This window comes from Homalodisca vitripennis, chromosome 1 (genome assembly GCF_021130785.1).
Source record: "Homalodisca vitripennis isolate AUS2020 chromosome 1, UT_GWSS_2.1, whole genome shotgun sequence".
Taxonomy (NCBI): Eukaryota; Metazoa; Arthropoda; class Insecta; order Hemiptera; family Cicadellidae; genus Homalodisca; species Homalodisca vitripennis.
In genome coordinates, this window is record NC_060207.1 from 173,243,472 (window position 1) to 173,315,560 (window position 72,089).

General features: G+C 32.0%; 1 protein-coding gene and 1 pseudogene across 1 annotated transcript; one reads left to right on the top strand and one right to left on the bottom strand.

The window, feature by feature from the left end:
- Positions 1-420: 420 nt before the first annotated feature.
- On the bottom strand, positions 421-12,319 carry LOC124352749 (annotated as a pseudogene).
- A 9,357-nt stretch (positions 12,320-21,676) lies between these two features.
- Positions 21,677-45,432, top strand: LOC124352750 (phosphofurin acidic cluster sorting protein 2; the record flags this gene model as incomplete). The annotated part of the gene is made up of 12 exons (XM_046802405.1): positions 21,677-21,826; positions 23,097-23,249; positions 24,067-24,189; positions 27,430-27,515; positions 29,063-29,170; positions 35,355-35,509; positions 36,557-36,755; positions 38,084-38,126; positions 39,938-40,095; positions 40,723-40,958; positions 42,799-42,915; positions 43,165-45,432. Coding segments are annotated over 12 exons (1,650 nt in total), but the record flags the coding sequence as incomplete, so codon positions are not given.
- Between the last annotated feature and the right edge of the window lie 26,657 nt (positions 45,433-72,089).

The following is a 72,089-nucleotide window of genomic DNA, read 5'->3' on the forward strand; positions in this document are numbered from 1 at the left end:
ACTTTTTGTACTGTCAAAATTAGTGACGCTGCAGCACTTAAAGGGTTAAAAAGCATTTTATAATTATTGGTCCATACCACAGTATCAGAATTTAGGCTACTCATTTTCCAAGGACAAGATACCCAACTAGACAATTTAATAAAATTGTTGACATTGCTTCATTTACCATGTAGGCAGGCTAATATAATTTAAATTAGTACTAAAATCAATTTTGTTTTCGTTCTCTTAGGACAAGAAGCTGAGAAAATTAGTCCTAACAGGAGCTTTGTGCTGCTTCTGGAGTGACAGTATATTCTGGATGAATAAGGTTGCGGTAGGTGGCCACCTCCGGTTGAGATGCATGAGTAAGGATTTTGGGTATTAATCTTCGTTACATCTTCAAAATCTATACAAGTTTATAATTTTAAATAGAAACATTCGTACATTTTAAAAATTTATTGTGGAAATTCTATTTTAGGCAACAGATTAAAATAATAAATATTGCCAAATAAGCCTATACATATTTGCTAAAAAAAAATTAATTAATTAAATTATGAATTTTACAAAATTTTGGAATAGTTTTTTGAGATGGACCATTTCTAGGTTACTTAAGTGATATTTTTGTAGGTGAACAACGTAATTATACTACTATTCAATAGTAATTACAAACAGGTTGCAATGACCAAGCTCATCTGTCAAACCATAACCAATACTAAACAGTAACTATAATGTACTTATCCGACTGCAAATAGAAATGCTCTACATGATTATACAGTAGTAAAAATAGAGAATACATGAAAGTTTGGTTGTACATACATTGTATGGAGAAAATTTGGATTATTAAGAGAAGAAAACATCTTACTGGGATCTATTAACATAGTCCGGGTGTTGAGCCTTCTCAAAAGGTTAATATAGTGATTAGATATTAATATTGATAATTTCTGGGGGAAAAAAACTGATGAAATGTGGGATAAACCAGTGATCCCATTAAAAAGACAATTAATTTTTTACCTTTAACTTATGTATGTTATATTTATGCAACATATAATTTTATATTTTAATCGTAGGATTTTTTCAATGTAATGAGGATTTTTTTTTAATAAGGATTTTGTCTGCTACTACAACAAGCTTATATAAATTCCCTTCCAATTCTTTAGAGGTATATAGCACATAAAATGTGAACCCATTCAGTTTAGTGTGGTACAAGGCTTTTATACCTAGCTAAAGGCTAAAAAGCTTTCCTTAACACTAAACCTGGGGACAAACCGTTTAAAGGTGACTATAGGTGGTCCTGAACCAACAATAATAGACAGGCTAGAGGACAATAGACTGCTTACAAAACAGTTTCAATCAATGGTCACTCATCTCAGGAACTTACACTTGTCATTCGAAGACTCTGTTAAGTAACAACCGCTGTACCCACTTTCAGTTTCATTGTGTTACAAAGCAGTACAATGGCGAAGTTCAAAAACTTATGTACAGGCCCTATTCCCTTCCAGCTAGACAATCTCTTACTATTATTTGCAAAATTAGCATTTAGATTAAAGGTCTTTGACCCTTGAAGTGGTACATAACACATATGTGCGAAAGGCTGTGACATAAGTAGGAATGCCGCATATGCAGCACAAATGTATGTTTGTTTACGCAACTGGCTCTATATGTACAGCTACGTGCTGTATTTACAATATTGTAAATATATAAAAAATAAATACATTTATAAATAATCTGAGTACAGCATATGATATTTTAACAGCTGTAGCAACTTGAAATGTTGCATGCAGCATCAGCGACGTCTGTCATGAGACATTTAGTGTGGCATACTCTTATCTTATAATATATTATTAAGATAAAAACAATTTCTGATATATTAAACCGTTGCGACCCCTAAAAATTATTGTTTGTTTATTATTGGCCTATTTTACACAATTCTCTTCAGAATAAAATTATCTACAACTTTTGGTTTAAAAGTTTGCGTGTTTATTACTCATTTGGTGAAGTTAATGTACTTCTGTACTTCAAATCTAAACAAAGCAGGTTTTTCAAGACCAAATTTTACATATTTTGTCTGATATCTCAGATATGGGTGGTCTTACAGGTCTGGGACGTATTTTATTATATTTTAAAGTTCATTTTACATAAAATCCGATAAATTTAACACCTATCGTTGTGCCATAAAAGCAGTAGTTTCGCTTTATTTCCGCTCTTTCCCAGAAAATCGGGTGAAATCTTTCCAAACCTCTACAGGTTCTTCGATTAAATGCATATTTTTCTAGCTATTCGAAAAAATCATCAAAAAACATGGATTTTTTGCCTGGAAACCGACAACTTCACTCGCAAATAAGTAAAAAAGTATTGACTTTCATTAAAAAATTTTACAGAAAAAAGTTGCTTAGAATTAATTAATTTATCAATTTCCGCACTTATTTTCAATCCACCCCCAGGAAAAAAGCAGCCCCTGGCACAGGATACCTAAATCCAAATTTTTATGAAAATTGGTGCTGTATGGGATAAATACACGGGAAAATGGTCATTGACTGGATTATTAATCCTTACTTGCATTTTCCAGGGATTATTGAAGTCTGGCTTTCAACACCAAAAGCGATGCAACAGCTGGATGTGAACACTGTGCATGACTCATTGTGGAAAACTGTACATGATATAACAAAAATAAAATAAATTTCTTATGTTCACTTACTGTTTACATAAAAAAACTAAATAAGTCAGAATCAACATTACTTGAAATAGACACTGGCATTCACGTCATCACTAATACAATCTATTGCTCAATCCAGAGATTAAACATTTGCCCATGTTATGCAATCTCCAATTTCTACATTTGAGGAATTTTGTCAGGCCTAGTACTTTGAAACTGTTTATAAGGCTCCAGTAACACATACCTGTGAATATAAAGTCACCTTCGAATTAGCATTGTCCAGATTTATAGCTTACATTCAGGATGGTTACTGTAAACTGTTATACATCCTTCTATTCCTTTAAACTCAAGGTTTTATAACATTGGTCCCCCAACAATTTTACATTAAAAATATAACAACATATCTCAACTATACTATACCACTTCGAAATTCATCTCAACACATTCACATCTTTGGTTTTGTGAATAAAGTAATAAAATTTAAATGTAAAAAGCATAATTTTCATTTATAGCTTAAATTAATAAAATATTTAACCATATTTAATTTACTTTGACAAATTTAATAATACTTGAAGCACATTTCAACATTAAGGTTAAAAATTTTTATTTTTGGAGTAAAGAAAGGTTGGCACACCCCTATTAAGCACATTGAATGTGTTGCACCGTATTTTCCTAAAATGCTAACTATTTACAGTAAATGACTATTTTATGTACAACAATGATGGCAACACTTAACATACTATCAATATACAATTATTTATAGCATTCAATGTTTATACTAGTTATTTTATATCTTATCCTGCATGTAGTTTCATTATAAAGCAAATTGATTAAGATGCTTTGCTTCACCGAAGTTAATGGTTTTAATATTGTAAAAAGAGTCAGTATTAGAATATAGCTTCGCAGCAAATTTCATATACCTACGGTTAAAAATAATTATAAGCATAAACTCTGTAATGACACGGTTAACTAAAATAGTTCACTAAAGGTACCCTAATCTATCTCTCGAATACTAAGGACAGAACATTTGGTATATTCAAAGGCATAACTTACTAATCCAACAAATGTGCAAGCTAAAATTCATGTTTCACCTAACTGCTTATGGTCTATTAAATCACTGCCTCAGTACATAATTAAGGTAGCTTTAAATAACATATATATATTTTATAATAAAAGGAATAGCGATAAAAAGATTAATAAATATTAGAAAAAAGATTAACAAAATAATTGATCATGTAAAAGCAATATAGCCTATAAGAATATGTCTACAATATATAATTATACATGTATATTTAAATAAATTTTAACCAAATATTCATTCATATAATATACCTGTCACTATCTAATTACTCAGCTAAAAGTCAAAGTTCATTGAACAAGATGTTTAAATAACAAGGAAATGTTTGGATTTTAATTCCGTTCTAACAAAGCTCGATAACGATAGGGTCGGATAACACATCGTAAAATATAACAACAAATACACAATAAAGTAATATTAAGTGCTAAGCTCCTAGGTCGTAAATTCATCTCACTGAAGCTCTCTGTTACGTTATGTCGGAAACCTCGGAAATAAAGGCAATGCAATGGTTTCAGAAGGTCCTAACGTGTGGGTGCGAGATACAGAAATGTAAGTGACAGTGGCCAGGCAGGGGAAAGGCTAGCACTTGTTCACGTCCGGAGGGGTGGGGAGAAACTCATCTGCCCGCTTGTGGTCGTTAAGAGCTCGAACCGTGTAGTTGTCATGGGGCAGCTCTGACTTTCTTCTCAGCAGCGGCTTCTCCTTGTTACGTGCCTTGCGGACCTGCAAACATAACATCATAGATTCTAAAATTGGATACCTCTTCCTCTTTACCTTGATGTATTTCTATAATAAACAGTTTATGATACATTTCGATGATAAAGTACTGTAATGATAGAGAGAAAGAAGAGACTTCATTTCTCCAAATAATGATCAGAGCGTTAGAAGAAACGTCTCTGTTTATGCCAGGTGTCTATGTCATTTTCTTGTTGGGAGATCTAGTGGAATCCATCCTGGAGCACAGAGATAGAATAGATTGTTAAGATTTTGTTTTATACACATAACATGGCAGACTTCTATGATGAAAGGGGATATTTTAAAGTAGCACAAATAAATTGTCTGGTAAATGAGACAGAAACATTAGAAGAGATTATATTTCATCCCAACATCTAGTGACTGATGATTAATTATGATTTTAGAATTTGAAGTTAATAAGAAACTTGCTTTGAACACTTGTAGACAAAGCTCCTATGTAGCCCATAGGTTTACACCATCTGAAGCTGCAGGACGTGATAGTTATGCAAAATATTGATTTAATGTAATAACCATTAACTATTTATGATAATTTTACTGTTTATGTCAGGATTTGTCACACTCCTCTAGAACATTATGCTTTTGGACCAGTCCTGCAGTAAAGTGGCAGGATATGTTGCAGAGACGTGGGTTCCCCCAATGACCTTATCTATATATATAAAAATGAATGTTTGTATGTTTGTCCTTTATGGAATCGTGAACTATTGGACCGATCATGATGAAAATTTGTACGTATATGTATTTTTCCACGGAGAAGGTTTATAAGCTATGCCCATCCCTTTCCCGATTCAGGATTCCGCCCCACTGGTTACAGAAATACCCATAAGAAATGCATTGCAGCAAACATATGTTAACGTCTTTTCAAATTTTTAATCAGCTGTTCTTTGTAAACATATATTGCACTTATAGTTTTAAAGCATAGAGTAAGCTTAAGAGAAACGACAAATTTTGTTTAAACTGTTTTTGCAATCACTGTTAAACATAGACTTTACTATCCAGATAACACAATTCAAATTTGACGTAAAAATTCACCTTTAACTGCAATATTTATTTAATATAAACCATGCTCATGCTTGATCAGAAGAGTAATGCAGATATCATAATTACTATCTTACGTTGGCTACAAATATAAAGAATGTTATAAAATCAACCTTAGTTGTTTTTTTTGACAGAAGTATGGTTCTCAAAACTCCGTGTGTACATATTCTCTCGATCGAGACAACAAAGCAAGCTCAATCGTGGCATCGGAGATATAACTAATTTAATCTAAAATTTATTATAGTAAAAAAAAAAATTTACTAAGTAATATAAGGACTTCGGTTCTTAAGATTTGCGTGCGAAGCCGTGGGTAACAGCTAGATAGAGGCAGGAATATGGTACATACCTTCATAATACGCCCAAGAGGCTCACGATGGAACGACTATCAATTATCTCAGCAATGTTTAGAATGTGATAGAAAAAGAATAAGTGAATATAGTGTACTGTTTTCAACGGGAAATTGCGTGCGAAGCCGCGGGCAACTTTTGCAAAAAATTATTGAAATGCGCAGCAAAGCGCGCCGGGCCCGCTAGTTATGATAAATTTTAGAGTTCATGTTATGATTTTGAATTACACTTTTATTAAGGGCCAAATTAAACTGTTCAAGCAGTGTGAGAAAATAATGGTAACCCATAGTTAGACTCATACTGTAGTATGACACAATACGGTCAATTTGATAAGAGAATATCCCTATCATCATGACCCTGAGGATCTATTGTGACAACCCTGATGTCTAGATAACCTAGGTCATCTTGATGCTCTTGATGAACTGCAAGACATCCGTAGGAGCTATAAGTCCCACTTCGGTAGGTTTTAGGAAAGCCTGATACAAGTGTCTCCATCTAGTCAGGGCAATCATTTCGCAGTCACAGATGATGTGTATAGCCATCTGTAGAACATATAATGACTCAGACTACCCATCTTAAGTGGTGGTAATCAAGTGGGCAATATCCAGTTAACAAATTGAAGAATAATCTGATGTCTATCAATAAAGAATCCATAACAGCTTTCACTTGTTTCAGACACTGGAGACTTTTCCAGTTGAGAGAAGACTCTGCACACCCATTTTGTGACAGCATTTTTGATCTGACACTTGGCCAAGCCACAAAGAGTTCTGGGTCTATGAATTGACATAGCTCCAGCTCTCGCTAACATGTCCGCCATCTCATTCCCGCAATCCTCTCATGCCCCAGTACCCACATACTGTTACGGGCAGACAAGGCTTTGAGTAACTTGGACATAAAGTGCTGCTGCTGAGAGACCTCAGTGCAGATTGACTGTCCGGTAAGATGTAGATCTTCGCCCCTTCAGATTCTTGACAGGTTGAACCAGGCATACAGAGGTATTGCAGGCATTTCTGCTTGAAAGATGGTCAAAAAGAATTCAGGGCTTTTGAGGATCAGAAAATTTGGACCTTTAACAAACAAATCCTTCATCTCTCCTTGACCTATCTGTGTAACAGATCCATGCTCCTTTCTCAAAAGAGGGGTCAACTACTGCCATAGTTGGACTCTTGTATGATTACCTAGAAAGGATGATCAAAGTAGAATTATTTTGGCATAGTATTTCGTAAAGGATATGAGCATATGTGAGTTCCTCAAATTATTGATCATACTCATATTCAGCCAAGTAGCTCGGCTTTCTTGGGTTCATCTCTTAAAGCACTAAGGAGCACCTTGCCCTTTATGTAACGATGAAGGAAAGGCAGCCCATACAAGGCTTTTAGAGTTGCCATAGACTTGAGTGCATGGCTTCTCTAATGTAGAAACAAGCTAGGCTCTGAACATCATAGAATCCAGCCATCACTGCCTTTTACTCCACCTTCGGCTATCAGAGAAGACAGCCATAGGTGACCATTGTATTTGTATTTTTATTATCACTTTGGCTACCAATCAACGCAGTGTCTAATTTTGGGAAATGCTGCATAGAAGAGCATGTTCCCACTAACATAGCGTAAACTTTGGTGGTCAATGTGTTAATAATGTTATTAATGATGCTTCAAAACATTTTATTGTTAATGCCAGAGATTTAAACGGTGTTGAAAGCAACTTTCAGGTACCTTCAAAGGTATTCATCATGAGTAATAAGGAAATCATTTTTTCTTTGAATTAATAGTGACCACAGGACTTATTACATTGGTTGGAAAATGTTCTCAGTTTACATCAGTGTTCCAGATGATTCTCTTTTAGGAAGTTCTTGGAACTTGTCTTGGAGTAACGAAATAGGATACATTGTAGATATTAACTTTTCTTCCTATAATTATTGGATTTAGAGATAAAAGAAGAAATTTTACTGTTTCTGTGTCAGAATCCTGATAGGTGTTCTTATGACGGAAGCACCAATATGGTCTTGGGAGATACAGAAATTTCGTCACAAAAATTTTACATGGAGAATTCTTAAATATATTATAAGAAAATACTAGGTATTCTTTTGACTTCAATGACTTTTTTATTTGCTAGGAATATACAATATTTACCTTTATGATTAATCGTAGGGTTTGGATGAGTGATATTTATTTTCTGGAGTGTGACTGAAAAATTGGGGAAACATATAATCCTCAGATCTTTTGTAAAAATGTCATTTAGAGCTTGTAAATACCCATACTACAAATAGCCATAAACACAAAGGACCTTCTGTAAAACAACTAAATGCTCATTAGCTTAAATTCCGTTGAACACAGAAGTACAAGTAAGATACTAATATCTGATGATCTTCTGATAAAGTTTGTAACCTCTACCCCATCACTCTACTATTATAACAGTTATATCAACAGTTTTCTATAAAAATTTAAAAATTAAATAAATATATGGTTCTCACTGTCACAAAAATATTAAATGAACATGATTTTAATTTTGTTATTTAAACTTTAATAAAGATTATAGTCTTTTTCTTAAATAATATGACTCTGATTTATTATGTTTAACGTAGGAAATAAATATAAAGAGTAAAATTAAAACTACCAATACTCTGAGTCAATTGTATACAGAGTATTATTATTGTAGTTGTATTGGTGACTTGTATTTATTTAATATGAGTTGTTAATATAAATTTCTAGGCATATTGAATATTGCAATGACATAATATTGAATAATGCAATATTTGTATAGACAACGTATGAGGCTTACAGTGTAGTTTTGTTGATTTACTAATTACTTCACTCAGTCTTTAACTGAAATAAAAAACGAACTCCTAGTTGTTTTTATTCCTGTATTTAAAAATATGTGTTTACTACTGTATTCAAAGGTGTCAATTTTACATCATCAGATATTTATTCTTAATAAGTTTACCTCTCTAGCCTCCGCTTCCAATTTCTCATAGGTGATGTCCGGATCGTCATCGCCTGGTGGGGAGGTGATACTCAAGTTGTTGTTGTGTAGGCTGGGTGCTGACTGGTAGCCAGGGTTGCGCTGAGCCAGGTTCTCCACCCTCCCCCACATATCCTCCCTCTCCCTCTGTCTCTCCTTCTCTCTGTATTAATATGGTTGGTCTGATTAGAACACTTTATAGCAGAGCAGGAACTACGAATATACATTTTAACTGCTAAACTTTAAATAAGGTTAAAAGCGTTCACATCCGCAGTAATTTGCCATAATTTTTGAAATTGCAAGCTTGTCTTGTCTCTTATATATTTCTTCATTTGATCTTGACATCTGTTAGTATTTTGCTCACTTTGTTATTAAAATAATGAATTTTATTATCAGTTTGGTAATACGCCCTAAGACAAATCCTGTTCATTTATTTAGACGCATTTTTCTTTTAAAGTACAAAGAAACTCTTTATCTATATGCTTGAAAAAGTACATGTGGGAGTTTGATTATGCGCGATCTGCTACATAGTGTAAATTTTATGTCAGATTGTACAGTACTTAAAAATGGTTTTTTTATAGAAGTTTTACATTCAGATTATTTAAATTAATATATTCGAAAGACAGTTATTCAAACTAATCACAGGATTGTTTTTGTAAAAAATAAATATTTCTCATTGAAGAAAAATCACAAGTAATAATAAAATAAGTGTGAGAAATTTGCCTTCACACAACCTCCATTAAAACTATTGTAAATATTCAACCCATCAAGGGAGACTGACACAAGACACAAATTTAATTCTTTATCTTTCAAGAAAAAAGTTTCAAGGGTTCAATTACAACGATACAATTTTCCTTATATTAATTACTCTTTCAATAGGTCAGATTAACAAAAAATAACTACTTCCTCGACATGTCACCTTTTGACAACCTATCAGACCCTCTACCACTTTGTATAGCAAGAATAAGAATTCAACAATATTATACAATTCTTATACACTTTGTCATATACCACGCAGAACAATAACATGTCATAATTTTATAAAGGAGAAACAATTAATTATTATTAATTATTAAATTACCTATAATAATTGATAAATATTATTGTTAATTTAATTTAATCTACAACATTAAAATTAACTGAGGTAATAGTAAATGAAACAAAACTCTTTATCATCATATGCAATCTTCTACAATAGAGACATGTTACTTACTTTTGTCGCTCGTGTTTGTAATGTTGCGTACATTCGTCGAATAACTTCTGATTCATTTCCATGAATAATTTTAATGCATTATATATTAAAACCGTGTATTGTCCTGAAACATTACAAATTGTTAATTAACATTTAAAGTATATATGTTATTAATGTCATCATGATAGTATATAACCTGAAAACTTATGAGTCATGTATTACTTATTTATGTCTCTCTGATGACACATTGATAACTATACCTTTATTATTATGCATTACTGGTACATAATTGTTAATTTATAGCTTTTGCTACAATATTGTAAGTCAAAGTCTTAAAATATTTCAAATTAATTTAGTATAATGACAACTGGTATAATGATTTCAATCCTTGAAATGTAGTGTTATACATTTTGTAACATATAACGATGGCAAATGCCCAAAATCCTATTATCCTTTAATACCTCATATCGTCAATAACAAACTTTAAATAAAGAAAACTAGTTGTATTTTATTTCTTATACGCAAGTTATTTACTAAAAAGTCCTTACTTGAATGATTATATTGGCTGGGCTTGTTTAAAACACATGTACATTTTTGCATGTCTTTTGTATATAGCTAGGAGATACACCTACACATTTTGTATGTTTTTGGTCTTGGTGAAAATTCTGACTGGCAGTATAGTGCTCATATGATATGTTTTATTTATTAAATATTGTTTAAAAATGTACTGAATTTCACTTTCTAAATTTCCAGATTTGCCAAGTACCTCTTCACCTGAACACAGAATCCATCTGTTCCTACTCTAAAAACATGAGGAAAATCCTTGGTAGTTTAGTTAAAATAACTGACAGTGGTGCAGGTAAAAAAGATTGGCACTAATTCCTTAAGTGGTTAATGTTGGGTGGAAAACCATAGGTAATAATAAAGTTATTTACTGGTAATATTAGAAAACAAACAAGTAATTGTAAACTAGAGCCAAATCAACTGTTGTTACATAAAAAGAACTTGCAGGCTGAGAAATAATGTAGAGTTTAACTCGGTTTATTCTTCATGAAAACTGTATCCACATGCACAATGGGCACATTCTCTCATAAATCAATCTCTAGTCATTAGTTTTCATGCAAATGAAATATTTCTTTAAAATTACCTGCCCTCCTGATTTATCTTTGTGTCATTTGCAGTACGTTTGTATCAGACAAAAATAAAGAAAACTGACATTAAGCTTGGTTGGAATAAAGACGATTTAGATAGACTCCATATACAGGAGCAATCTGAAATAAAAGCTTCTTTACATAGCAGTAGCTTTGCATTCCTTGTTTTAGATATTTTTCCAATAATGATTTCTTATTCGATCACATTAAATCTGAAGTATTAAACATCAGATTTTTGAGTGATCCAAATCCTATAGTATGTACCCTTTCCTATAGTAGCTCCTGTCAATAGCCTTTATATGAGTATAGTTTCAGAAGTGAAAATGGAAAGAGCAATGGGCGGTTGAAGGATAAGTCAGTAGTTAGTAAGGTACTTTGGTTTTCCTTGTAAAGAAGTGGTTTCCACTGCTAAATAAAATATTTATGTATTTCATAAATTTATTACTTAGTTCTGGTGTTTCCACTTGAAATATTCAAATTGAGTGAAAAGTTTCAATTTGTAAATTAAGGACATTTGCATTCAATAGATAACCATAAAAGATGGTTTAAAACATTGTCCTAGCCAATGTTCAATAATACTATAATGTACATGGGATATTTGCTTATGGAAGATCCACAAACTAAATTTTAAATGTGTATTTAAAAAAAAAACATTACAAGTAACATTAAATATGAAGAAGGAAGAATTAGTTAAAAATTATTTCACTAAACTAAATATTTTAACCAGCTTTATATTGAAAAATGTGTTTATGTATGTTAAAACTCATTAACCTAGTTTCAAAAGTAGGAAAAATATTAAAAAGTGTAGAAGATATTAAGGTGTGTAAAATAATGTTAAAAGATGATTTATTTAATTTAAAAAATGTATATTCATTTGAAAGATTTTTATACAAAGTTATTATACTTTCTGGTTATTAATGGAACACAGTTGTAGTGACGTATTAGTTCTGCTTATACGCACAACGTAAATAAAGATGTTTTTACTTTAGAGTAGCTGTACTCACTTATTCCAATGTGATTTAGAGTTCCGGTAGAGAGAAGGAAACATGATGGGCAATATGACAGCAGCATTATCGCTTATGAGAGACATGATGTATTCGTTGTTCCAGTAGTAGAGCGCTCTCTCAGCTACCTGTTAACACAGAACACCTATTAGTGATAAATGTACTTTAGAGTTTCAGTAGAGATTAATGGTCAATATACCAGCAGCATTATAGCTTATGAGAGACACATGAAGTATCTGTTATTTAAGTAGTAGAGTGCTCTCTCAGCTAATATAGTAATAAATAAATAAATAAAATAAATAAATAAATCTTTATTTGTCGTTCGAATTCTTACAATCATTGACAATGTCATATTGCAGCCTAGGGCATGGTCAAAATAAAACAAATTTATCAAAATAATTTAAACTTAAACTAACATACAAAAAAGAAAAAACAGTGCTTTAGTAGCATAAATTAGTCAGTGAAGGTTAATTTAAAATAAACTAGGCCTAGATATATAAATTAAATAGTAAAATAAACAATTGTCAAAATTTACATAAAAAAATTATTATATATCTAAAATGTAATGTTTTTTAATTCTAAAAACTCGTCTAAACTATAGAAAGGGTGTTTCAAAAGCCAACTATAAAAAGAGCTTAGTGAAGGTTTTTATGTGGATACTTATTTACCAGAGGTTCCAAAAAATTATAGATTTTCAGGGATGTTACCATGTGACTATTTAAGGTTTTACTGAGGCGGTGATAACCAATTGCAGCATTGTTTTTAGTTCTAGTATTTGTATGAATGAATTTCGTTATTAAATTTATAAAAATTTTGGGATTTTTTAGAATATAGTTAATTAAATCAAATATATATAGATTGATAACCGTTTGAATCTCTAACAGAATAAAAAGTGGTTTACAATGTTCCAGCGGTTGAGAATTAGTCATTAGTCTAATAGCTTTTTTTTGAAGAATTAAGATGTCTTCAGTTCCTGAGCAGTTGCCCCAAAATATCAAACCATATCGAAAAACTGCTTGGAAATACGCAAAATAGGCAGTCCTCACATAGTTTTTAGGAACAGCACTCTTAAGGCGACTTAACAGGTAAATAACTCTAGAAAGCCTTTTGCTTATATATTCTGTATGTTGGTTCCAGTTTAGTTGGTTATCTATATACATTCCTAAAAATTTTATATTGGAGCTAAAACTGTTATCAAGAGGGGCCAAATAAGGTTTCAAGCTAAAAATTATATTTTGTGTCTTTTCTTCATTTAATAGAAATCCATTAGATCGAAACCACTGGGAAGCACCTATTAAGGTTTCATCTGAAAATTTTGAGAGTTTCCTCCAATGTTATTTGCAATGTTAATAAAAGTTGTATCATCAGCGTAAAGTATTGTTTTAGCTGTCACTGAGAAAGGTAGATCATTTATACTGATTAAAAATAGAAGTGGTCCAAGGACAGAGCCCTGTGGGACACCATATTTTACTGTTATGTCCTTGGACCTTACCTCCATTGATGGTAACTATCTGTTGTCGATCATGTAAATAAGACTTGAAAAATTTCAATGTAGGATCTGAAAACCCGTAATAATTTAGCTTTGTGATAAGATCACAATGGTTAACACAATCAAAGGCTTTGCTAAGGTCACAGAAGGTGACCTGAGCAAAAGCCTTATTTTCAAAATACCTGATTAATTTGTCTAATCAAATCATCTATTGCATCAACAGTAGATTTAGTCTTTCTAAAACCAAATTGAGATGCATTTAAAAGATAATTGCTCTCCAAGAAATCAACAATCTGTTCGTAGACCAGCGTTTCAATTAGTTTTGATAGGACTGGGAACAACAGAAATGGGACGATAGCTCCCAGGCTCATCCTTCGGACCCTTTTTATATATTGGGCAAATTCTGGAAACTTTTAAGTTGTCTAGGAAACACCCCCTCTTTTAGTAATTGGTTGATACAGGTTGCTAGAGGATTTACCAAACTTAAAGCTATTTTTTTTAATAAGATTATTTGACATATCGTAAAAATCAAGGCTGTCAGAATTTTTCATTTTTTTAATGGCTTTCAAAACGTTCTCTGGAGTTATATTTTTCCAAGAAAAGTACTGGTTGGACACAATAGCTGGCAGCAACTCATGACTTTGAACATTATTTACAGATGATTCTATGTTTCGTTTAACTTCATTTACAGAATTTACAAAATAATTATTGAAAGTATCAGGATCAATGTTGGTTTTGAAATTATTAACTTGAACATTATTATTTTTTATAATATGCCAAGCCGATTTGCATTTATTACTACTTTGCTCTATATAATTTACATTACTAGCTAGTTTTGCTTCTTTGATGGACTTTTTATACTGATATTTTTAATTCGTTTATACCTATCTCTTAAGGAAAACATTTTGATTATGATTGCCCTTTATCAAGTCACTAAGAAACAATAATTTTTCTTTCATTTTCCCTTAACTTGTCAGTATACCACATTTTATTCTTTTTTTTTTGGATAATTGTTCGGTTTTAATTTTTTTAATACTTTAAAAAAATTTATATTGTTAATGATAACAGTGAACAGAGACTCAAACATGTATTCCGCACCATTGAATTTAGTTAGATATATTAAATTTTTCCAGTCATAAGTAGCTAGCTTTGAAGATAGATTTTCAAAATCACATTGAGGGATAAACAATTTAATGGGATAGTCAGTTCTAGAATTATTGTAATCGTTTTTAGTAAATGTTCTATTTTTCATCCTAATGTTGACAGTGATGCCATCATGATCAGAGAATGGGAATTTGAACGTACTGACTGAGGCTGTCTTGAGAGAATGTCTTCTTATAAAGACATTATCTAGACAATTTTTTTCCTCTAGTTGGTGTATTATTTAAATAGTAAAAATCATACTGTCTTAAGATATTAAGCAGTATTGCTAACTGTTGCAGTGTTTTTTGTAACATCAAAGCAAATATTAACATCGCCTCCCAATATAATATCACAATTAGTCTTTTGCGTAATATATGACACCAATGTGTCAAGAGTGCATAAAAAATATATTGGGGTCACCATTTGGAGAATGATACAAAGATACTACCAATATTTTAAGATCATCAATAAAAATAGCAGAGGCTTCAAAGTTTAATTCATCACAAAATCCACTAATGTCCCACTCCCTAGATTGAAATTTACCATTTACAAATATGGATGTCCCCCCTCTAATGTGGTTCTGTCTGCAATATGCAGCTGCACAGTAATAATTATCCGGAAATGATAATTTAATTTCATCATATCCAAGCCAATGTTCTGACAGGCAGATTACATGCACATTAGGCATACTAATAAAAAAACTCTGCTAAGACATCAATTTTATTTTTTAAACCTTGTATATTTAAAAATATTATGTTTAAACTCTATGAAATGCTGGTTAGATGGATTTCCAGAAAGAGTGGCGGAGTTCAGTGATTGAGCTAGTTCCTGTTTTACATTGGCTAAATTGGTAACTTATTAATAGTTTGGTTAGGTGAAAAGACATGATTACTTAAATGTATTAAACTATTATCTACAGAAGAAATGTTCCGAAACGTGTCTTGCAGTGTAGTAGTAGTAGTATCTTGCAGTGTAGTATCAGCCACATTGACTTCTAGCACATCATTTGATATAGAAGTATTTAGAGCATTAGAGTCTTTAGTAGTGGTTTGAGTCAAGTGTAAAGAAATTTCACACTTCAATTTTTGCAACAAAATCAGAGTGCATCAGTCCATTTCTAAGTTTACCAGCAGATGCTTCGTCAGTTGTAACTATCTTGACACAGGCATTTGAAGCTTTCTGGAAGAGAATAAGATTAGCCACAAAATGTTCTATGGTAATGTGATCCCTTACAACATCCCAATTGGAGAGCAGATCAGTGTTCTTAGTTTTCTTCTTTTAAAATCTTCCGTTAGTTTAGTGAAAGCAGTACCATAATCACACTTTTCTGGCTTTTGATGATATATTTTTTTTTGTCACCAGACCGTAAAACAGATGCTCCAAAACCTGGATGTCCTGATAAGTCAAAAAATCGTTGAGACAATGTGACTGGGTGGGTTTCCCAAAACGGTCTCTGAATACCAGCGCAACCCCTGACACTCATCTGTTTATGCATCACAGAGGTCAGCGGAGATAACAGTTGGGTGCAAAAGCCCAAACTGTTTTGGTACATTGACTAAAACTCATCCTATTCTAGAGTCATTCAATGTCAGCCCTTCAATTACATTGATGAGTTCACAAACTGACTTTGTTACTGGATTCAAACTTGATTGTGTGAATATTACCGAGTAGCAATGTGGTTGTTTGCCATAAACCAACCTTTTAAGATCACCAATGTGCACTTCCAAACATCCTGGCTGTTTACCTTTTTCTGGAAATACATTTTTTTTTTTTTTTATTTTTTTTTTTCCAGAATGTCCATAATTAAATAATAGCCTAGCTTAGTCTCTGGCCCTGCTGGCCACTATAGGTGGAAGGCCATGTCCTCGGTTTTTTAAAAATGAACACTCGTTTTAGTCTGGATCCTAAGTCAATAACGATAAGGTAGATTTGATACGGAAACACCAGTTCTCTAATGTAATTATTAAGAAGGTCAATAGTGCTTATTGTGGTATCTGGGCTAAATATGTACTTGGTCATATGCTTTCTTGGAACTGTTGGCATATTATTACAGGCTTGTTCTTGGCTTAAAAGTAATTAGATCAACTTTGCCAGTGACTTTATAAATATTGAGGAGACGGAGACATCCACTTTGGTAGAACATCTATTAGTTCCCCCCAAAAGAACTAATGGCATCCATCCTTGTTGATGAACCAATGCTGGCGTACTTCTCTGTCACTTGGAGAAGACGAGCATTCGGCATTACACCATCCCACGGCTTTGATTCTACGGTTTTGATTTGCCCTTTCAATACCATTGAGCCACTTCATGCCCCTGGCTGTCCTGGAATAAAAACTGCCAATTTAAATTTTTTTTCCCAAAAAGTTATTTTTTGGAGTCTTGATTGAATTATTTTGATTTTTAAATTTCGTTTGGTTTTTTTGTTTCTTGTATAGTTGAATGTTTTCTTTTTCTATAGGTTTGTTGTACAATCATGATTTACATAAGATTGTTGATAAATTATTTTGAAGTTGATATTGCTGTTTTACCTGTAGCAATGAGAGTAGCTTTTTTAAGGTTAATAACCAATTATTATTTTTGTTCTTCTTCTAGAAACTGCTAAGGTCCACTTATTTTTTCTGAATGATTTTTATGTGTGACTTATGTTGTAACTATGATTTTGTTAAGGAGATCTGTAGGTGTTTATGTGTTATAATTTTGTAATATTCTCTGAGACAAGCTACTTTGGTTTTTTCAGAAGTATCTTAATACATATATTTAATCTTGTGAAGAATTTTTATTGCTAAATTTGGAGATTATCAGCTCTCCTGTATGGCAGATTTACGTCAAAACTCAAGGTACCCGATTCTTATGAATTATTAATGCAAGCTGGGCCACAGCTTTGTCAAAATTCTCCATTCAGTGGGAGGTGTGCTACAGGCCTTGTGTTAGGATCTCAGGATGTAAAGCAAAAACATTCACATGTTTAACGGCAAGAAAAGAAGTCCACAATAGCATCCGGGGGGGGGCCCCCCCCAGTTTACCAAGAGCATGTTATACAACCGCAGACTCAATGCGTGTTGTTTTGTTGAGGTGTCAGCCCTTTGAATTAAAGGAAAGACTGTTTGTTGGGGTCTCTTAAGATAAGTACGTGAATTCCTTTTTAGAGATCTTCTTTGCAATGTTCATAGATTCAAATCACTTCCTGAGTCAAAATGATTAAAAGTTCTTTTGTTTATTTTTATCAAACACTAAAAAGGCTCCAGTGGGATCCGAGAAACCAACCAATATTTTGAATTTCTGCGCGAATTATTTACTGGAGTAAAAGGAAAATAAAGTCTTTATTTTGCAAAACAAATGGGTTTGAATAAATTTTCTCTGTAGTCTTCAAGGAGTTTTTATTGCTATTTGATTATTACAGGACTGACCAAAAATATAAACATTTATCATTTTGGAATGCATTGTATCAAGAGATCCATAGTAGATTTGAAGCCGTGCATCATCTGATACCCATTGGTCGGTAAGCTCTAGCAAAGATTCCACAGATGTTCAATTTTTTTCATTTTGTGATGATAACTGAATGGATTGGGATTTGTTGTTAATGGTTTATTATTCATTTTAGCTGAATCTTCAACATACTGTACCTTTGAAAGAGGTTAAGTGTGGTCAAGGAAAGTGTTTTTGATTTAAATATTCTTGGTTTCCATTGTGGTGTGGTTAAAAAATCTGAGGTTCGTTTGTGGAGGACTTAGGTGTAGACAAAGGACTTTTTTTTTTTGGCTTCTCCACTTGTTTTGGTTTGTATATTTTTCGGGGTTTGGTAAGATTTTTGTCCATTACAGTTTTGGGCTCTTTGCGAATTTGATCCCAAGGCCAGGGTTTGAATATTGGCGTTAATTTTCTCTCTGGATACCATTTATTTATTTTCTAAATTCCATCATACGGATAAATTGGTTAGTTTGAATTGCATTTTGAAGTTTTCGTTTCGTTCCAAAAAAAATTACACGAAAATAATTATTCTATAATTTAATAGTTTTGTTTTTGTGTTCAAATTTTATCTATTTGAGCTGGGCCAAGTGAGGATAACCACGGACAGCAGCAACACACCAGATAATCCCCTTTCTTTTAAGTCATTTGTATTTTTTACCACCAATTTTAATGAATAGATAAAAGTTCAGATTTCAGAATTTACAGGCACGTGTCACAAAAAAACACAGTTATTTAGAAAAAACACCATGTAAAGTCATGATACACTGTTTAGCCATATTCCTGCGCTCAAACGTATTACACCAAATAAATCACATGAATCAGAGATATTGTATTTCGGTGGGCCAGGTCAAGTTTAAAGATAGTGATAATAGTTAGTTTGAACCTTGAACTGGTTATTGTCTGTTCTACTAGAATCTACCTGCAGACAGATTAGGGTAGACAGGTAACAGCTGACCGATTAATTGCAATTCTATTATTTACTCTGCTCACAAATTGCTTGTTTACCACTGGAGTCATGTTAGTTAGGGGGGCCATCTTCCTGCCGAAGTATCACCCTTTTGATTATTAATATACGGTGTATTATTATTTTGTTCTTCACAAACTACTTTTTCAAATTAGCAATTACAATTAAAATAGTGAGTGTTACTGTTGTAACAATTGGTTTAAACTGTGGACTGTCCCCAAAGATTCTTCTTTAGTTCACTATTAGATAATTTTGTCTTATCAACCAATGTGGTTTTTATCTCCTAGAAGAGTGAGTAGCATATATCTTATTGTAAATCTTACATAGTCCTATATATAAATTAAAATTAATTGCCCTGTGAAGATTTTTAATACTTATAACCAATCTTTTTAGTCCACACTTTTAACTATACAATTAACTTTGTTGTAAACTGAAAAAGATATAAAATACTGTCAACATTCACTGATACTAGTCACTCACTTATCTCATAACTCAGTTCCCACATAAAAATAAAAATAATGGCCCAATATAGTAAGGAATAATTAAAAAGTAATTAGTTTGATAAATACAACATCAAATTTTTATTAAATGAATTACTGGATAAAAACATCTTTTAACGCTAACAAAAAAAACCCAAAGATAAACCAAAACTATTTATATGAGATATTTGACAATTTGTGACCAATTAAAAAAATGTACACAGCAAATTGGAATTATTCAACTTGAAAAAATATTGAACACGTAATTGAGACAATCAAAACAACAGTATACACGATACATAAATCAATATTATGAAAAATTTGACCCCCCCCCCCCCACCCCCCCCCCCCCCCACCCCCCCCCCCCCCCACCCCCCCCCCCCCCCACCCCCCCCCCCCCCCACCCCCCCCCCCCCCCACCCCCCAAAATGATCAGTGTGACAAGCATGGAAAACAACCACAAAGTTTACTTCTGTTTATCTTAATAGTTGGTCTTTTACACTCTAGATATGTTTGTTTGTGCACTTTCTTTGCATCTCATTCTCATACCTGTCGCTTTTTCACATATTTAATTTACCATTACATCAATTTTGCTGTCCCATTGACAATATAATTATATCGTAATTTTAATCTTTACGACAGACAAATTTGTTACTAAAGGAATTAATACACAAGATAAGATTGTGAAATTTCAATTATAGATTTATTTTTAGGTGTTGTTTGGAAGTTGCTTGAAATATTTATATCTACATTTTTTCATGAGGACTACAATATGTTGTACCATTACAGAACCTATAAGTGTGTACAAGAAAATGAACATACCTTGGTAAATAATGTGTGTTAGGAATTGAACGTTATATATCAATATAACTATGCTTAAAATAAACATAAAAATTCATTTATTAATCAAGATTCAAGTTATATAACTATTTCAATATATGTATCTAATAACATGACTAGACTCATTACATGTACAGACATGTGATTGAACTTGAGTTAATACAGTTTATTAATACTGTATATTTGAAATAGTTTTGATACAACATTAGTTAATGATTGGAAGAAAATTGTTGCACTTACCTTTACTGCTACAAGTATTTCTCACTCATCTGTTATATGTTCATTGGTATATCATGTGAAAATTAATCGTCTTTACATTTGTAGCCACATAATCTACATAAAGTAATGATTTTTAACCCTGAATCGGTTGCAGTTCATCAAATTGGTATACATAAGACATACCTTTTTATTGTCATTAGGTTTTTGTGTGTGCCAATGGGTTATTTTTACACTTCTCAAGGAAACGGTATAAACTCTTTGTATAGTGTGAATCAGGGTCGTATAAAGGCTTTGCAGGGCCTGGACAAAACAAAAGGTTGGGTCCCCATAATTATAGTGGCGCACGATACTTCATGGATAAACTGGGTCAAATGATATTTTTCATCTCAAAATGAACAAAAAAGCTGTCTTAAACGTACACACTTACACCTCATTTATTTTTCATATGTTTGACTTTTTGATATATGTATATTTTTACAATTTTGGAACTGTTGTAACTTCAATACATCCGTTTTTGTTAATATAATAGTTTGTAAATGTAAGGTGTTTTGCTTAATTTCAACTTGTATTGTTTTGTGTAGTATTGCAAAACAATCTTGATTTAAGAAGGTTACACAAGCTTTGAGCCGAGAGATAACAGTTCAAAGGTTTCTTTGAAATGTAAAATGTTATTTTTAAGTGCATGTGATATTTTAATTTGTTATATTATTGGGGAATACTTTGTTTTTTTTTAATATTACCTAACCTAAATTCAGGTTCTTACTTTCAAATTGGACTGAACACTGCAGGTTTAATCTTGCCATTTGAGTATTCTCCTTTACCTTAAAGACCTTGAAAAATGGTTAAAATGCTTTTATGGATAAGGAGTTTTTCAAGATAAAAAAGATGCGAGAAAGATATTAAGATTTGAAGTGAAGTTAAGACGCCTGGTGTTGTACAGAAAAGCCTCTAGAACGGCAGAGTGATGAGAGCTCCAAGAAGGCAGACTCAGACTCCCACCCCGAGAACTGGACTGACAGTGACCCGCAGCCGCCTGCCTCGTCCCCACCCAAGACTGCTGATGACAAGAAGGTAATTCATCCCCTAAGTCCTCATAGTAATATTATTGCATGAGCCGTTTTGTGTTTGTGGAAATAATTATTAAAAAAACAGATTTAAAAAATTGGTTTAGAATAATATGAGCCAAATGTTGTGTTACGAGGAGGTTTCATGATTAATAAAACCTCATGTATAATGGCCATTCTATTTAAGTTGTCCCAGTTTTAATTGATCTATATAATTACTTTTGTGTCATTATGAGTTTTAAATTGTATAACAATATATATGCTCATGTATATTTTCTTCATGGTGATAGTAAGGCAAACTTAACTATGCGCAGGAAATATCTTAAACCAAAAGTAGATTACAAGAGTCGGAAGTAGACGCTTTTTTACTGCAGTAGGTTTCCGAGACCTATGTGCTTGTATTTTCCTGATGACATTGGAAATATAATTAATTTGAACCAGAAATGTTCCTACATGTGCAAGACATGATGAAAGAGTCAAGTTAAACTCTAATTCTCTTAACTATGATTAATAAATTAATAAGAATTATTATTATCTAATAAAATAATATGTATGATGTTTGCCTACTTACGTTTGAAAAATATCATATGATACCCATCACATTATATCATAAGTGCTTTTGCCAAGTAGTATGAGTACTTTTATTTTTAGGCATACAAGTATTTTGCTCTTTCTAAAAGGAAGTAACCCTTAACCCATTAGCCTACTTTGATAATGCAGGTTCTATTTCTTCACCAGGTACTAGGGATTTTACCAGTCTGGTGTACACTTGCATGAAAGTCACTGGAGGGCTCACCTTAAATTAACAGTGGTTAGCTGAGTGAAAGTTGATGGAATCAGTGCATTCGTGTATCCCAGACCCAAAACAACTACTTTGCATTTACTGTCTTTACTTTAAAAAGAAAAATTAACTACTTGATTTGTGTTATTCTGTTTTTTCAAGGCATTTATTATTTAAATCGTAACTATAATAATAGCATTTAAGAGTTAAGGAACCATAATAATAGTAAATAATGTAAACACTCTGCTTATACTAGCATGTCGTCGGATTACTAGCTTAGATGTTATTAAATACATCTCACATTAGTTCAATTTGTACTGTGATATGAAGGATCTAGACTATTTTTATCCAGTGATTTTTGCACCAAGATTGTTTACATAAACACATTTTTGTGATTGAAATCTGACTAGTCATGACAATGATGGGTTGAATATGTTTTGTTTGTGCTTTAACTACAAGATCTGAGTAGAAAAAGATGTACAAAATGTTCAAACAGGAGAAGGAGAACATAGATCGTGAGCGAAAGACTCGACTGTTTGCACGTGACCGTAATTCTTCATCATCTGTCGGCAAATCAAAGAAAGCAGAAAAGACAACTGGATGTGTCCTTAGTCCTAGTCAAGTCCAACCGGAGAGCTCTATTGCTGAGGTATTGTGAAGTAAACCTTTTTCTCAAAATGATTTTCTTATTTTTGTCATCTTTATTTTAGATACCTTATTCAATTTAAGGTTTTGAACCTTGGAATATTTTTTAGCCTTAAAAATTATGAAACTGACAACTGTAGTTGCATCTTTTGTTTTAAACTTTTGTATTGCTACTTGATTGTTGTGTTTCTATAGAGTAACAGTTTTCTTGGTACAGTCAATAGTAAGAGTCTCAAAAGGATTTGGAAATTCTATTATTGAGGTACTCTTTTAGTACCATCTAGCAAATCTTGAGGCATACTATCCAGGCAGTATGGACTTAAAACATTTGCTATTGAGGCCACACTAGTTTATCTAAAATCCTTTTCCAGCAAATGCATATTGGATCAATCCTTGCTAACAAGACTTGTTTAAAACGTTTTAAAGTTAAAGTTACATAAGTTGTATTATTATTACAGGCGTCACAGAGTGCAGCATGTTGACGATTTAATATTAAAATTCTGAACTCTGTTCATTTAAAACTTGAATCATAGAAACTACTTTGTAACTAATCATCTTACTGGAATTTCGGTCAGTATCATTCCAATGAATATTTAGTTATACTTATTTTTACATTTAAATATAAACATATTGATAAATTCTGTACATATGTAATATTTGAGTAATTTTGCATTGCATTATTTATAAATTATGTTGTATCAATATTTGATGTATTAATTGGCATACAATGTTTTAATGGAATGAATAAACATTTATTTATATTATTATTTATTTAGTTACTGTCATTCTTTGCAATCTCTAAGAGCTATGTTATTTTTCAGCCACGGAAGGTCCTGGTGGAGCAGCTCAATAGGGTGTTGCCCTCCGAGGACTGTGTTCCTGAGCAGCTAACCCTAGTCAACACAGGGGATCCTCTCGGAGCCCTTCTGGCTGCTAAACTGCAGGTCTGTGGGCCATTTTTTTTATAATCGTTTAGTCTATACATGTAATTCTATTAATAATTTGTTCTCACATTGCAGATTTGTATCATGTCTGTAGTCGGAACACGTGTCTCAAGCTGCATAAACTTATTTCTGATCATCTTTTGTTTATAAAGTTTTTGTTAAAGTAATACGTGGGTTTCATACACAATTATTTTTACAGACATATTTTTCAGCGTTTACAGAAAATTTATTTTAAATATATTTGCAGAAGTGATATATAGTACCAAAAATTTCATTTCATTTAAAAACATATGCAGAATATTTTGATTGTACCCATATAATCATACAACAGCTTATTCTATGAGTAAAATAAGACTTGTTGTGTTATTTCTGTCATCTTGTCTTATGGATGATGGGCCCACTGATGAATTCGATGATTAAATTGTTACGTAAACTGACAAAAGTATGTTTATTTATATCCTAGTTATGGTTTTGGAATTTCTTCTATCACAATATGGAGTAAAAACACAAATAATTTATAAATTCCATTTCATTTAAAATATCCTTAGTTATCTATAATTCTCATTGCCCAATTAGTATTTAAGATGGATGGTCAACAGTTTTGAAAACCATTCACAAATTTTTCAAAATATTCAAAATTTTAGCCATACAATTTTACAAAGATTTTCCAGACATGACAGGGCAGAAACTTGTTAGGTAATCATACTTGTAACTATGTATATCTTGAATAATTTCATAAGCCAGTTCAATTTAAAGTTTTGACACTTATTAGATATGTATTATAATCTGTGGTAAACTTTATTGTTATTCAAGGATTTTGTTTAAACGGATGTGAAGAGAGTTAATTTTATTTCATTTCACTGATAATTGTATAGCTAACTCTGATTTGTATTTACCGATTAAAATTTAAAACTAGTGCTATGTTAGAAGTTCACGATATTGATCCTGTTTTCAATGTTGTGTTCTTGTGTGACATACAATAACAGTACAACAAATTATATGTCTTTTTGAGCACATTTTTTAATGATAAGAATAACATATTTATTTTTATTGTGTATGCAAATTTTAACTTCACAGAAACAACAAAATCTTTATACATTCACATTATTAGCATAATAAAGCACAAGGTTCTGTAATTTCTATTGTCATCATATCAAAATAATCATTTGTAGGAATTATTTTGCATAACTTTGTTTAAGTGTAACAAACTTTACTTCATGTTTTTATGGACATTTTAAAACTTCACTTAACAAAACAAATGTCTTAATATTTTGAATATTATGTAAAAGCATTTATGTGGATTTAAATAATATATGTTATCTTGGATCAAAAAAACACTGAAAAGAAAAGGATAAATAATCTTTACCCAATAATGTAGCAATTTAGATTGTAAGCATTTATAAAAAAACATTTATATAATATAAACTATTCAAAGTAGAACCACAGTTAGGTTGCTCAGTAGAAAGGAGAAGTTTATTGTAGAATGTGGAATTACTCATTCACAAAAGACATTTTATTTGTTTTCAATATGCCTGCAATAAGATCAAAGATTGCTGAATACTTATTAGAAACTGACTATAGTTACAAAATATTGAAACAATTCTAGATATTGAAAGAAAAGGAGAAAAGTTAAAACACAAAAGAAGAATTGCATATTAATATATATATTATAGTACAGATCCTCAAAATATTCTAAACATCAGTCTAAAAAACAAGACAACACAGATTTCAGAAAAAATTTTAAAATTAAACAGAGAACACTAATCAAAATTACAAATGTGTCACTTAGATTTAACATCTTCGAGTTTATTCAAATGTACAATGAAGATGGCTTAATGCTGAAATACGTGTCTGTAAAATAAAATTTTTAGAAAGGGTTTTAGGTTTTAAAATTTTTAATATCAATCATAAAGATATCCCTATATTATGGAGTTAATAATATAAACATACTTTATTTACTATATACAGTCTTTTTAAATCCACAATTATTAAAAATTTTGTTTTTAAAATTTTGGAATTCCCTGATTCCATTAACTAGTACTAAAAATATTGTATCAATTAATTATTGTTTTATTAATAGAGTTAGTGTGTGGCTTGTATAAGACAAAAATAAATCATACTAACTGAAGTATAGTCACTCTGCTCTCTGTTTCCTGTTGAGCTAACTGTGATGATTTGCTGAATACTGTTCCCAATACACATCAGTGTACAAGTGTTTCAGACTTGTCAGATTCTAGTAATATTATCTGACGCAAATGATAAGTAATAAGACTCTCCACGCGCAATGTCTGCCAAGCGGCCAAAAAAATCAGGTGGAGGGGGAAAATGTACCTTGGGACCTTTCCCTTCCACAGGAGACCGCTCCCGGTTTGCTGGCAACAGCGGTTGACTCAACATTGCTTTGTGCGTGAAAGCTGTTTTGACAGTTGGTTCCAATTTGCCAGTGGCGGAAATGCAGCGATCGTTGGAACAGCGTTACACAATAAAATTTTGAGTATTGCTCAACATAACTTTTACCGAAACCCATGGGTTACTCAAAGAGGCTTTTGAGGACCAAGTTTTGTCCAAGGCCCAGATAAATGTATAGCTCAGGGCGTTCAAGGAAGGCCAAGAGGACGCTGAAGATGAACAGTGACCAGGGAGGCCTTTGACGACCCAAGAGGCGCGCCTGTTGAAATCCAAGGTTAAAACCATGCTAATCGTGTTTTTCAACTCTAATCCATAAGGAGCTTCGTACCTTTAACGAAGCATTGTGGACGCGGCCTTTTACAAGGAAGTGCTTCTTCAACTCAAAAAACGTTGAATTCTCCATCACGGCAATACGCCAGCACACACTGCCTTTCTCTGCACCTCTCTACTGGCCAAGTTGGGGTTCTGGTGCTTCCCCACCCTCCCTATAGCCCAGACGTGTCTCGCCCCGGACTTCTTCTTATTCCCGCTTGTTAAAAGGAAGTTGAAGGGAAAGCATTTCGACTCCATCGGGGCGATCCAAAAAGGTGTGACGGACGAGCTCAAGGCGATCCCGGAGGATGAGTTTAAAAATGTTTCCAGCAGTGGAAGAACCACTACCAGCGGCGTATTGATGCACAAGGGTACTATTTTGAGGACTATTAGTTTTATGATCCAAAAAGTTCAATAAAATTGCCTAAAAAAATAAGTCATTACTTTTCAATCGCACCCTGTACTTTCATCCGAAATGAATATTTCATTATCTGGTTGTTGATGAGAATTTTTGTGTAGGATCGCCAGCACAAGGTAATTTGTACAGCGAGCAGTGCAGACATCCGGGCCACAGTCTCTTGCCTGGTGAACAAGATACAGAAGTTGTAAGTTTTATATATCACAACAATACCATTGCCAAACCTCTAATCAAAAAAACACAACCATTTTGTCACAATTAATTCTCTGATGTTTTAACTGCAATAGTCACAGCAATCTTTTTTAATAACTACATCAAAGCTTACTAAACATAACACCATTGTAATTTCCATATGATAGAAACCTCTAATAACGTTTTTGTTCTAAAGTAAAATAAATTTAAAAATAATTCCAAATTGTGTTTTTAAAGTTATTTATCTCTTTATGGTGCTTATTTCTCCCAAAAGAAATTCAGTAACACGAGTAAAAAAACAAGTTGTTTCCTACAAAAATCTTTTAAAATACAAAATTAATTTTATGTTCAGGATTCCATTTTTAAAGAGAAGAATTTTTAAATTAAACCAAACTACCAATCTTAGTAACTTAGGTTGTCACAATTACAAATAATAAAAAATGTGTGGTTTTTTCATCAAGTTGTAATCATTATTTTTTAATATAATTATGTAATGTTCTGACTTTTTATGTGTTTATTTGAAATAAACTGACATATTTTCTTAATACATTTGTCAGCCTACCTAAGTACTATTCAATTCTTTATACTATTAACATTTGTGATTTAAACGTTTCCATTCACTCTTTTCCAAAGTAAATGTTTCTTTGCTATGACTTTTTAATGAAGTTTTATTGGATGTACAACTTACTCTATTTCTGTCATGGACACGCTTGTTCTTGTTATTCGAGATCAGGTGTGCTAAGCTCAAGCTTGCTGTATGCATGAACAGTGCTTCCATTTCTTACACTCCATTTACTTTTACTAGCTTTCTGGAATCCATCTATATCAGAGTTATGTACAGAATGATAGTGTACAAATTATACATGATTAGAGTAAATATTTTTGATTACAAATATTAGTTGTTAATTGTTTTTACATTGAAAAAGGTATATGTTGTCATTATGTATAAGTGTAGTGTGTGTAAATAAACTTATCCAAGTTAGAGTTGGTAAGACAATAAACTAAAATTTTCTATGGTTATCAGTGTGTTCACTAGCAAAGTTAAATGGCTACTGATTAATTCATTTTCTTTTGATAAATCCTGTATGTATATAAATAAATAATACATTCTAAAATTTAACGTACCATTTAAGTATTTGGTTAATTGTATTGGCAGTCTCAAAAGATGTTGTAAAAAAATTAATCAAATTATTTATGAATAACATCCAAGATGATCACATTTGGCCAGTAATATCTTTATTTGAATAAAATAAAATAGCAAAATGAAATAACATTTTTTTAACTGTACAGTAGCAATATTTTTTTAAATTAAAAAAACGTGTATCTTTTTAATTTTTTGTGCATTGAAAAATCAAATTAGGTTCAGGTCATTGTATAGTGTTAGATCTCCAGACGTGAAAGTAGTTGTTTGGTAGTGAATTGATGTTTTAGAACATTGATTTATAGAACATTTTAATTTTGTAGCTACATTAAAAACTGTACTACTTTATTGTTTTATCATTCTGAAACTACTAAAATATGTTTTAATTATCAATGATCAAGGTGGAAAACCGATTCTTCAGGGAAAACCACTTCTAGCTCAATTCTCAGGCCGAAGGAGGAAAATTGCAACCTTCGCTCAGGACCCTCCACATTTAGTCTGAGCTCAAGGTGACTCAGTGTTTAGTGGTTGATCAACCCCCCACCCCCAACCCCCACCTTGTTACACATTCATTGGTCATTTTACATCAGTACTTGGGTGAACACTACTGTTATGGCGTCCATGACTTGCATAAGGTAATGTCAGTCCAATCCCTCCTGCAATCCTGCAGTACTCTGCGATATATCCGTGTCCCTCATCACTCCTGCAATGTCCTGTGATTTCCATTCAACAAAATTAATTTTATTCCATTAGTAATTGTATAAAATATAATCTTGTAACAGTTTTACAATTATTATTTCCAATTTGTCTAATTATTTTGGTCCTAAGCTAATCAATATGAGCATTATTAATTTTCATGATTGTCATTGTGTATATCAATAATTTGGCAACATTCTGTAAAATTTTAGTGTTGATTTTTGGCAACGAACCTAAATAATAAGAATAGTTGGTCAGCTGTTAATTGTATACTGGGTGTCCGAAAAAGAACTCCTCAATTTGAAAGTTTATTTCAAGAGCATAAGCATTTGCACATGCAACAACAACACATGCGAAAAAGATAATTGATCTATTTTTTTAAGCACTAGTGTATATTAATATCAACCACAACCAACTGTAGTTTACTCCAAGCACTACCACAATTAATTACCTCTAACCAGAAATAATAAATCGAGCTCTCTACTGTAGAGTACTAATATCAACAATGAACTGATAGTTTGACAGTGACAGCAGTTCTCTGCAGTTGACTGGTTTCATTCAGTTTCCATGTATTTATTCATAGAAAATTTTACACATTCGGCTTAACACGTTCAGAAATCTCTTATTGATGATTAAGATAAATTTTAACAACTCTAATAACAGTTAAAATATAATTTATTTAATTATTGTGTATAAAAAACTGCTATTCAATCAATTCTATATTTCATTTAATTTCTAGAATAATAATAATAATAACTCAAATAAAGTTAATCACTATCAACAATTAAACAAAGAATACATGTATATATCGCATATTTGTACGACATCTGTATTATTAGCCGAGTTTTTGTATTATGACTTTGTATCTTCTATATTAAATAGACAACTAAAAAATCTACTACAAAAAATATAGAGAAAGAGGATAGGCAGATCTGAATCAAGCCCATTTTAGAGGGGGCTCAGGTTATTTGTAGGCTACATGTTTGATGTTACACTTAATAAGATTGGATTAAACTTTGTTATAAACGGGAACTCATCTCAAATACAAATATTTTTCATCCCAGAAACTTAATTTTAGTGTTTCAATGCTAGCAAATTGTTCAACTTTCAGTTTTGGTTTATAATTTGTATTTAATATAGATTTTATTTTAGGAAAATCTATATTTATGCTCATTAGAACTTACAGTTAGATATTCTGCCATTAGTTGATTTCTCTTCTTTATTCCATCTGCCACTGAGTCAAATGAAAGATAATAACAATCTATTTTACATATTATAATCTGAGAATCAATCAAGGTCGTATAACTCTGACAGCTCATATACATAAATGTAGATAATCTTCTCTATAAAGATATGCAACTATAGAGCTTACTTCAATAATTAATAGTTTTCACATAATTAATACATTTCAAATCCAGGGAATTCTTTTGCAGATCCTCGTATAACTTCAGCGCTTGATACAACTTCAGTATACGTGTTATGATTTATTTTGATTATTGCTTAATAACATGTTTTAAAAAATTTTATACCTTTGCAGCTCCAAGTTAAATCTATAATTCCTCTGTTGAAAAACCTTCCTCTCTCCAAGAAAATTAATTAATGAATTAATTTAGTGAATGGACTGCCCACAGTATCGCGGTTACACTCACACTTTTGTATGATAACAATTTATTGTCTTTATTGCTGAGAATACCTATCACACTATTAGGTACCTACTTTTACAATTTTACAATGATTTTACAATGAACACTTTTTCTTTTTTTAAATGATTTGATGAATAATTAAGAGTTATAATAAAAACTATTGAAATAAAAGTGTAAAACAATTAAAAATAACTGTCCCATTATATAAATAACAATTTTAATTTTTCAAGAATGATAAGTAGCAGTAAAGCTAATTACAATTCCATATTTGTGTCATCAATTAACATATATGTTGAGAAACTATATTTCAAGAGCTTGAGGATTCGATGAACCTTCTTGAACTAACAACATTTTTGGTGACCTGAACAGAAAAGTAGTATATTTATTTTAAGTACATTTTATAGCCTTTGGTGGGTTCTAGTTTATTATTGATATTAGTGTTTATGTTGTAGTGAGAGAGAGAGTGATAATGTCCCATTATATTTTCAGTATATTTTCAGACAGAACTGTGATAGAAGCACAGTTATCTTAGTAGAATTAGCATTTTATCTAAATTACATTTCAATGACATGTACAAGGTTTGTTTGAAAAGTATCCAATCTCCCTGTGACATGTGATGGACTGCCTCAGACAGCTATGGGGTACTCTTCTGAGATTGCTGTTAAGATTATTTGTTAAATAACGACCGGAATATGTTCAAAAAAGGTTATTACTTTGATTATTATGATTATTATTAAAATGATGGTGTACTGTGTTTATACAGAAGCTACAACTCTGAAACAAAAGCTCAATCTTCACAGTGGAAGAATCACCTGAGGAATTAAGATCATGTTTAAGCAATTGCTATTGGATTTGTTGCACAACATCAGGATGACGTTGATTAACGTTGCAGGAATATTAATGTCCAAAGGGGGCTACAAGATGCAGTGCGATGGAAACGGTTTGAATTGTGGACAAGCCTTGATTATATCCTACACCTAGACAACGCAGTTCATTCATCAAATCATATTCTTTTTAGTGACAAACAATATTAAACAGCTTCTACAATCATAAAATAGCTCCATGTTATTTCTGTCTATTCCCAAAATCGAAAAATTTTTTTAAAAGAAAGAGATATAAGGACGTAGAACGAATCAGACAAAATGCAACAACGATTCTGTTAGCCGTTAAAGAATCTTTCCAAAAGTGAGAGAAGAGTTGTACAACAGTAGTAGTGTGTGCAGAGGAGGATTTTGATGGGGACCAGGTCATGTGAGTCATTGGGTATTAGTGCCAAGTGACTCATATTATTTACAAAATTCAAGGTCAGATAGTTTTCAAACAAACCTCGTATTCTTATTCTGCAAGGGTAAATCTTTTTGTTCTTGAGTAACGATCAATCCCTAAGGTATATTTTGTTCTCTCAAACTCAAGTATCATATGCATATATGCCACTTTGTTTTATAAAACTAATATGACACAAAACTGTGTGATGTTTAAGCTTAAGGAATGGATAACTGTGGCTCTATTTGTAGTTGAGATAATTCCAGTGTGGATGTTGGCTCCGTCAGATTTATTTCATCTTTTACACTTGCCACAAAAAATTATTTTACTCTTTAATGGTAAAATACATAGTCACTATTCAGAGAAGAAATGTGACTGTATAGTGCGAAGGGTCCACTATTCTCTCTCTCTCTCTCTCTCCCTTGCACTAATGTTTTCACCTGTTACTTTAGCAGCGTGAGTTCTAACAGTATTTCAATTTTTGTTATTTAAATTGCATGTCTAATGTCCTGTCATTCCACCTCTGGCTGCACAGCCTAGCTGAGTCTTAACAGTTTACCATCTTTCTTACCTTACTCTCCTCTTTTGTTCTGATTTTTGCATGTGTCTAATTGCATGACATAGTAGTTTTATGTACAGATCTTTCAGATGTAGGGCTATAATGAAGTAACCAAAGCAGAATTAATATTTGGAATCACAAAAGATATTAAAACATCCACTTTGCAGATTGTATTATAAATATATGTTAACCCTCTAGAGCCCAGATGACGGACAAGTGAACAACTAAAGTAGCATTTAGTTTACTGTAAAATCATTGTTTGGGATCTAAAGGATATTTTGTATTTTATTTTGTACACAATCAAATCATCTAAAAAAAATTTCAAAAGCAAGATGTAGTGAAATTATTTTCAGGTTCATCTCATAAGAACAAGTTAAACCTTAACACTTTCACTTTTGTAAACTGAGTGAGACATGCAACTCTTACTCAGTTTGTGGTCAGTCAACATCTTAAACTGTTGTACAGTAACTGTCTAGTACATGTAGTTAACACCTTCTCTGCTAGTGTACACTGAGTGAGATCTTCTACTCTTAATCATACTCTACGCAGGAAGGCATCTGCCGCAGTCAATGTTTTAAACTGTTGTACAGTAACTGTCTAGTACATGTAGTTAACACCTTCTCTGCTAGTGTACACTGAGTGAGATCTTCTACTCTTAATCATACTCTACGCAGTAAGGCATCTGCCGCAGTCAATGTTTTAAAACTGTTGTACAGTAACTGTCTAGCACATGTAGTTAACACCTTCTCTGCTAGTGTACACTGAGTGAGATCTTCTACTCTTAATCAGGCTCTGTGCAGTAAGGCATCTGCCGCAGTCAACATCATAAACTGTTGTGTACAGTAACTGTCTAGTACATGTAGTTAACACCTTCTCTGCTAGTGTACACTGAGTGAGATCTTCTACTCTAATCAGGCTCTGTGCAGTAAGGCATCTGCTATTGTACAGTAGTCTATACATGGCTAGTGTCCACTGAGTGAGGATCTCTACTCTTAATCAGGCTCTGTGCAGTAAGGCATCTGCCGCAGTCAACATCTTAAACTGTTGTACAGTAACTGTCTAGTACATGTAGTTAACACCTTCTCTGCTAGTGTACACTGAGTGAGATCTTCTACTCTTAATCATACTCTACGCAGTAAGGCATCTGCCGCAGTCAATGTTTTAAACTGTTGTACAGTAACTGTCTAGTACATGTAGTTAACACCTTCTCTGCTAGTGTACACTGAGTGAGATCTTCTACTCTTAATCATACTCTACGCAGTAAGGCATCTGCCGCAGTCAATGTTTTAAACTGTTGTACAGTAACTGTCTAGTACATGTAGTTAACACCTTCTCTGCTAGTGTACACTGAGTGAGATCTTCTACTCTTAATCAGGCTCTGTGCAGTAAGGCATCTGCCGCAGTCAACATCTTAAACTGTTGTACAGTAACTGTCTAGTACATGTAGTTAACACCTTCTCTGCTAGTGTACACTGAGTGAGATCTTCTACTCTTACTCAGGCTCTGTGCAGTAAGGCATCTGCCGCAGTCAACATCTTAAACTGTTGTACAGTAACTGTCTAGTACGTGTAGTTAACACCAGCACTGGTGTCCGCCGCAGTCGATGTGTCAAACAATTTTCACTCCTTATTATTGATCATAGAATTATGGAACATTTTAAACAATTTAAATCAATAATTAATTTGTATCTAATTGCTTTTTACTTTTTCTTTTATAGTAGTAGCCTTTTTGAGTGTTTAAGCAGTATAGTACAAAAATATTAGAGATTTTGTTTATGAGTGATAGAAATAAAACTAATTTTCTTATCATGAAAGCCACCAGTATTGCTGGCTATTAATAGCATTTTGTTTTACACCATGAACTCATGAGACTTCTTGAACTAGCTCTTTGCATAAAATAATGGTTGTGACAAGAATAAACTCCAGGTTGTTTCACTAGTCAGCTTTTAAATAGTCCCTTCTACAGTTATAATTACTTCCATTGCATATTGTTGCTTTAACTACTAGCACATTATTGTAGCAAGGAAAATTTAATCATTCCTTTATTAAAGGATTCAACAGGTCCTTCTTAAAACTGTGACGTCTGTCAGTCTGACCGTCTGTGCTGTAACACTTTATAGAAATGTTCTAAAGGCGTGAAAATTGATTCATAGGTTCCTATCTATTCAAGGTTTTGTCCCTATTGATTGAAAAGCTTAAATGGATGAAAAGTTGAAAGTAATTCTGTGAAGAAATGCTGTATTTAGTTTGTTGCATTCTGTTGTGTTCTTCAATACTAGATTAAATACTAGATTGGAGTATTTCAAGCATCCGGAATGAGTTTGATTACTCAAGATCTGCTTCTCAGGTTTAGTACAAATTTGGTATATAAAGTTTTGCCTACTGTTTGGGAATCTGACTGTAGTTCCTCACTTTGAAAATGCTTTATCCTGCTCAAACTCACTTATTTTAAACAAAACCAATCCGATAATTTTCCATAGTTAATCAGATAAGTTCAGTGTAACATTGACATTCATGAGTCTTTATTTTACAGTTGCAACTCAAACCCCAAGCCGCCATCACAGATCAAGTTACTGCTTGCTGGCTCTGACAGTTTCATCAACTGTGTCCTACGTCACTACGTAGAGCAGCTCTCCTCAAAACCTCCTGACTGGCAGACCTACATCCGCTTTCTTGTTGTACCTTTAGGTATTCATCATTGTACATTTTCCATTATGAAGCATACGTGTATTTACACACTTAGTATTATATAATCCAAATATTTGAATTGCTCATATCTAGCTTTCCTGAATTATTGAAAGATAATGTGATGAGCATATATGAGGGATAATGTTATGTAGGGTAATTATAATGGGGGTGTTTTGAATAACTGTATAATTTGAGAAATTTTAAGCTATTGGGAACATAATACTTCTACTTACAGCCCTGAAAGAACTAATTGTTAAAAATGCTAAAATACAAATGATTACTATATATTATGTTAAAAATGTATTTTTATGAAATTTTAATTAATAAGATATATTTGTTTTGTTAATGAAAAATGCTCTCATTGTTAAGAATCAAAATTATTTAGCAAATTTGTTTTATGTGAACAAAATTTGTCGACTTAAATTTTAGAAAGCAATTGATATTTTTGATTATTTAAAATTATGTGCATTAATGTTTTATATCAGGTGTTAGTTTAGTTCTTTATTTGAACAATTTTATATACATCAATAACCTTTTTATTTTAAGTTATATATGCCTTTTATAAAATGCATTAATTTAGATTAACCATCATATTTTAACTAAATAATCATTGTAGTAGATCATTATAGATATACAGGTATGTAGAGTTATGTTATTAAATAAATGACACAATACCCATAAAAAATCTTAGAACAAACAAATATTTAACCCATACTTAGAATTAAAGTCAGAAAGAAGTAAATATACTCATTATAATCAAAAGCATACAACGTATAATACAATTAAAATTATTCTAAATCGAATATCACTGCAATTATACAACCTTACAAAGTAATTTTTTTTTTAAATCATAAACATTTTTCATAAATAACCAACCACACAAGAGTTTATTCCCAATAATGATTTAGAGAAAGTGGAGCAATTTGAAAATCAGCTTGCATACAGTAATTATCTTGTGTGGGATCAGGTTTTGTTATAGTAAAAATTTAGAATCCAGTTGAGATTCTAACTATACATTTACTGAAACATTTCTGATGTATCCTGCAGGCAACAACACACTATGTCGCTACCTTGGCAGCCTGGATGGAGTATACAACTCCACTTTCGTCTCAGACAGCTGGAAGGAGTTGCTAGAACGGGGCGAGACCAACGAACTAGTCAACAGGATTCAGCGGTATTTGCTGCAGTCCAGTGCTGCTGTCAACCTGCCTATAGCAGAGGCTATGCTCACTTACAAGGAGAAGAGGTATTATAAGTGTTACTTTCTAGTAAAATATGCAAATAACTTTTTGTACTAATAACACTTTAAGAATTTAACTGTGTTAGCAAAGTTTTTATATAGTGTTAATCAGACTCTTAGATATTAGTTAGATAATTTTTTTACTCAACTAATAATAGTACAGGATACAGAATTATTCAAAAACATAGACATAATCTAATTAAATTTTATTTAACAAAATGTAGACTTGTTTTGAACAATCTACAAATCAAAAGAAATTGAAAAGTTTTGTTGACCACGGCGTGAACCGTAATAGTTGCATAAACAACCTCTATGGTGTTCACCCCAATAGTTACGTAAGGGTTACTAGGATGATCGTGTATCATCAGATGTGAGCAAGATTCTACGTTTTATTTTTATTAAGTATAACAGCATGATAGACTGTCAGTGTATAAAGTGTATAAGTAATTCTACAAAATGCATAAGAAATAACATAGTGAAATGTTATTCAAAACCTAGTAACAATCAAAAGATACTTCTAATAATGATAAATTAATACTAAAACAAAAATAAATTATTAAATAAACTGATAAAAACTTAAATTACATCAAACACGTCCAATCAAAATTTAAATTACTAGTATCACAGGCCAAACATGCATCAAAAGAGTAAGACGCATTGATTTTAAATCGTTTAGTATCAATTTGTATCTTAATAATCCAAAAAGTTGATTAAGCAATTTTAGTTTCATAAAATGTGACTGCTTTTTACTGAAATTTTACTGAAGTCTTTATCTGTGATTTTAGATCAAATTCTATCTTTTTAGTTTTTTATTGAAAATTAAGTGCTGGCTAAATCTTTATTGATAGTTCAATATAATCTGCTTTTAGTGCTTTACAAAAATTCTTGAATTCGCTCTCTGCGTTAGGTACATCATTCTGTGTCAGTGGGAAGAATTCTTCATCATGAAAAGTGTAAGTAGATGGCGGGCAAAAAGTCAAATCAAAAATTTTGGACTGTTTTCTAACAACTGATTCTGTACTGATTTTGATAAATAAATAAAAGGAAAAGGAAGTTATTTCTAAAAAAGTGTTACGTTGTAATATTGGAGTGCTGTTGAAAACACTCAATGCTTTTCATCCTTAGAAGTGTAAATAGTATTGAAGATTAATATGTCTTTGATAAAGTTAATAAGGTAATAATTTAAGGATGTAAATAGAAATACTGTGTAAAATAACTAACTTTTTTCCTAATTAATTCCATTTTCCTTTCATACAACTAAGTAGGTAGTATATTTTGATACCATATATAAGCTGAAAATTGCTTTCATTATCTAAAATACTTGTATTTTTCAGCTCTGATGATGAGTCTTCTCAAATCTTCATTCCATTTATGAATGTGAGTATATCTTTGATCATTAACTAAATAAAGTGAATTTTAGGTGATATGAGTTTATTTTGACTAGTTTTGCTGATTTATTTACCTTCAGTTGACCTACAAGACCTTTGTAACAAAGAAGACATTATTTCTAGAGTTAAGGAATCAATCCACCAAACTGTCATTATATACCCCATTAAGGACACAACGCCCAGCCTTAATACATCACAATGAAGGCATGTCTCATGGCCCTAGCAATACCAAAAAAACATAAAGAGATCATGATTATATTAAAAATTGCAAAGTCCGTAATTTTAATGTGGTAATAATGTAAAATTACATTAAAGCTAGTTATGCAAGAAGTTTTAGGGGTGTTTTGAAAGGAACATCTTCCATCAAAAATATCCAAGAGATGTTGGGTGAGTGTGTGTCGTTGTCGTGAAGAAACAAAACTTTTCACCTCAGTTTTCCCAGATACAGTGTTTTACAATATCTTTCTGCATTAATTGTCGAGCCTCATTGTGGGAAATCAGCCACACTGTTGTCATGATCTTTCTGGCTGAAAGAGTTTCGAGACATTTTGTTTGTTACTTTTGTTGTTGTTATTTTATCAAGTATTTCCATTCTATAGATTGCCTTTTCATTTCACAATTAACATGATTTGCCTATGTTTCATTACCACTTACAATACAATTGAGAATTTCATTATTATGTTTATTATGTCTTCAACGAAATTTGGCAATACAGCAAGCCTTTTTTATGGTCTTCTGTAAGGATTTTTGAAACCCACTTGGCACAAAATTTGTGGTAGCTAAATTACTCTACAACAATTTCATGAACTAAGCTTTATGGAATTCGGATAAAATGTTCTGTAATGGTGGAACAACGATTTTCACACATTTTTGTATTGATTTTCGTCAGCAAGTCCTCGTTAACCAGGCTAGGCCTACCACTGCAATCCTTGTCGTGAACATTGGTGCAGAAATTTTAATAATAAATACACCTACTCCACCAACATTAAAATTTATAACAAACAGGTAATTTACAAACAGTAGGAACATGGTTGGTCCCCCTGTTGCAGTCAATATGTTAAACTACTGTACAATAACTGTCTAGCAGTAATACATGTAGTTAACACTTTACTGCGACTATATCTCAAGTGATGATAAGTATTTTAATAAGATAGCAAGTGCACTAGGGCATCTGCTGCAGTCAACCTATTAACCTGTGAATATTCATAGCTATCTTAAAATTAGGAGCTAACAGAGCAAAAGTTTCAAAACCTTTGACATACTGTAACACTTCTGATGGACACATTGTTCAAGTAAATCTCTTAATACTTTTTATATCTTAGCTTAATTTATATGGACTGGAAAATACACATTGTTATATGCTTTTAACAAATAAATTAGTCAAAACTATCTTTTAAGGTTTTTTTTGTACACACTGCGTTAAAACGTTGCTGTCAAAATTAAAATCTTAAAATGTTTAAATTTTGTTAGCAATGTTCTTACACCATATGAACCAGAAAACAGGTAACTTAGTAGATGCTCACAAAACAAAATGGGTTGCATAATCTTAAAAATAGAAAACCGAAACAAAACTTCACATAAGTACATATATATATTTTTAAAATAAATCACTTAGTGCAATTGTATATTTTCCCTAATGTGCTATAACAGATAAGTGGAACACAGTATGTAGCATTGGTTGACTTACAGAATCTGACTGGATACTGAGAGTTACAATTTTTTTCCAACTGGTGAATCAGAATACTTTGTCATACCCATTACATCATATAGAATGTGTTAAGGCATTCTTTTGCTTGACAGGATGTTCGTCTGGGGTCACCAGAGACTTCCACCACCACTTCAGTGGACCTAGAGGAGGGGCTACCCCCAATCATCTCTGGCTCTCCTCCCTCCAGTCTCACAATTGGCTGTGACAGGAAGATTACCCCACCCAGCTCCCCGAACATTGGTCAAAGCAGGTAAAGCCCTAACATTACTTTTTTTGCTTTATAATACTATAGCGTTTATCACTCAACCAAGGTGGTAAAAGTAAACCAAAGTAATTGTGCTGCTTTCTATGTTGTGCTCATAATTTATGATTCACTCTAGTAAAATGGGGAATGAATACCCTATCCTAACCATATTTTTCTTGAACCTAATTGCTCTACCTTTACCTTTCATACTATTTTCATATCTTAATGTCAATCTTACACTGGGTAAATTTATATCATTACTGACAATAAGCATTGTCATACCATGTTCTCTATACAAATTCAGTATTTTCATCAGTTCTGTATGAACAGTCTTGAATATTATATAACACCACCACGACATATTAAACATTGTAAACGTAGAAGTGAAAAACTGGAATGAATATTAATCTTCAGCATACAGCCTGTTTCTCCCACACGATGCTGCAAAATGTCTTGTACCAAAATTTGCTTCATTTTCATAGTCCTAATCCTGCCATGTTCTACCATGTCTAGTTTAACTTACTCTATATACAGTATCTAACCTATTCTGACCTAAGCCTCATCCTCCTACACTGACCTTATTTACATTGTCACAGTTCTAACTGACTGGCCAAGTACTGTGTTTCCCTACAGGGAACTGTGTGAGCCCTTGGAACTACAGTTGGACTATTGGTTACTGCCTGGCAAATCCAACGATGCTAGGGGTGACACAGGAGGTGGTGGAGGGGAAAAGAAGAAGGGCGACTCCACCAAGTCCACGCTTAAATCCACGTTCCGTTCGCTGCAAGTAGCACGACTGTCACTGTCAGGCGAGCAGCCATCCCCACACTTCACTATCAGCTACTCCACCAAAGAGAAAAAACAGAAAAGTAAGTGGTTAAAGAGTGAAATTACATCACCCATTTCCGTGATGGTGTTCATTAGCTTGATCATGATTAAATGTGACTTCACAAAAATTAGTATTTACTATTCAAATAATTAATGGAGCAGAAAAATTACTAATGTTTTTATAAATCAATGACAATCGCTTAGATTTGTAAAATAAAGTTTTTAAAATAATGATACCAAATGTTAACTTTATTTGATTTTTACAAAATACGAGACTATAATTATTTTACTTTTCTTGAGGTTGACTCAATAGAAGTAATTCAATAAAAAAAGTGTTAGTAGGATCTAGTTACAAATTTAATAAGATCAAACAACATTTTCTCGAAACAGTTTAATAATTATTGAAACCTTTTGGAAATATCAACAAATTCTGTATTTTTTAATATTTAATATATTTAAATTTTTAACCCTCCCATTGGACTTCGACTAGAATCTAATTAATTGAGGTGTTTTGACACTGGTAAAATCAATTGTTGTATGTTTGATTTTACCACATATTAAACTATCACTTCAAATATTAAGCCAGAATAAAATAATAAATATGGAATATAACATATAGGTGCTTCTAATGACTTTTTAGTACTAAAAACGGGTATTTATAAATTAAAGCAATGATGCTGGTCAATTTTAATGATGCATTAATGTGAAATTGTTGCCGAACGCCATGTTGAGATTGAGTTCCTGGTGTAAGCAAATTTCAAAGTACCATCATGGAGGAAATGTTCAGTATGTGAGAATTAGAACTACATCACTAATGTGATTAATTTATCGTAATCTTGTAGTTTTTCATCAAGTTTGTTGTTATTATACAGCATGCCTGAAATTAGTAGTGGTTTAAAAGTATATAAATCATTATATTTTATTTTGTTTTTATTTTAATATATCAAGCTATAAAGTAATTATACTTACATAGATAAGTTTTGTATTTTAATAGGGTATTATATCTTTCAAAACATTCTGCAGGATGAAGTTTTGCAGTCATACAATGTTCCCATTACAATTATTTGTATGTTGGAGCTCGTCCAACATCGTGATTATGCCATTCCTTTTGTATGTCTGATGGCATTCAACATAGTAATGAAGTCACTTTTTCTTTGATCTACAATGAGATCACATCACATTCTCAGGAACTAGTACATGACAGACATGAGAACGATTGTCATTATTTGCTGGTTTCCGTTGGTTTTTGTTGTTGTACTTTCAGACTACGTCAGTAACTGTATATATTCTCAGGAACTAGTACATGACAGACATGAGAACGATTGTCATTATTTGCTGGTTTCCGTTGGTTTTGTTGTTGTACTTTCAGACTACGTCAGTAACTGTATATATTCTCAGGAACTAGTACATGACAGACATGAGAACGATTGTCATTATTTGCTGGTTTCCGTTGGTTTTGTTGTTGTACTTTCAGACTACGTCAGTAACTGTATATATTCTCAGGAACTAGTACATGACAGACATGAGAATGATTGTCATTATTTGCTGGTTTCTGTTGGTTTTGTTGTTGTACTTTCAGACTACGTCAGTAACTGTATATATTCGTAATCGGGTACGTCTTTTCTTTATGATTTCAAAGTTATTGCTGAGTTTGAAAATGAAGTTGATTCTATTACTGATAAAAATATATAAAGTATACATAGTAACATATTCAGATAGTACATTTTTTATAGAACATTAAGTAACATTTTCTTATAGCTTAAAAATATGCTTTAATGTATCTGAAATTCAACGCAAATGTACTGAAGGATATCCACCATTCTGTTACCTCTAACATGATTCGTGCTGTACACATTAATAGCTTTCATGGTTTTGTTCCAGTTATGAGGCTTGGAAAGAAAAAAGAGAAGGAGAAAGAGAACGAGCCAAAAAGTCAAGTGGTGGAAGGAGTTTCAAGACTAATAGTGTCACCTAAAGCTCAAAATATTCCTCTTAAGTGTAAGTATGTTGGAATTCTGTGGTCATAATTAAGTGGATCCAAAATATTTTTAGTTTGTTATTTCAACAATTCGATATATATATATATATATATATATATATATATATATATATATATTAATATTAATAAGTTATTGTAGACTTGAGTATCATTAACAACATGTGTATGTGTAAAAAAGTGTCAATTCTGAAATGACCAAAGGAAAGTTGATTTCCTCAAGTGTAGTTTATACTTTTTGTTTGTTCCAGTGTGTATAGACGGCACCGAGTGGTCCGGAGTGAAGTTCTTCCAGCTCTCAGCTCAATGGCAAACTCACATCCGACATTTCCCTGTGTCTCTGTTCTCAGCCTCTGACATCACACAGCTCTAAGTCACACTGGACTCTGGGAACATCCATCATCACTTTGGGTTGTTTGTGTTGTCATTCATATTGACTTTCACAGTGGGTAAAAAAAATAGTTGTACCATTTTTGTTTGGATTTGGCTATTGATTTATACCCTAAGAGAATTTCACAATACTTTGAAATAAAGTATCTCTACAGACCTTTCCTAATGTGTTTAATGTGAATAATGCAAAATTCTGAAAATAAAATATTGGAGTTTTATTAATTGATCAACATTTCATGATTATGATTTTGTTTTTATTCCTTAATTTTAGATTATTAATTCCTTGCATTGAGCACTCGCACTAAGTCTGTTGATGTTCCCGAGGCGGTGTCTTCACGAATCTGTGATATCCATCCTAGGCAAGGTCTCAAGTCAAACGTGTACACTAGTTACACTTGTCTTGTGTTCGTACCGCTTTCAAGGATTGTTCATTATATTAATTGTGAAATAATTCTCATGTGTACAGTCATAGGTTAAGTTTTTATTGTATTCAATATTTCGTCCTACATTTAGTGCCATTTTAGTGCATTTAAAACGAGTTATCGCTTTCACATTTATAACTGTTACAAATATATTAAATGTACTGTTAAAAGTTGTCTAAAATTTAGGTCATACGTGTTGTATGTATGGATATGATATTAATTGTAAAGACTGCTTTTTATTTAATACTGAATTGATCGTTTTAAGTGTAAGTTATTGAATCAAGTGTTTTAGTGTAATATTGTATTATACCTTGATTTGCAATCTAAGTCATTTTGATGAAAGTGAAGCTTGATGTATACTCTTTAAACAGACGTAGACTTGAAATAATATTCATGCAATTATTTGATTTGTGAGAATTATTCATGGGCAATGAAAAGCAATAATATTGTAAAATAGCAATAGGAATATAATTTTGAAAATCAGCAAATGTGTGGTTTTAACATAAGCTTAAAATTTGTGTGTTTAAATCAACTCAAAAATATATGCTGTAGCCACAAACAATATTTACTAAGTTAAAGTTCATTATGCTTCATTAGCATAACATATTAATGGATGGTTGTATTTATGTACTGCTAAAAACCAGACTATCAATGGTTTATTATTGAAAGAATTACTGTGAATTCTAAAATTAAGTTTTGACTATAAATTTTCATACATAAAATGTGATTAATAGAATTAAAGGAATTTGAAATATGTAGGCTTTGGCAGTGCATTAGTACCGTTTGTATTGTTATTATTATTATAAAATAATTCCAATAAATGAAAATTTGTTAGATATTTTTATTGATTCACACTTGCGTGATAAAATGTTACAACTAAGATATGTGAGTGCTGACCAATTAAAATCTGTGAAATTGTTATCAATTTCTTTGTGCTTAATTTGTTGTCGCTGAATATTTTATTTATAAAAATTTGTTCTATTTAAAAAGATTTATTAATTTAAAAAAAGATTTATTTTGTTTTAAAAATATATATTTTAAAGATGTTTCTAATACTGTTGGAATAATATAAATTACTTAAGGACTAAAATTACTGGTAATCGTAATTTATTATTATTTAAATTTTTACCTTTAGTATAAATACTTTAAATAGTTGTCAATAAAAAACATATTATATGACTAAAATTTTGCTAATCAGAGACTCTTTATAAAACTTTATTGCTTATTTTTGAAGTATGTTGTAAAACTTGTCAAAAGATAAAGTTGTTGGTGGCATTAAATAGTTTTATATACATAACATTAAGAGGTCAACCAAACTTTGACTATAATGAGAGTATAATTGTTCATACACAGTATTTTGGATTTCAGTGGCATAATACAGTATATCATTTACACACAAAAAATATATATATTAAATTAATGTTTTGTGTGTGAGTTTAAACTATTAACATTCAATTTTGTATAAAGTAATATATAAGCCATTCCTTTAATTTTACTCTCTTCTGGTGTATTTTGGTTGTTCTCTGCCCAAAAATGAACCAAACCTCACTAGTAGTTTTATTGTACTGAATTCATTTAATAAAAACATACAAAATATGAATTATGAATAATCTTTTTTGATACAAAAAATACATGTCTTGTTTGTATGTTGTGTCAAATTTATTTTGGTTCTTGCTTACTTTTACATTAAAGTAATGTTAAAGTGTATTTTCTGCATTTTATTTACGGTTTACCCATCCTGTTCGTAATGTTTATTTTCTAAGAAAACCTAGTTCATAAACAGTTTACACTTACCTCAACTATAAATGTATTTATGAAGGTAAAGGAGAAAGTTTGCTGCCATACAAATTTACGATTTCTGGTTTTCTTTGCTTATTGAAGACAAATCAGATAGAATTCATTTTATTTCAATTGAAAGGAGAATATTTATTAAAGAATAGTTTTCTTTTTTCAATAAAATTTAAATTTTTTATGAAATTGATATTATATTGCTGAAATTGGAATATAAACATGAATTTAATTTAATAATATTTTCACATCTACAAATTGTTTGCACCATCACTGTCAAGGTAGCACAGTTTTGATCTTATATAATTAAATTTGTAAGGTGTCAAAGAAACAAATACATTACATTTCATCACTATTGAATATTACACTGACATGCAGACCAGTGTGCTCACAAGATTGAGTATTAATAATACAGATTCAAGAGTTTCTAAAATGGATATTCCTACCAAAATAGTATACGCTTTAATACTTTCACTGCCGACGTCTTTTGACGGCACCGACTTTTACAGTAACAAAAATGCATTTAAACTTTGGCATTGATAGTCATCCTCTATTTCCATGTTTTTATTTCTTAATCTATTGATTATGATCTATCAAATGTTGCTGGCAGTCATCTGGAATATCGAAAAATAGTGGTTTGTTTACGAACTCGTCGTTGCGTTTGCTGTGCCGGGCGGCCGTTTCTTGTCGTTCCTTATTTCTGCTAATTCGTCATCTGCATTGTTATTGTTTTGCTTGCTATTACTTCAGTTTACAATGATTGTTTTGTGAGTAAATACAATGAATTGTGACAGTATTGAAGGCAATCAAGTGCTAGAAAAGTCACTCCGATTTTTAAGTTCCAGTGAAAGTGATGATTTATTCCAAGATGATATAGATAATGATCCCGATTTTACTACCGATGGACTTGTTGACATTGTTTTTTACTCAAAAATCAAATATCATTATAATAGTAATAAAAACTTTTATTCTTGTTTTATAAATAATTCGTTTATTACAGAATCTTTTTATTTTTTGTTTATTTTCAGCTTCTGATGAAGATTTTGAGGATGTCCCTCAAACAACTTGGTTAGGTTTCCACACTAAAAAAATATTTAAACATAAGTGGTTTTCAATTTTAAATAATTGTAGATATAGTGCCAGTAATTCAAATACTGAATATAGCAAATAATAATGAGAAATATATTTATGTTAAAAACTTAATACATATTGATGTTTTTTGGTCAACTCTTTTATTTTTTACAAAACACATGTTTTTAAGTTTTAAAACAAGATTTTCTGTTTAAAATTATTTATGCATAAGCATTTGTGTAGAAAGAGGAAGAACTCTGCTTTAAAAAAATGTAAGTCCTATGTTTAATTAGTAAAAAAATTATATTTATTTAAAAAATTATTAAAATGGGCAGCGTGTAAGAAAGTTGTCAAAATTAGGAGGCGGTAGTGAAAGTGTTAAGAGTAAAGAACAGTTAGATAGTTCTCAAACCATTGTTACCTTAAAGGCATAATACACATAAGTGATGGAAATGTCTGTATTAGAAAAGTATTGTTATTTTGAATGTTTACTGCCTCAATCAAATTTATTGACATTAGACATAACTCTTTTTGACATGATCTTAGAGAACAGTAATGACGTCAACTATTACAGTTTTTGGCTGTGGTAAAATTAACAAAAAATTTGTTAAGGTCATATGAATCGTAGAATTCTTTCTCCGTGTAGAAAGGTCTCGCCTGTGGCCATTCAGTCATTGCTGTCTTAAAGTAGTTTTGATGCTGTTGCTTCATGTTGTTCCGCAGCTTGTTGAAGTACAGGGCTCCTTTGTATGAAGGCTTCCTTGCGTAGAGGCTTACATGATGATATGGCAGATTGAAGTTTATGGCATTTCTTGTATTGTGTTGGTGTATATATACCTATGTTGTCCAACGTTGACTACACAAAGGATCCCTTGAATGTACAGGGCTACAACAGTAAGGATTTTGAGGTGTTTGAATGGCTCTCTGCAGCTATCCTGGAGTTGCAGTCCAGTCAAACATCTGATAGCTCTCTTCTGATGTTTTACTCAAGATTGGTGGTGGTAGTACCTACCCAAACTGCCAAGCCGTATCTTTAGATGGGATTCGAACAGGTCAAAGTAGGCAGTCTTAGCTTTTTCTATACCACTTATTGTTTTATTGGTTTTTTAAAATTGGACTTACACTTTGGCTAATGAATATTAAATTTATACCCTTGTATAGTATTCTTGGTAAATAATTGAAAAATTGTAAATGTGACATATCCTTAGTGGTGGGGTCACTTAGTGGCAGTAGCGGTAGTGAGGCCCAGTTGTGCAACAAACTAATCAGTATACCTTCTTAGATAAACTTCGCAATCTGACTTGAATTTGGGAGTAAATGAAATTACTCTAATTTGTCATATGTTTCACAATTGCTTGAGTTGTATATGAGATATTGTTCACAGGCAATATAAGCCCAGATTAGATAATTTACAACAAGTAATTCCATAATTAGGTCTAATTGAAAATTCTAATCCCAAGAAGAAAATTCTACCAGTTCAGCAAGATCTGTTTGTGACCTAAATCCGGTTTGGTAAATTGTTGGAAATCCGTATGAATGAACTTAATTTTGTTATTTAATCCTCAACGAATGGGACTTTCTGATCAGGTTAAATAATTCAAATTGTAAGGACATTTTTAACAAATTGTACGTATAAACATCCTGTACAACACCAAGTCATTTAATTCATTTGATAAGAAGAACAACTTCATATTAATTATGTATCCAAACACTTATTATCACGTAAGGTGTTGTGTCACCAAAATTGTTATGTTGAATTGGAATATTGTGCAAAACAAAAATTATCTGAATTGCTAAATATAACCAAGCTAAGGTACCTCATCTTGTTAAGGGATTCTTCAAGTCGTCTTTCTAGACCCCCTTCACTGTAATAGTGAATAGTTCATTTTCTGAACTAATACAAGAAATTTCAGTTGCTTGACAATTCATTCTTGATTCAATTTATTCACAAAGATACTAAGTTGACTATTGTCGGAATCTCTCCCAATAACTCTCAAACATCACTTCTCAGTAATAGTCCAAGAGTCAGTCAATTTCCACTGTATAAGTACACAACCCGGTTTTCCTTGAAATCAAAAGGAAGTTTTTTCCTAACAAAGATCGACAGCCACACTAGTTGTGATGGAGATCGAAATGAGAGGTAGGGGGAGGGTTATCAAAAAAGTTTAAAATATGAAATGTTAATTTTATTCTCAGTTTACCTAGCTTGCCTGACACTCAAAACCAACAGGCAGGTATATAAATAACAGTTATATCACTGTCAGGCAACTAGATAAAGAGTTAACATTTAAATATGTATCTGATATTTTTTTTAATTATCGTTTTTTATTTTTATACCTTTTAATACCCTCTGATTTCAACCAAAACTAGCATGGCTGATGATTGATTTATTTTTAGGGGGAAATTCCTCTATCGATTCAAGGTCTGTATATGCTTAGGTGACATTGATTAAACATTTATTTATGTATCTGATGTTTCTTGTTTAAATTTTCAACTTAAAAAAATTATCATTTTATATTTTTTTAAACCATTTTGATACCCTTTTGATTTCCACCAAAACTAGCATAGCTGACGATTGTTTTTTTTTGGAGGGGGAATTCATTTTTTAAAAAAAGTTGTGAGCTTATACAATGTATAATTGCTCTTGCTCGTGAACTACAATGTACACAGTAAGTAGTATTAAGATACTTCAAAAGGATTATAAATCAAATGTACTGCAACAGTTAATTATGAGTCTTACATTCCTCTCATTTTACACATTTTGACTAAGCTAATTCTTTTTATTACATTCAACCATTGTTGAATATTAACTTATGAAGTATTTTACAAATTAAATTTATCTGAAGTAGATTAAAAAAATACTTATGTTGTAATATTTTCAAATACTTAGGATCAAAAACTATTTCCAACTATTATTTAAAATATTGCACATTAAACAAACTAACCTACAAGTAATTTGACATATTATGATAATACAAAACCACAACACTCCAAGTGGCAACAGATTTTAGTATTGGACGAAATATCTTCACTTCACTTCATGATCAAGGTTAAACTAGTTCAAAATCTTGTTTATTCTGTATTGAAACTTGTATGTATAACTTTCATGCTATGATATAAAGGATAGACTTAACTATGATGTAGCTTAGAGTTTATTAATTGATCTGGAACTCAATTAACAGCACAATAATATTAAGTGCTGGAGCAGATTATTACTAACATTTAAAAGAATGATTAATGAAGGTGCAGTTAACTTGGCTCTAAATAAGTGCTTTAATTTATTATCCTAATCTAAATTATTTATTATTCATGCAACCAACTGAAATTTCTTCAAAATTATTATTTGATTACCAACTAATATGATTCAAAATGTCAACAGTTGAGGCTCCGAACATGTAGAAAAAAAAATTATTATTTTACTATTCTACTATCACAAGCTTCAAAATTTCCTGCATTATGAGTATTTTATGTAGTCTCCACAAATAGCGACATTGCATTACTTCAATACACTAAATTGTGTCATAATCATTAAATTATTTGAATCTGTTTTTCCTTAAAACTCCTACTTTCTTACTTTTGGACAGTTGGGAATTCTCAAATTTCCTTTGGAGATACTGGGTTAATAACATGGGAATTATTGATGTGTTAGTACGATGCTGGAACATCCTTTCCAAAAGTCTTACTCTCCATACAAAATGTGAATCAGTTAATATTAAACATTTTTTTAACTTCTGAGAAATGAACTTTGTTATACAAGGGAATATGCCTAAGCAATAATATGTATTAACTAACCAATCAAACTGAATTGGTAATGCAAGCCACAGTACAAAAAAATTAAATGCCCAATCCAAGAGAAAAGAATGATTTCCAGTAAGCAAAAAGTTATCTGGCACAGACATTATCTCTTCTTATATCAGTACAGGAGGTTTTTGTTTTTGAACACATTAAATATTAAATTCCTTTTTGTTGGATTAATGCATTCAATCTACATGGCTACATATATCAACATAGGCCATGATAAATATAAATAGCCCAAGAATAAAATAACCTTGAAGGACACTATATTATGTTCTTTTAGATTTTTTTTATTATATTAGAAATTTGTTCACTGTTGTATAAATTACTCCATTGTCCTCCTATATCATTGTAAAGAAAATATTACTAATTTTAATTAATTTGAATGTAAGTGTTTTTTTTTTTTTTTTTTTTTTTAATCTTTGTTGTCAATAAAGGTATAAAGTTTCCAAAAACTCCGATGGAAGAAGAATCTGTGTGCCGTTTTCTTGACCTATGAGAGAAAACAATTATTCCAGTCTGTTCTTATGAAAAGTTTTAATTGCTGTCAAGGGAACCGTTGAAAGAATGTGTAGGGAGGGAGGAGTTTACTGCTATTGTGATTTTTACTAATTTAAAATCAGCTGAAATACAAAAGATAACATTGTTACAGTAAACAGTCTAGTTATTAATGGAAATAATTATTTGACATAATATTCTAAGTATCTCCTTGTACTCGTATTTTGGTATAGAAGAAATATTGGTAGCACTCATAATTTTTTTTCAAGAATTACGATTCTAAACATAACATATGTAGGTACACCTGAATTAATATGTATGAATGATATTGACTAGTCTAATGATACCAGTACACACAATGGCATCTGCCACATACAACGCATTAAAAATGGTGAGTTTACCCATTTAGCCATAAAATACATGTAATTACACCCAGATCTACGAGGCGTTTTTTTTTTTTTAAAGTACGTACAGTTTTGATATATAATAAAATAAAATTAAATATTTATAAGTTTTATTTTTATGTACAAATCCACACTTTTATCTATTTTACTATCTATTACTATTTTTCAATCAATATTAAGGCACTTATCATGTCTAAAATCAACCTTTTACACTGTTGTCGTTGAAGATTGCCACCTGATTTAACAAGTGCTATGCGATAATTTTGACACTATTGTCGGCATGCAACGCTGACTTTCAAGATGCTTCTTTTGACGAAAAACAAATAATAGTCACTGGTCACTAAATTGGAGCTGTTTGGACGATTATCAAATTGTTTAGAGCAAAATGCAGTGATGAGATCTTGAGTTCATTTTGTTGCAATTGGACGGGCATTGTACAGCAAAACATGTTTCTCGATAAAAACGTCATGGAGAACACTTCTTCAAACTTCAGTAAAACCTTCTGACAATAAAGAAATAGTAAAACGTTTGTTCATTTTGACTTAATCATTCACTTTCTGCATGAAATCGTTCGTGATCATTGAGGGCCATCCCACTTCGTTTCTCATCATGAACATTCTTTTGGCCATCATTTAAAGCTCTTACAAATTTCAATGACATTCCATCACTCATAATGATTTATCCATACACCTGACAATTCTAATGGTAAATTTCAAATGCTTTCACTTCTTTAGCCCCAAGAAACCAAATAACTATATATTTCAGTCAGAAATTCTTTAATTGATTTAATTGAAATTCTTTAATAGGTATAAAACATTTCATTCAGAAAAAATGTTCGTACCTTAGAATAACTGCCTGATATTTAATTTAAATATTTCAAAACATTGATAAATTAATTAATGTTTTTATGTGTGGTTGCCATTGTGAAACATTAACTTGAAGATACATTAATAATTTTTAAGGTTAATTTATACAAAGTTGTGTGACAAATCTAATACGCTCATTACTAAAGGTACCATTGGGTATCATAATGATCTGATGGCTAGTTTAGCATTTGTATACAATAAGAGCTAATTTTAATGTTCTGTAAAAACAAGATGAATGCCAATGTTCTATGTAATAACAACACCCTTTGGTGTCATTTTCTTGGCTAAAGATGTTCTTTTTGCACTTATCTAGTGTTACTGTACAGTATTATAAACACATGCATTTGTTAAATTCTAGTTTTTTTTTTTTAATTTTCCACATGGTGTAAGTCTTGTAAATTTTGACCGTGTGTAATCAATCAATTAAATAGATCATCAGTAAATAATGTTTTAGCATAGTTTTTTTTTATTTTGGAAATCCACCATCTTAAAACCTTAAAATATACTAATTTTTTTTTAAATTGTAACCATACAACATTGGTTTATCTAACAATTCATAGTTATTAATAATTTAATGTTGTTTTATATCAATTTTGAAAGAGGTGTTGTAATAAATTGTTTAGAATTAAAATATACTGTATACTATTATAATTTCTTAAAATATACTGTTCCTTTGTTCTAAATTGTGCAATAAAAAGATAAAAATGTTGGCCATCTTTTGATACTTTTGATGAGTGAAGCTTGTCTAACTCCTCCTTTTCATAAATATATTGGTGGGAATCGGTTAAAAGTTGGAATAGTTACTGTGTTACAGTCACATTGCAATATCTCAGTTATATATTTATAGTTTATATTTGCCATCATAAATGAAAACCCCAGTACATAGCAATTTCGTATAGTCGCCATCTTGAATCTTTATGGGATATCAAAATCTTTATAAGTACCATAGTTGTGGTAAATAATATAAGAATCCCAAAACCCTTTTTAGTTTTCTTTTATGATGGTAACTCTTGAGATATAGCCATAATAATGGGGGAATACACAAGATGCCAAATTGTTTTTAACACACATTAATATTAATAATTGTTTAAATCAATAACACTATATTATTTCATTATATTTTGAATTTTACAGAGAGCCTGTCAAAATAACAATAATAACAATTGTAACGTTTTAATAAAAAATAAGTTTGTAATGCTGTTTTTTTAAATTGTTTATAGTGATTAGGTACAAACTATTTACAAAAACAATTTAACTACAAAAATGACCAACATACAAATGTTTGCTAACGCTTATCTGAAATCCATAAAGTGAAATGCACCATCACTGAACTTGACATTGCTTATAATGAATTGAGTTTCATGAAAAATGTCTTGTCTATAGGTCAGTTTTTTCAAAATATATAGCAAATTGGTAGAAAGAAATGAAAATTGTCAGTCTCTCGAGTTATAGGCTTTGCTAACACTCAGCCAATAAGATACTAACATTTCACTCAGCTGAACTTTTTGCCAGATGAATTTAAATAGGAATAGATGTACTGCATTAAGGCCTACACCTAAATCTGATATTATGTTACCACTATAATTATATTATTATTAATAAGCAAAATTTTACTTTTAAGACAAATTTTAATGTGTAACTGTTACTTTTCTGAATAACAGTCCCCCTCCATTATTCAGAGTTAAATGTTGTGACAAATATTATTACTTTCCTTCTCTGTAGTTATAAAAATATATCACTAGTAAAATTAGTATATGAATAGTCAACTAAAACACTTTTTAAAATTATTTTATTGTCATACTAATGTGAAGATAACCCTGTAATGTGGATTTAATAACATAACACTAATAAAATATACTATAGCGTTACAGATCTTAAATTAAACTACAACTAATATATTTATAGTTTATTTTTAACTTTTACAAGAGACTCTAGATTCATCTTTTCCAAAATAGTTTGCCTTTACTCAAGCTTATTCAAAATAAGAACGTGAAAATTATTGCGTTTTACATTTACACTACAAATAAGATACAGTTCACCAAGACTTTGAGTAAAAATACCATTGTACTAAACTGTTTATTTCAGCACAAATTTATTTATAAAACTTAATCTATATACTCTTTAACATGGTGTAAATCTGTCTGTATTGTATTATTGGGTTTCAATTGACATTTATTTATTAAAATTCTATCCAGAAAGCAGTAGTGTTTTCTTGGTTATATTTATCCAATTTTTGTTTGTCTGGTTCTTGCAAAGTGTTTACACTCACAGGTCCATTCTGTCCCAAAGCACTTTTAGAAAATTGAATTTTTCTATTTTCCAGTGTTTTGGCTAATTTATCTTTATTTCTCCTCTTAACTGTTTGATTGTTATTTAACAAACTGCTTCTTGCTTTCTTAACGGCAGTGTCATTTTCCCCTATCACAGCACTGTTAACTGAAGTGAATTTGCACAAGTCTAAAGGTCCTTTGATATAAACAGGTTCTAGCACTCTGTAAGTATGTTGACGCATAATCCTAGTTCCTGTCGGTCTGTCTACACTTGACTTACCAATAGCTGGCAGTGGTGCATAGGGTGAAAAGTTTGAATCTTTCAGGGGTGTGTTTTCCTCTTGTAAAATCTTGAGCACATGATCTTGTTGCAGTGAGGGATCTCCGTCTAGTTGTGGCATTTTCAAAGTCTTGTTGCCCATCCCTAGATCAACAGTCACTTCACTAACACTTTTCACAGGCTCGGGCACATTGTCTTGCCTCGTGTCAGGACAGGAAGCAATCGAGTGTGAAGGAGAGGTCTGCACTGTTTGACACGACAACATTCTGCACAACTGCTGAAACTCCTCCACCAGTGCCATCAAGAACTTCCCCACCATTATGACAACTGATGACCACCATCAGAAAAGATCTACAGCACTGTAGCCCATCACAGTGTAGTCCTACACTTACTCTAACCACAAGTGCCTAGCAACTGTTGTTACGATGGCCGTGCCAGACACCACCTCCTCACCCAATCCTAATCAATTACTCTTTAACTTCCCATATTACCTATCTTCCTCTCAGATTTTTCTTATAAATACCTACAAAACCAGTTTTTTTTCTATTTTTTCAAATGTGCAAAAATATTTTACAAGTTATATTAAATTTTTCAATTTAACAATTACTTGAATTGCTTATTTTAAGTTTAATCAATTACAATCAGTGATAAAAATATTTCTATACACAAATTAAAGTTTAAAGATTACTTTTATATTAAATAAATTATTATTCCTTTAAAAACAATGATTATTTAATATTTTATATATATATATATATATATATATATATATATATATATATATATATGATATTCTTGAAAAAGACATTAGAGTGTAAATAATTAACATTATTATATTTTCATGATATTGCAATAAAGTTTGCATTAAATTGTAAATTCTGTCACTTGCAAGCTAAACTTTAAAACATTGTAAATTAGTACATCTTAAAATTTACAATTAATGTATGTTTAAATTGACATTAGACACGATTACATTGTTCATATGCCCTTGGAAACCAAAGAACTTTTGTTCTTGAATTTATTTATACCTCCAATAATATGTATAAATTAGAGTACGAAAATGTTGAAATTTTTAAAACATTGGTTAATAAATAAATATTAGGGAATTGAAACCGTTCAAAGCCATTATAAAGGCCATTTAAAATAAATATAACATGTTTATTTATGTTATATTGTTATAATAATGGAAAATTGATTATATGCTTTTTAACACTATAGATAAACAAAGTATTATTCTAAATTGTGTTTATACATCTGTTTCATTAATAAAAATCACATGTATTAAAATCAGCTACAAACAACACAGGTATAGAAGGGTTGATACACTGTGAATGTTGAGTGCCTCGCCTTCCCTTAGTGCTCTATCTCAATTCTGGCACTCTCAGTACCTTGGCAATAATACATAGTACTTGCCAAGATTTCAGTATCTTGGAACGCATCAGCATCATTGAGACAAATACTGGCTGGCTTGGTCTTCTAGCCAGGCAGAAATGAAGATACTCAAAAAGTACTCTCAGCAACTTAATGAGTTCTTAGTTGTTTTTGTGTTGGATCATTTCAACATCAGAAACAACTACAAAAAAGCTCTGTCTGATTTTTCCCGCAGTCATCCAGTATAATCTAAATGAAGAGATGTTTTCATTGTCTCTTCAGCTGCACAATTTAGTGCACTATGGTGTTTTAGATCAAATCTTTTGAATTTAAAATGCTGTGATGATTTCTCGACAATTTAAAATCAACATTGAAGATTGATATTGGTTATTATAACATAAGCTGCGGTTTTCAGCTTACAGAAAAATCAAATGACAAACCTATCTAATACTATTTATGATATTGTATTTGTGTATTTTGATTTGTAACCACTATACACAAAACTATTGAACACGAAAGGCCTCACAAAAATAAAATGTCATAATTATTGGGGTGTTTGTTGGTAAAAAAGTATTTGATTCCAATAAGAAGAAGCTGGTAGAATGTAACCACTATACAGATTTTTTATTATTTTTATAAACTCAACCCAAATAATTTTTCCAACCTTTAAAGGCAGATCTGTCTATTTTTGTGTATACAAATAGTAATCAAGAAATAGTTAAAGCCCTTATAAATACTCACAATTTTGTGCAAATTTTTTTTAAATGCTTGGGTAGGACTTTTGGACATTCTTTATGGAGAACTGAGAAATTTGTTCTAAAAGGCTAATAACAAAATAAGTAAAAATAACAAAACGCAATTTCTATGAAAAAGTTGGTTTGAACCCACCAGCTAGGTCAGGTTAATGTTACCCTGATGAATGACCTATCTCTATTGTGTCGCAGCCACATTGACTAACTTGTCATGTTTTATGCAATTCAGTTGTGTCCTGAATCCGTGCTCCACTTCATCATTGAAAGTTGCCCTCCACTTGTGTACTTCAAAAAGGTGTTCAATAGCCTATTAAACTTATAGTAGATCTATATATTGCTTAAAATTTTAAACATTCAGTTATATAATTCACAATAAAATTACAGCACATATAAAACTCTGTTATACAACAGAGGTCACTTTGAAATGAAAAAAAACAAATGTAGGATAAAGTACCATGGTGATCAAACAATTTAGTTAGCATTTGAGTTTTTTTTTCCAAATGAAAACACATTTGTCTATATGTACGTATGTATCATGTACGCACTTGGTCATGACCAGAAGAATAGAATCATTTTGATCAAATTTGTTATATACGTAATAATCATTTGTATATGTTGCTTTTACTTTTCTATGTTACTGGATTAAGAGGGAGTTAAAGGAGCAAGTGTTTTCATTTTCCTGTGATCATAGCTGTTGTGGTCGAACTATGTGAAATCTAAGCACTTGGTCCCCATTCATTTGAGTTCAAATTACAACTCTTTGAGTTGTAATTTGGTAGCAGAGTAAAACATAGTTCCACTACTATGCACTAGATTGCCCGTCTTTCTGCCGCCACGCCACATTTCTCAACGGCTACCATGCCTTCTCTCTCACCCACCTTACGAACTGCTACAGGGTTGTCTCTTCATTGAAGATTGTGACATACACTACAAATTTTACTAGCAGCTATATTCATTGTTACATAATTAATTCAATATAACTTAAGAATAATACTTACACTTTAATGTTTTTAATTAAATGGGTATATTATTCAGAACCAAGTAAATTTGTTGATTAGAAAATTAATATACAATTTTTAACGTTTATTTTAAAACACAAACCTAAATTTAAGATGGGGTGGAAATATGGAAAAACTATCTCAAAACTATTGTATATATTTCATGCTCTAGTAAGTTCTGTATAAACAGGAGAGAAAAAGTAGTTGGATTTTGTTAGATCTTAACAGAGCATTTGATAGTGTCTGTCATGTAAAGTTAATATGGAAATGAACAGCATAGGTGTCTAGAAAAGTAACAGGCATGTTTTAATTTCTGTTTAACAAACAGAAACTAATATATATAAAAAAATAGAATAAACAATTTTTCACAGTAACAGTCAGTATATGAGGGCTCATAGATCACACAGCTGCTGCCACTGCTGCATGATGTGCGCGAGGGGTCTATCCGGGGACGTCTACCGTTCTTATGTTACATAGGAGGTTTGCCAGGGGTAATGAAGGTGTTGGATGGTGCCATGTATCTGTGAGCTGATGATTGAAATGTTTTGTTTTTCTGGGTCAGAAGCATGAAAATATTAAAATTTCATCATATGTTCGTCTATGTAGGATTAACTCTTTATGATCAGTGTTACGCTTATATGATTGCCCTCTCAGATCGCTGAGCCACAAGAGTAGCCTTGGCTATTCTCTGCGTTCCATGTCCTAAACCTCAGCTTGTCAGGTTAACTACATGTGGCTTATTGTATTAAGTAGTTATAACATTCAATTCTTATCCAGTTGTGGCCAGAAAGTGCTACTATCTCTCGGCCAAATAAGTAACTAAATTAAATATTTCTCTATTTACAGTACATACCATAGTAAATATCGTTCAGAATGATCTTTTTTATCCATCAGTGTCAATGCAGCTGTTTTAGTATATCCTACATACGTCTTAAAATACTAGTACATTTGGTGGAGACGAAGCTCAAAATATGGAAGCAAGTTTGATATATTCTGTTGGTACTAGAAACCTTGAGACTGATTGTATTTTCATTCTGCAAATAAAAATACTTTTAAAACAGATCAACCTATAACTTAAATTATATATTACTTGGTTCGTTTAAAATCAAATAATAGATAACCAATCGATAAAGTTTCATCAACCATGAGACTAACAATCTTCGTAAATTATTTGAGAATTTTGTTAAAATCTCAATCATTTAAAGAGCCGAAGGTCAAATACTGCCATTTTAAATCCGAGTAAAAGTGATGTACATTGGTGACGCAGAACCTAGCTGGCCACTATTCATCACTAAAACCCTATGGCAAATACAGGAGTTCAAAAAAATTAGTTTTTTGGTGCCACATCTCAAACCATTAAATTTAAATACTTTAAATACAACAAATACTACAAAATTGTATTTTTTTAAGAGAGTTATTGATAGGTGTAGTAAACAGCAATACCTTGCTATTTGAATTTTTTGTGTTTTATTGAGTTGTAAGTATCCTAAATTTGAACTATTTTTAGAAAAAAGTACTTCTTTAGTAACCTTGGATCAAAATTTGGATTTCCTAAAATTTTTAATGAAGTTACAGTAAAAACTAACTGTGAAACCTTACAACGTTGACTTTTTGGACTACCCTGTATACAAGAACCAAAACAAATTAAAACTTTATTTTCAAAGTGATCATTGAATAGAGACCTTTAAAATGAGGTACAGCTTGACCTACCTTTACATTTGAACATATTTCAAAAATGATCCCTAACCCCACAAAAGCACCATTAAGGGGTATTTGGTGTTAAAATTATTTTCCCAGATTTTTTGGGGTTGAAATATGGGGTTTTTCGTTAAAACGAATAAGCTAGGTTTCTCGGTTCAGCCATACATACATACATTGCGGACATATGGTCTGCCTTACCTTATATAGTTACAAATAATTTAATGTTTGTTCATACTATATAAAATCTATTCTAAAGCAGTAAGATAGGAGGAAGACCTAAAAATATTTAAACTAAACACAGATCACCCCACAAGCACTTGATAAATGATTTTTATACACATAAATGTATATACAGTGGAAAATATGAATTTATACAGGGTTGTACATAAAGTCCTGCACATAATTTTGTATTTCAATGATAACAGATAAATTAAATTTTGGTACATCACCACTTGAATAGAACCTAGTTTTTTTGGGAACAGGTCAGTTTGATCTGAAATATAATCACTTGGGACGGACCCGTGCGAGTCAGGACGAAAACTTAAATGAGCATAAAGCAGTTTGTCAGGAGGAAGACCATAAAAATATTTAAACTAAACACAAGTTTAATCACCCAAACCGCACTTGATAAATGGATTGATCCAGTATCCATAATGTACAGGGTGGAAAAAAAGTATGGAATTCACTAATTCTGTAACGCTTTTACTTATATTCAATTTTTCCGCAATTTCACATCTCAAGTGAACAGCTGACTGAAAATGACACTGCAACACGAATTAAAGGTCCAAAAGAGAAAATACTACCGCAAACCGCACTTTAGGTTGACCTATCCAGAGTACCAAAAAGTGAATTATGACGTTAGTTATCACAGTCTCAATGTTCTGACTGAAAATGACACTTTATGGAACAAATTTTGGACACTTGTTGGCAATATCTATTGATAACCATACCTGGAAAAACCTACTGCAGTCACACTTGTTGCAATGAGCTATCTCTTATCTTTGGAAGCATCTCGGGTGTAATTCTTCTTGCCTTCTAATAAACGATGTGTCAGTTCCTCAATGTTGGCTGGTTTATTTTATACACTTATCTTTTAAGAAGCCCCACAAAAAGAAATCTAGTGGAATTTAAGATCCGGTGACCTAGGCCGGCCACTCAACGGTACCCCTTGCGACCAATCCAAACGGTTAGGAAACACTTCATCAACAGATTGCGCACGTCGTAGTATGGGTAATGCTTGTCCATCTTCAACTACACCAACTACTGCATTAAAATTTGAAGAGCACGTAAACACAGCTGTTATGTTGTCAACATATTGAAATATAAATTTCGACTGTTAGATTTCCATCTATCACAAACGGTCCTACAATGTTATTGTTTTTATTTCCAGCCCACATATTCACTTTCTGAGGCCTTTGTGTGTGGCCTTCTATCATCCCTGTGGATTATGGTCGCGGAGTAACGGCAATTATGCCTATTACTTGTCCATTAATAAAGAATGTAGTTCATCTGAAAACATTATCGAACTTAAAATATCTGGTTTGATTTTCGTCACACTTTCTCATTATTATTTCGCAAAATTCAGTCCTTCGATCAAAATCATCCTCTGAAAGTTCTTGGGTAGGGTTACTTTAAAAGGGTGATACTTGTTTTTTGTGTAAAAACCATTCAACACTGAGTATGCTCTGGCACAGAAGATCTTCTGCAGCCACTCTGGCCTGAGTGCTGGATTTTCAACAAATGTTTGGAGTACATCCAAAGATTTTTGTTCATTTGTTGCCGATTTAGGCCTGCCACTTCTTTCGCGATCTTTGACTGTTCTAGTTTCTTCAAATCTTTTTTACTGTCTTACAACACAAACTTACTAATTGGGGGTCTATCAAGAAAAGTGTATCACTAAACAAATGCGCTGTTTCTTCATAGGGGATAGAACTAGAATTTCCATACCCACGCATCATAAGCAGGCGTGATTCTCTCAAACTCACTAAGTGACATTGCTGTTTTTATGAGCGTCTTTAAAACTGTCAAAAAAAACCGTAAGTAGAATAAAATTTAACACTTCGCAGTTACCTTCTAGTGAAAACATTTGGTACTTTAAACATCTTACGTGGGACGAAATTATAACGTAGACTAAAAACCAAGCTGATATTAAAAATACAAAACTGTGGAGTTTTTGAGTGAGAGTACTGTTTGTATTGCCTAAACCAGTTTATGTTTGCCTGAGATAAAAGGATGGAGGGACTGGACCTTGACCTCATGTTGATAAGGAGTTACGGTGGTATTATTGTACTCTCAGTTTCCCCATGAAGACAAAAAAAACCCTGATTTAGTATCCTACAAAAAAGTAGAGGTAAAAAAAAAAATTTTTTTTTTGATTGGAAATTGTTTTTCAAATTTACATAACCGACATACTACTACTGAAAGTAAATTAGTTACTTCACAAGACAAAATTATATACTCAATTTCTTGTCATGAAAATTCATACGGCCCGTACTCTGGATAGGGTCAAATTTTTAAGTGCGGTTTTGCGGTAATGAGTTTTATATCTTTACTAGACCTTTAATTTGATACCAAACTCGGCCTATGCTTACATTTAAGATTTTCGTCCGATCCTCACGGGCCGTCCCCTGAAAAGATAAATGTCCCCCATGGTCTCAAAAAAAGGTTCTTAATACAAGTGGTGATGTACAAAATTTAATTTGTATAAATTGAAGCCATACAAAATTAGTAGAAAGCTTTTTTTGTTTTTATATATGTCTTCATATATATATATATAGATATATATATATCAGTATTCATGAGAGAATTGAGACATATATGTAGCCTGAGATGTATTTTATATCATTACCATCATTTATCTAGAAATATTTCACTTAGGGTGTCAGTTGCCATTTTGTGCTGTATGAGTTTGATGCAAATTGGAAATCCAGTCTAGAAGTACTGAGAAAGGATAAAGTCATGTGTTCAATTAAATTACAGCCTTCACCATGCTAGGGGGATGTTTTGGTTTTTATTCATGTCTTCATTTCAGATAACCCTCCTTTGAGAAGATTCATATCCCATGTGTGAACAAATCAGTATACAAAAAATGAATTTCATAGACTATGATTTAATACATTAAATGTTAGGTAACAATTTACAATTCGTTAATGTTTGGAATGGCACCTCAGTTGGTGTGACCGATGGATATAATAAAACCTGGGCTGAGGGTCATGAGAATCGGTCTGCCACCGCCATTGTAAGGAGTGGATGACTCACCCACTGCTTGATCTCCACCAAGCATCAAGGCTTACATAACCATGCATCTTCAGATTCATATAGCTTATGTATTTGTATTGTAGAAAAAAATGCATTATATTGGTAAAGGCACAACAGTTTTTTTAAAAGGTGAACATTATATAGACTAATGTTCACCACTTCCATCCCATAATGGACCCAGTATTTACTATCAGAACAGAATTTTCCATAAACTGAACATTCATACTAAACTTTTGGTTCAAATAGGTATCGTAGATTATAAAATTCCACTGTAAATTAAAACACGAATAAAGGGATTATATTCATGACAGGGCTTACTTCAATATTGTCCATATTGAGATAACTATGAATTGCTATACAATCATAAACGTTTATTATTTTCAAGAAACATGTATATTAGATATATTTTTTGGATATGAAAAGGTTTCAAAACTACTAGCTAAAACTAAGTACTCCCCATGTTGCAATGGCACTGGGGACATAAGGTAGGATGGTTAGCCAGGAAATCCAGTGTATTACCAAAGGAGCTAGTCATAAAGAAAACTTGAATTAGAAATACAGTGCAATAATTCAATGCAGATCATTTTACAGATTATACAGAATTTTGATTAGTTACTACAATGTAGACACGGATTTAATTATTGAATTGTGCTGAAAATAAGCTTGGGTTTTGTAACTAGTCCTGTATGCTTTAAAATTGGTATAGACACCACACAAATCTAAAACATATGAAATATTACTGATTATATGTTATAATCACAAGAAAAACTGATTTGTAATTCTAATAGTATATGTAATGTGTTCATTCAGTAAATAAAGAGAAATGTAATAGTGTGATTTAATGAATGTTGTATAAAATTACAGTTTGCAAGAAAAAAATTATAGTTGATTTATTAAATTAAACCTAAGCCTTTTAAACTATATTCATGGTAGTAAATACGTCTTCTGTCATTATTTACAAAAAGTTTTTATTCAAACAACAACAGAACATCAAATTTATTTTGCTTAAAATTAACAGATATATAATAGAGAGTCAGGTAGGCATACTGAAAGAAATTACAAGTGAATTGTAAAAGCCTCTTGGTCTTTACTAATGATTGCATTAATTTTAATAATACATTACAGGAACATGAGTTACTCTTGCTACAAACATAACTAACTATAAATATACAACTAATGATCACTACAAACTACTATTACTAACCCTAGTATTGGTACAAAGCACATATACCATTCAGCGCATCTATGGCACACTTGTGTACTCCCATGTAACTTTTAAGGCATAAAAAGTATACGATTTTAGTAAAATTTATATCTAGTTGGGACATCTTAAAATGATAACATAGAATAAATTTTTAATAAATTGTAGGTTTACATACAATATTTATAAAATTGTACTTTTTAAGTAAAATAAAATAGATTTTTTAAATACAGTTCTGGATATAACTTTTGTAAATTGATTTGTCTCTTGTAAATTTCAGGATTTAAAATATTTTAACTATTTGGTTACATAATTTTACATAAAATTATATCTAAGTATGTTTTTATACATGTTAACTATATAATTCTGAAATCAGTGTACAATTTGATATTTAATGTATTTGTTTGTATTTTTTTCTTAAATGTATACACAAATTAGGTATAAAATGGAACTTTAGGATAAAGTTTTGTTTTTATATATTTTTTGAAGCATGTAAAAATATTATACAGAAAATCTAAAAATGTATTAAGAAATAGTTTTTCTTTATCTTTTATGAATACAATGTATAACATGTTCTATTTCGAATTCTAGTTTTAGATCAAATACATTTTTGAAAACTACATAAACAATTAACCTAGAATAAATTGTGCCACTACTAGGTTAAAAGAAATCTGAGAAACAAATGCTAAATTAATCAATAAATACTTATTGTTTTACAACAAAAGAAGTTGATTTTATGCATGGACATAAAAAAACTATAAAGGCACTAAAGTTAATGCAAAAACATGAAGTTACTAAAATTTACAGATCTACACAAAACTTGAGAGATTCATCACTATTAGGACAATGAGGTAAGCTAATAGCCCTTCTAGAAATATTAGTGATTAAAAGAAATTTTTTAAATTCTAACTTTCCAGATCTCCAAACCAGTGAGAGTAGTCCCAAACGTTGTCTGGCAGTTCTGATATTGGTATGTACTCAGAAGCTTGTATAACTCTGACAGCCTTTACCTGCATTATTATATCATCATATGTGCGCTCATTATATATTTCTAAACTTTTCTCACCTTTGGTATTACCTATATTAACTCTTTTATTTTCGCTACCAGTGTTTATCTGAATTTTATTTAAGTGGATAATACTACCCTCTGAATTACTGGGTACAAACTGTACAATACAATCATTACTTTCATTGCAACTTGGTTCAATAGACAGTTTGCCATCAATACAGACAGATGTTTTGCCAAATTTCTCAATCAAACTTTGATCATGAATGCAACCTTCAACTAAATTTATATCTGGATAATCTCTAATCGAGGTTTGATCTTTGGCACAAATTTTAACCAAATTTTGATCTCTTGTATGATTTTGAATTATATTTTGATCTTTGGTACAATTAACAACTAAACATTGATTTCTTACACAATTTTCAAACAAGTTTTGACTAAATTTTTGCTCATTTGTCATTTGAACATTCAAAAGATTTGGTGAGTTGTTTTGAGTTTGATATTTGCCACTTATTTCATTAATGTTATCACATGTATTACAATCATTTATACTGGATTTTCCTTCTGACAAAGACAGTGGTTGAGTTGTCTGCATTGAAATATTTAGTATATTGTTAGTGGAGTCTTTATTGGCAGTTCTATCACAACTAATTTGTTTTGTTTGGTTTGGTTTCTTTCTTGTTATTTTAGTATTTATTTTTGTTTGTACTTTCAGTGTATTGTTCAACTTTTTGACTGTTCCACTCTTTAATGAGATCTGTGAAGTTTCTTCAACCAAAACTTCCTTTATATTTGCTTTTAAATAGCAATCAGTTTCTCTTTGATTTTGTACATCTGTATTTTTTTGACATTTTACTAAGTTTCTTTCAGATTCTTGTGAAAACCTCCAAGAATAGCTCTCATTATTACTATTTGATGCAGACTCGTCAGTGTTTGAATGTGCAGGAGAAAAATTATCCTCATAATCGTCCTCATGTGAACTTTTCCCAGAGCTTTGTGTACTGTAAGTAAGATAATGGTATTCCACTTCATCAGAAAAAGAAATGTGTTTGGAATTTGACTCAGTGCTTTCTCTCATATTTTCACAATTTTTTCACAATTTTTAAGCACAGATCTTAATTCCTTTTTTTCAACATTTATTTTATTTACAAGAACACTGTCATCACAGTTTTCAGACCTGTAACAGAATAAAAAGCATGTTGAATTTTCAAAATTAAAGCTGCTATAGTAAAAATAAATATGAAAATTATTCAATATTGAATCTCCTTATATACAAATTAGAACAATCATCTATATACAAGTTTGTACTTTAAGACATAATTTTAATATTATTATCTTCTATGGCTTTGATTTGATAGCTATACAATTAATATAAACAGGATATCAGATGGTGATCACAGCAGTACAATAATCAACTCATGTACTTTTTTAGAAATTACTCAAGTGCCACTGAAAAATCCCTAACCATACTCCATCAAAACATGCAAGAAATTGGGGCTAAGAGTGGAAAAAATTGACAGACTAATACATTTACTTGACGAAACACAACCACACATAGTTATACTCAGTGAACATGGACTGAAAGAAAGTGAAATGGAAAACACAAGACTTCCGAAATACTCCCTTAAAACACATTTCTCAAGACTCAACCACAGGAAAGGAGGGGTAGCAATTTATATAATCGAAGACTTGAAAGAACATGTGGAACCTTTGGACATTACCTACCATAGCAAAGAACTTATATGTGAACTTGCAGTAATAAAAATAACACTTGGTAAAGAACACCTCTTTGTAATGGAAGTCTAAAGAACACCAATTGCTCGACTGGATGACGCCTTGGACATTCTTCATCTACCCTAGAAGAAACTGGGGCCGAAAAACATACTGTAATAATTATGGGAGATGTCAATGTGAACAGTTTAGAGCCTGACAGGAACACAAAAAAGCTCAATGACACACTGCAAAGCCACAACATAGTAAGATTGCCACTGCCTCCTACAAGAATCACCCCCACTTCCATGTCCTCCATAGACTTTATCTGCTCAAATCAACACACCAGATTAAAAACTAAAGTGTTGCATGCCGGCATTTCAGACCACACAGCCCAGCTCTGTGAATTTCAAATCCAAGGAAACTTTCCCTGTATCTCCAGCACCATGGGCAGAGTCTTTAACCAGAGAAACATGGACTCCATTAAAGAAGAACTAAAAAAAGAAGACTGGAATTCAGTTTTTTATCCTCCAACTGCAGAAGAAGCATACAACATCTTCCTGTCACGAATAACTAGAATCATGAATTTGGTAGCCCCTGTTAAAAAAATAAGAACTAGAAAGAAAATAAAGTTAACATTTACAAATGAAGAAACCAACCGCTTAAAACAAGTTATCTTGGATGCTTGAGGCATTATGAGTTGACTGGACAAGATGAAATCAAGATAGAAATGGTGGAAGCTAAAAAGAATTATGACCTTAAACTTAGATCACTTAGACGCCAAGCATCAGCAGATTATATATAAAACAGGTAGAAAACAAATCAAAGGCTGCATGGCAAACAATAAACAGTCAAAGGAAAAGTAAAAACATTGAAATCGCCCAGATGGAAATAAATTTTGATGGAGTTAAGACCAAAGATACCAATAAAATTGCATGCTATCTCAATACTTATTTCACCAGTGTTGCTGAGCAGACTCTGGCTTCTGCGCCAAAAGTAGCACATAGACACAATGTTTCAGAAGCCCAAATATTTGAACATGACATGCTCCAGTTGCGATGCACAGACGAAACTGAAATCAAAGCTGTAATAAAATCTATTAAATCTAAGACCTCCTCTGGATTAGATGACATATCAACAAAACTACTAAATCATTGCAATGACACTCTAATACTTCCACTCGTAAACATAATAAATAAATCACTGATGCAAGGATACTTCCCCTCGGCGTTAAACTAAGTAAAGTCTATCCAAAGTTTAAAAAGGGCTGCAAATTAGAAGTAAGTGACTAGAGACCAATTTCTCTCATACCAACTTTCTCAAAAGTGGCCGAAAAAATTGTACTCACTCGACTAATAGACCACTGCAAACAATACAACCTTCTCCCTGTAGGGCAACACGGTTTTATCAGGGGACGATCCACATCCTCTGCCTTAATCAAGTTTGCTGAATTTATCATTGACAACTTAGAAGAGAAAAACCTGGTGACTACCATCCTACTTGACTTTAGCAAGGCCTTCGACTGCCTCGGACATAACCTGATACTAAACAAACTTCAACAACTAGGTATCAAAGGTCAAGCTTTGAGGTGGTTTAAAAGTTACCTTGAAGGACGCCAGCAAGTTGTTGAATTAAGGCAGACCCACAAGGGCACAGTAAAGAAGATCAGATCACCTCCTCTACCAACAAATAGGGGCGTTCCTCAAGGATCAGTACTGGGCCCTGTGTTATTCATTCTTTTTACCCATGACCTGCCTCAATACTTGGGAGAACACTGCACGCCCTTAATGTACGCACATGACACAACATTGCTGCTAGCTGAGAAATTTGCAGATACCCTAGCTGTTCAATCATTAATTTCACTCAATATGGCCTACCAGTACTGTCACTTCAATGACTTGGTAGTTAATGAAAACAAAACCAAACAAATAGCCTTTGGTAAGAAAAAAGACTTAGTTGCAGCATTGCCAGAAGTGATGAGGGAGAACAATTCAACATTCCTAGGAGTCATCATTGACAATGACATGTCCTGGAACAAACACACTGATAATATTACCACCAAAATCAACACCTCACTGTATGCCTTAAAGCGCATCAAACAGACAACTGATCAAGCTACTTCAAAAATTGCCTATCACGCACTTGTAGAATCTCATATAAGATATGGCCTTGCATCCTGGGGTGGAACCTCAGCAGGAAACCTACACCGTATCCTCCTGCTACAAAAGAGAGCCATAAGAATCCTGTATGAGCTACAAGCTAGGGATAGCTGCAGAGAAGCATTCATAAGCCTGAAAATTATGACAGTAATAGCTCTTTACATCAGGGAAGTAGTGTTATATGTTGACGGAAGCATGCAGATTAAAGGTCAAGATATACATACTTATGGAACAAGAACAGCTTCAAACTATATCCTGCCTCTACATCGGACAACCCTATACGAGAAGAAGCCTTCATACTCAGGAACAAAATTTTACAATCTTTTACCAACAGATATAGGACGCACTCAGGGAAAAAGCTTACGATCAAGCCTGACTGAATGGTTACTGCAGCGACCTTTTTTCAGCCTGAATCCCCACCCCCCCCCCCCCCCACCCCCCCCCCCCCCCACCCCCCCCCCCCCCCACCCCCCCCCCCCCCCACCCCCCCCCCCCCCCACCCCCCCCCCCCCCAAAAACCTGAAAAATATTATCATTAGGCAAAACAACGCTATACTGAAAAACAATCTGGGATTTAGTAAAGGCCAGTTCATTAAGGGACAAGTGACTTATCCCGCAACGAAGAAACCCTAAGTATAAAAGAGGACCAAGTTTTTAATGGTTTGCAAGATTTTCAAAAGCTCCAAAAACACGGAGTAAGAAGAATCGAGAGTGTGATTAGTTGTTATTGAGACAGATATAGAATATTTTCATTTCGAAATCTATTTAATTCAAAGTCATTTTTAGCCATGAAACATGATCTATACCGCTTACTTAGCTGGTAAAATCAATATCAATACTAACGGATCAGTTTATCGGGTTGTTATTAACAAACTCGGAGACCATTCCACCTATTCAAAATTAATACTATTTCTATGGACGTGATTAAGAAAGTTACATTCCCGACTCCAATTATTTTAAACTTCAAGACAAGAAAAGAGCGTAACCCACCGCTCATCAAAAACGATTTAGCCATCGTGCCTATACGAGGAGTTCTCAGTTTTGGCGGGACTCCAGTTCTTTGTAGCAGTCTACACGAATGTTTCTACTATGGGAAAGTTTTCTTCTGCCGAAGAAAGACCTTTCAGGGCAGATGGATTGTTTGAACCCCTTTCGTCCTAGTTGATAAAGGAAAAGAAAGGAGGATCTGAAAATATCCATAATATTCGAAATATTGCTGGAACCACTATTAATGTAGTATTTGAGGTGAGCATTGGATTTGTTGAGACCCCATTAAACCTTTGTGCTCATATTCCATGAAGCCTTGTCACGCTGGAAAACATCCTGGTTGCTGGAAATATCTTCAACAAAGCCAAACTGGCTGAAAATCTCTCTTACGCATGTTCTTCTTCACATAACGTAGCTATGGTGTGGAAGGGTTGAATCAATTTAAATGTTAGTTTTTTGGGCTTTTTCGTGTGAACATAAGTCCAGATTCCAGAAGTCAAGATTATGACAGCGTCAGATTTGAGACGCTTCATTAAGAGGAAAGTGAACTGAAGATAAACTCCACATTCATTATGTTCTTCTTGTCCATACCTATACTATGAGAACAAAGCTATGTTAAAATAGGTAGTTTACTGTTCGAATGAGTCGAGGAAGAAGAACATCACGTCCCTCGCTGATGCTTATGGTCTAAATCCTATGTATAACGCGGAGATAAGCGGACGAAACCACTTCTATCATAATAGTTTGGGCTTAGGTGAGATGTAGATGCTATAGAACCAGGACGTTTTCTCGCATGAATGCATGAATCATCTTGGAATGAATTTGGCTTTCTCTTTAGTACTATTCAGATAGGTAAAATACCAAATGAACATAAGTTCTTACTGTCTTGTTTTGACACTAGTTGAGTTTCCACGCAGTTCCTCAATCCTAATGAACAATTAGAAAATAACTCAAATGAAAATCAGTTTAGCCGTTCAAGATATTAATGCCCTTCATTCCAGGATACGTATGTTAATTAGAATTTAAACATGATAATGATAGGAAACTACCGAAGGGCTTCCACCGTGCATTTGCATAAATAACCATTCATTACTGAGTATAATTATTGCCTTATGCGTAACAGATAATCTTCTGATAATTACGAACATAGCATTGACAACACTCTGACAATACATGATTTAAAGTAGTAGAAGCTGTAATTTAAAATTTAAATGTGAACCTTGGCAGGTTCATACTAGTTTTGAGCCTGATTTATGTAGTTCTCTGTCAAGCAGCATGTTACTAATTTTTAAACTACTTCCCAAGTTTTTTAAACATTACGAATAAAAAAAAAGTAAACTTTGGAATTTAAAAATACTTGTTAGAATGTAACCTAAACATTTTTGAGCCAATTTGAGGTATGACACATAACAGCCAAAAGAAGATTTTCAATAATTTTTTACTAACAGAAATATAAACACAAAATAGTATAATAAATTAGTCCTAATCTTGGAGCTAATAATATTTCCCGCATTTCTTTTTAGTTTTTACTTTGAAAAACTTAAGAAAAGGTCAGAGAAATTCTTTACTCATATAGAACTTTTCAGTCAACTTGTTTTCCATTATTTGTTTAAAATTTTAATAGGACTTAGATATTATGGAAATAGTAATTGGTGTTTATCAGAAAGATGTACTGTATATCATCTGTTTTCTGTGTTTATGGAAACCTATCAATATTAATAAGTTTTAATTTGGAGCACACACCTTGCCTTAACACATACTAGCATTGTATTCGTTATAAAAACCTTTGATTGCATTAGTTACAGCAGAGATAAACCATTCCTAAACGGGACGAGGTGTGCTGAGGTCTAAGGATTTATTTCAGTTAGTTCTGAGGTCTGACGTTCTAGGGTTGCGCCACTTAACTGTTGATGGTAACCCGTAAATATTTGCTACCTGAGCTATTAGAGTCACTCACTCCACAGATGGGCAGTCCGAGCGTTTACCTTATCCGGACCTCAATTTATAGCTCTGGATGAATTATCTATTGGTGTAATTAATACAATTAAAGCTATAAGTAATGTAACATTATATTTAGGTATACAAATAACACAAACCTCACAGAATATTCTTGCTCTTCTAGAATTTATGGAAAAAGTGTCAAATGTTTATGATCTTTCACTGTTTTACCAGCATTAATGCAACAATCTGTATAATACCGAAAGGAAAAATTAGTACAGGTATACAACGTAAGCCTGCAAAGCGATATC